The following is a 72,089-nucleotide window of genomic DNA, read 5'->3' as shown; positions in this document are numbered from 1 at the left end:
GGGCTGAACGATTTATCGTTTTCTGATCGAAATTGTGATTTCAGACAACGCGATCATGTGATCGCCAAAGCTGCGGTTTTTGCAGCGCTCCTGACTGACCCAGGATCTGTTGTGTCAACTATTTTACACATACATGCCGTCTCTTTACCATCCTGCCAAGCTCACCGATCAGAAGCGGCATGCTACTCTGGATAGGTCACGCTAACCAATCAGTATTAACCTGCTCCTTAACGTTATCTGAAATGGCTCCAGCTGGACCAGAAGCGGAGTTAGGGGATTTAATCCCCAAGAAAAACAGCACGTTGGTCATTTGGGAGTATTTCGGGTTTGAGCCTGCAGACGTGCACCAGGTACTGTGCAAAACCTGTCGCGTTAAAGTTGCAACATCCAGCGGAAACACAACCAATTTATACCGGCAATTGAAAAATCACCACAGGCATTTGCATGACGAGTGCATAAAGTCCGGTGAAAATGATACTCAGGCCCACTGTAGCAAACAGACTACAATTACAGCATCTTTTGCCAACTTGGGAACTTGGGGCAGGATCAAGAAATAAGACTCAATAGTGACACGGCGGCCGTTAGGGTAACTGCAGCCATCAGCCGTGCATGTTTCTTGTTAATAAATACATTTGGAAGCAATTTTTAACTTTAGTTTTCATCCTTGCATTAGAGTAATAGCATTTAATGTTTTAATGTTACTGTACAATGTGAATATTGCACTGAAAGCTTGATTTGAAGGAAATCGTGAATCAAATTGAAATCGCAATATCTGCCAAAAAAATCGCAATTAGATCTTTTCCTAAAATCGTTCAGCCCTAGCGCACGCTATTCTGTGCACAACAAAGGTTTTTGCAGATATACAGTATATAAATGGGACACTGGGCAAATGGTCGTGTTCTTGGAGGATAGGCCTACTTACTTTACATGATAGACTGTTATAATTAATGAATCAACTGGTATTGAAATCTGTAACACTGCATCATATTGTATTAGCTAATCACAGGTTTAAGATCCTCATCTGTAATGTAACTTGTAAAAAGTATCTGAATTAAAATCCTCCAAAAGGCTCCAACAGCACAAACACAATGAGAGGTGAAGAGCAGTGACTGAATGATCTGAGCAGTGTTGCCCGATTAGATTGACAGTTTCCAGCCCAATCACATCTTAGAACCTGCCCAATCCAATAAAAACCAGCCCAAACCACGAAGTTGTAAACCGTGTAAACCCGTATAATCATAAGACATGCAATAGAAAACACATCCATAGCTTCATATCTGCATCAAATAACCGCACATAAATGATAGATAAATAGGTTTTTGCAAATTGCAACAAACAAGAGCGCAGTAAATCAACCATAGGCTACACAAATTGCAAAATGAACCTCTGGCATCCTAGCGCCAGGCCCAGATTAGTAATAATGCCAGCTGCACGTAAAAAGGTGCACTTTTAAGATGTGTAGGCCTAATAAATTTCATTATTTACATCACAAATGACCTGTATGAGGACTACATGCAAAACAATTTAAAACAAAACAAAATGATGCACATACAGAGCACCTCTCCCTCCCTCTCTTTTTCTCCTTGCTGCTTTCCACATCTGTGGTGCTGAAAGACGCACAACAACCTGGCCATACAGCAGCTGATTGAGATTCCGAACACACAAAACCACGAAAAACTTGTTTTTAATTCATCGAGCAAATGCCATAGAATAAGTGGGCTACAGCTACCAAAATCAGTCACAGTGCAAATAAGATAAGGTGACATAAAAATCATCTTACCTTTATGCAGAATCAGTGTCTTTCCATTAACTTGAACAATGTTGAGAACTTGCAGAACTTTTTACAGTCACTGGAAGCCAGGTCAGCTGGTTAATACATGGATGAATCAAATCTTCCCAACAACTGTCGGGGAGGTTTGAAAGTGGCGGACGTCAATCCGTTTCTGCTCAGGCCAGAGCGCACATCCGTGAGGCTGGAAAGGAGCCGTAATCCGATTTCTGGTGTCATCCTTTAGCAGCGTCACCTGGGAAAACGCTCTCTCAACGTGGGCATTTGATATTGGCAGATTTATAGATGGATTTATTTATTTAGGCTATTTATTTATTTAAAAAGACAGAGAGAGAGAGAGAGAGAGAGTGCTGTTTTCACAATATTAAAAACTCGCCAAATGTGGACAAAAGCAGCCCAAATTTTATTCACCCGCCCAGTGTTTTTTTCCCATCTGATGTAAACAAAAGTAGCCCAATTGGGTGGAAAACCGCCCAATCTGGCAACACTGGATCTGAGGTGAGGCAGCAGACAGTTCACAGCTACCTGTCACTCAAAGAGACCACGCCCCTAATTATGCATAACTTTAAACCTTAATTTAATTTAAAGCAGTGAGTTATATAAAAGGTCAGATGAATAATCTACAGAAACCAGCTGTAAAACATCAAATGTCTCCGCACAGCTCATCTGGTGTAATCCAAGTCTGCAGAAGCCCCGAGATCACAAACTGATCTAAAAAAAGATGTCATTTACACGCTGTATTAACCTCAAATCTTCACTGTAGCTGCTGAGATTAAAGTGTTAGCGTGGAGGAGCTTGACTGCACGTCGAGGGTGTAAATAAAGTTTTTTCAAATCAACATTTTCAAATCAACATTTTTAAAACGTTCTCAGGTGTTGTTCCTGTGGTAGACGGACACATTTATTTGAACAAAGTATTTACAACAAAAACACCACAAACAAAGAACTTTTTGAGTATTTATTCTGTCTGTTTATTAAGTGAATACAGTTCAATACTCTTGATCACATACTGGACATAATCTTTACAAAAATGCTCAACTTCACTGATAAAATAAATTCATACAACATAGAAAGGAAGCCTTCACATTCATGTTAATACATGAACTCAAACTCTAAAGAACATTCAGGGGTTTGTTTCTGCTTTTTGTTTTCAGTAAACACAGACGTCACCAGCGTCATTACAGAAAGTATCAATCACTGAATCAAATCTGAATCACATCGGAGCATCTGAGTTTGTTTTCACGGCTTGGCTCAAAAGGAAGAAAAAAGCTCCACTTTGTGTTGTTTTAAAGGTCCAGTGTATTGGATTTAGTGCCATCTAGTGGTGAGGTTGCAGATTATAAGCAACTGAAGACAACTCTCTCACCCTCCCTATTTATATCCCTATGTCTGGCCCTTTTTGTTTCAGCTCAGTTGGTACATTTCCCAAATAAATAACAGTGACATTAAAATCAAGATCTGAGCCGCTTATAGATCTGATCTCTGTTACTACATCTGTCCAGTAGGCAGAGATATTAGGACACTCCCAAAAAATGTGATAGTGACCTGCAGACATGTTACCACACATTCTTCAGCAATGGCCATGTTTGGATTTGTTACTGCAGGATTTTTTTCTTCTGGGAGTAATGAAAAACCTTAAGGTGTTTTTCCAGGTGAATTCCCTCCAGATACCTGAACTTGAGGCGTTCGACTGTGTCTTACAGATATTTATTCATTTTCAGTCATTTGTATGTTAGCTTCCATCTCCCATCTTGATTTAATATACATTGTGGAAAGGCCCCTTTCCCGTTGTAAAGATGAATAAATCCTGGAGATAATTTTTCTGTTAATTTGACCTTTAAATGCATCTATGAATACCCTAATCAGACTCATCTCTGTCTCTCCAATAGTTTTAATATTAAGCTTCCTTTAATATTTCTGTCTAGTTCTTTTTCCCATTTCGCTTTAACATATTCGCTATTGTTCCCTTTCTGCCTCTGAAGACCCTGGTGTAGTTTAGACATTGTTTTTTTGTGTTTATAGGCTTGAATTAGGACATTTGTCACTGCATTAACCTCCTCAGAGAATTCCGGTGTTATCTGTTTTTCATAGAAATCTTTTATTTGTAGATACCTGTAGAAATCATTAACATTTAGTGGCAAAGACGATCAGATAATCACTGAAATGTGGAATATGAAATAAATACATGGTTGTCTTTGTAAAGACCTGAAGCGGTGGTTTAACATGTTTTGTGTCATCTAATCGTTGACGGGGTAGAAACTGTTGGATGGTAGCAAAAATAAATATACTCAATATCTGAAACATTGTTATGGTCCTTCAAAGGGAATGAAAGTAACCTCCTTTTTTCTTGTTTTCACCTGTTTTGTTTCAGTATTCTGAGAGACAAAATGGGCTCTAATGTATCCAAGGAGTCCACCTCATCTTCCCAGATGAAACCTGTCCAGCTCCCCAGCGGATATGAGGTCCTGGACAATCTGGGAGAGGGCTGCTTCGGAACAGTGTTTAAATGTTGGAAAAAGGACATCAAGCAGACGGTGGCTGTGAAGATTCCTAAATACTTCGAAGTGGACACCATCAATGAGGTGGGAGGTGTTGATTTTGATGTTCACGGTTGTAAAAGATATTGTATAGTCAGGGGTGCAGTAAGTGCCTCGTGCAAACAAGCAATTCCTTTTACTTTGAGCTTCTTTAAGCTAATTACAAACATCACTATGTAAAGATATAGTGATTATCTGTACACTAAGTTCTTCACACGTTAACACATTAACTGACTGTAAAAAACTAATCATGTCAAACTTGCCGTGTGTCTCTAGGTGTCCATGCTGAGACGGTTCAAGCGCCTCAAACTCGAACAACATAACATCGTTGAGTTCATTGATTGCTTTCAAACCAAACATGGAAAGGCAATCGTGTTTGAGGTGCTGGACATCAGCCTAGGCGACTACCTTGAAATGACAAGTTTTGCGCCTATGCGTCTGATTGACATCAGAACCATCCTCCAGCAGGTATGAACTCGGCACCATCAGATGGAAAGCAAAGCACTTAGCACTCTGTCACTTTCAGGCTTTGGTACATTCTTACCGACCTTGTACTTTCAGATGGCTAAAGCATTTGACGCGCTGAAGGGGATCGGCGTGATCCATGGTGACCTGCATCTCCACAACATCATGATGGAGAATCACCAAACACGACCCTTCAGAGTCAAGCTGATTGACTTCGGTGGTGCCATTTCAAGATCGGTAGCCAGGCAGGGCGCGGCCCTGCAACCACTGGCTTTTAGGTAGGGTTCATTATTTTTATTATTACATTGGAGTGAGTGAATAGTTTACCATTTATTGCTCCCTTCCCAAGTCTGATAGTGTAAACATCCCATGTAATGTTTCTCCTCCACATTCAGGTCTCCAGAAATTTTGTTGGGCTGTCCATTTTCTGAGGCCATTGACATGTGGTCCCTGGGCTGTCTGATATTCGTAATGATCTGTGGCAAACTACCGTTCACAGGACGCTCTGAGTATGCACTAGTAAGTCTTCTCCTATAGTCAGACAATTTGTCAGTTACTCATACTTGTGTGTCTTCACTCTTGCATGTGGTTTTTCTCTAATTAGTGTCCACATCCAACATGTATAATGAGAAATCTTAAGCTGGGAATCAAAAGGAAATTTAAAGAAAATAGAGGATGAGAAACCATCTTGGTGTTTCGTTCAAACAGATGAAAAAATGCTCTAAATTTACTTTGAGTGTGACAGAAGGAAGTAATCTGATGATTAGTGGTTCAAAGAACTTGTACCGTAGCTACGATGGGAGGTCTTAGCATGAGCACGTTGTCAAAAAGACAACAGAAGCTTTCCAGGATGACCTGCCGTACTCTGATTGGCTGACCCTGATATTCTTACCCAACCAATCTCACTCCTCGTGCCTAAACCTAACCAGCCGATGAGAACTGGCCATTCAGATATGGCGATTCATGACTTTGCCCTCCTGAGAACAATATTCTGCTTCCTCTTGCATATTTTGATGTAATGCTGTGTTTAATCTCCAGCTGAAGTGCATTATTGATATCCTGGGTCAGCCAGCGGACCATCTTCTCAATGCTGGTATAAAGACAAAGAACCTCTTTAAGAGGACTGATTCCAACAGCTGGGAGCTCAAGGTACCACAGTGAACCCTCTCTGACCTTTAATCTTTTATCTGAATATTTTCTTGTTTACGTTTCTCAGCAGTCGATCATTCAGACTGATTTTGAGGAACATTGATACAAACACTTTGAACCTTCTTTCAGACATCTTTCGAGTATTTCAGATGTCACCTCAACAGTGTCAAGAAGGACCACAAGCTCCAGTCTCTGGACAATCTCAAAGAAGTAAGTGTGAAGTAACTTTCATTGTCACTATGATCGATTGTCTTTTCATGATGGTGGATTTGACCGTTGTTTCCTCAACTAGATGCGTCTTGAGGAAAATAATGAAACTGAGGCCACAGAGCGAGAGCAGTGCATCGAGCTCCTGAAGGCCATGCTGAAGGTGGATGCAGATGAGAGGATCACTCCCTGTGACGTCCTCACTCATCCGTTCATTACCCAAGACTACCATTGCCCAAAGTGAGTGTGTGTGTGAGATGTGAGTCCCGTAGGCGGTGCTTTGTTAGTTAGCAATAATTTATCATTTGATCAGTGTCCTGTCGTGTTTCCGGGACATCAGTGTAACAGTGAGTGTGTCTTTTTGTAGCAATGGGGTTTTGTCAGCAACATCCCCTCCACGCAAGACAGAGCAGTCCAAGACGAACCTTAAGAAGATGATGAGACCAAAGAAGTCAGTCCTGAGTCCTAAAAGGCGCCCCACTCTTACTACGAAGTGGCTATCTTCCACTCTTGCTTGGAGTCAGCCTGCAGCAGCCGAACTCACACAAACTCCTGCTCCAAAGAAGTCAGTCCTGAGTCCTAAAAGGCGCCCCACTCTTACTACGAAGTGGCTATCTTCCACTCTTACTTGGAGTCAGCCTGCAGCAGCCGAACTCACACAAACTCCTGCTCCAAAGAAGTCAGTCCTGAGTCCTAAAAGGCGCCCCACTCTTACTACGAAGTGGCTATCTTCCACTCTTACTTGGAGTCAGCCTGCAGCAGCCGAACTCACACAAACTGCTGCCACTCCTCTGAAGGATGACGAAAGTGTTGACATCAAACCAGACGACTGCACGCCATCGCCCACATTTCTACCATCAGGTGTGATCCTGGTTCGGCCTGCGACGGCTGAGAACACACTGATGCAGGAAGGTCAGGGGAGCAGAGTCAGGTGAGATGTCTTCCTCTGGTCACAACACCCATTTCTCAGATGAGAAAATAGTTCAAATCGCCAGAAATAATAGCAGGGACATGATTCTTGAAGATGTCATGACAATAACAGGATCATTCTGTGTGTGTGTTTTCATGTTCAGTGGCAGGACTTACATTGTCAAGATATCAGGAAGTTCAGCATTCACTTCCTCAAGTGAGGACTTTGACTGTGAGCCTGCTGCCCCTCCTCTGACGGATGATGACATCATTAACGTCCGACTAGACGACTGCACTCCATCTCCCACATTTTTACCATCAGGTGTGATCCTGGTTCGGCCTGCAACGTCCAAGCACACGCTGCTGGAAGACCAGGAGAGTGCAGTCAGGTGAGATGATGAAAAATAGTATCAGAACCTGTATCAGAACCACATGATAGCTAGATCAAGATCTTTACTACAGGAGGTTTTGGTCTGCAGGAGCCTCAGTAACAACAAAAATTAAAAGTCCTTGTTGCAGCTTTAAGAGGTGATGACAATAACAGGAATAACACTCTAACTTTTTGTGGTGTTTTCAGTTTTCAGTCTGGCCTGAAGGAGACGTCAGGGTCCTCAGTGACCAACATTGAAAGGAGCATGAAGTCCTCAATATGTGAGGACTCAGGCTCATGTGGTAAGTAACAGTCACCTCCAGTTGTGTCTGAAGTACTGTGCATTTTGGAGTACGGCTGAGGTCTTTAATGTCCTTTGACTTTCAGAAAACACGGGGGCAAAGAAGAAGCGTCAGAAGAAGAATCGCTTCAGACGCGTCCTCTCCTGGATGAGGAAGACCTTTGGTTCATGTTGTACCTGCGCTGAGGAGGATTAGGGATGTTTGAAGGCCATGCTGAATATGGATGAGGATGAGAGGATCACTCCATGTGCACCAAAGACTACCCAAAGTAAGTGTGTGTGCTACAAACTTTGAGGGCTGCACACCTGAACAATTGGCTCCGTGGATGTGACCTTTCTCCGCTGATCAGCTGTCAGCCCTGCCGATCAGCTGTTGGCCTAGCAACACTAACTTTCAAACCGGCGTACTCAAAATTTTGTGGGCTGTCCGACATTACTCTGCTGGTCCTCCCTCCACCACAACCTCAGGATTATTCATCGCCTGGCTCCTGTATCGCCCTCCTCTTCTACTGTAGCTGCACACCTGAACAATTGGCTCCGTGGACTCACCTTCTCCGCTGATCAGCTGTTAGCCCCGCCGATCAGCTGTTAGCCTAGCTACGCTAACTTTCAAACCGGAGTGCTCAATACTCTGTGGGCTATCCAACATTACTCCACTGGTCCTCCCTCCACCACAACCTCAGGATTATTCACCACCTGGCTCCTGTATCGCCCTCCTCTGCTACTGTGGTCTCCCCTGGCTCACAGCATGTTGGATGGTCGCTGCTCCGCCGCTGCTCGCATGATCTTCAAATACACAGCGCAGGAGCTCCTGGACCTCTGCTGTCACTTCACCCCAAACTCCATTGCTGAGATTAAATCTCTTGGTCTCCTACATCGCCCCCGCTATGTGCACAGGGCCTCCAGACGCAAGTTTGTTTATACGGACAATGCTATTCCCTCCGTGCTGACTGACAGACGCTCCATCACTCCGGCACGTCATCAAAACAAACCACAGGGGAGCACACTGGACAATCTGAGACCCTTGGTTTGTGTGAATGGTGCCGTTTCCTCCATATCCCCTGCATCAGCATCTGTGAGTAACACTGCAGCTTTCATGCTGCTGAATCCTCGTTCACTAAACAACAAAGTACTACTCATCCATGACATCATCACAGACAGGAAAATTGACTTTCTTTGCCTAACTGAGACATGGCAGCATCAGCAGGACTTCTTAACTCTAAATCAAGCCACTTCCCCAGGCTATGTTTACATACAGAAGCCCCACTCCAAGGGCCGTGGTGGTGGGATGGCAGTCATACATCGAGCCGACATCCTGGTTAAACAACTTCCAGTACTGAATTTCACCTCATTTGAGTGTGCAGCCTTCTCTCTGGCTGGGCATACTCAGCCACAGGTTGTCCTCATCTACCGCCCTCCAAAAGCCTCCACCACCTTCCTATCTGAGCTGTCTGAGCTTCTCACCTCCATCTGCTCCATGTCTGCATCTACACTCCTGCTTGACGATTTCAACATCCATGTGGACTCCACCAGCTGCCCCTTTGCCTCTGAATTCCTGTCACTCCTGGACTGCTTCAACATCACACAGCATGTTAAAGGTCCCACACATATCAAAGGCCACATCTTGACCCTGACCAACATCCTGGAAACCCACCTGGTCTCTGATTCCCTTGACACCTCACTGGATGGGCTGGTGGCCCACTATAATGCTGCTATCTCCTGGGGTCTTGACTCCCTTGCCCCTCTTAAAACCCAGACTGTCTCCTTTACCCATCCTGCCCCCTGGTTCACCATTGAACTCCGTACCCTAAAGACCACTGGTCGCCGCCTGGAGAGGCTCTATAAAAGATCTGGCCTCACCGTCCACCATGAAGCCTACAAAGACCACGTGAGGTCTCATAAAGAAGCTCTCTCCAAGGCCAAAACAGACTACTACACCACCCTCATTGGAGACCAGCAAAAAACCCCAGAATGTTGTTCTCCACCATTAACCGGCTCCTTAGCCCTCTCGATGTCCCCCACCTTTCTGGTGCTCAAGACCTCTGCTTCACGTTCTTGGACTTCTTCCAGGAAAAGGTGGCTACCACTCACCAGCAACTCCTGGCGTCTGCCACCCCCCTACCACATGCACCTCTGACACAGATAGCTGATCCTCCCACTGTCCGCCTGCCCCAGTGCTCTCTCTCCTCCCTCTCTCCTGTGACTCTATTTTTGTTGCTACGTTGGTCTCCCAGGCCAAAGCCTCCACCTGCTCTCTGTACCCCATGCCAACAACTCTGGTGAAGTCTTGCCTGCTTGCCCTTTGCCCCCTCATGGTGGACATTATCAACTCGTCCCTAGAATCTGGCATGGTACCATCCATCTTCAAAACGGCTTCAGTCACCCCCATCCTCAAGAAGCCAGGTCTGGATCCAGATGACTTACATAACTATTGGCCGATCTCCAACCTTCCTTTCCTAAGCAAAATCCTGGAAAGAGCAGTTGCCGCCCAACTGCATCAGCACATGTCCAACCATGAGCTCTATGAACCCCTTCGCTACCAATTCTGATCCTCCTGGACCTCTCTGCACCAAACCATCCACCCAGCTACCCCCACAGTCACTCGTCAACTGCCTGCACGATATAAAACTCTGGATGACATCAAATCAACTCAAACTAAACACCAATAAAACAGAGCTCATGGTTGTGGCCTCCAAGTCGCTTCTCCAGAAGGTTGGAGATCTTCTCCTGGACGTGGACGGCTGCTCTATCTCCCCATCCATGGAAGTCCGCAATCTGGGCGTCATCCTCGATTCCACGCTATCCTTTCAAGCACACATAAAATCCATCACCAAATCAGCTTTTTATCACCTTCAAAACATCTCCAGACTCCGGCCCTCCCTCTCCGAACCTGTGGCAGAGACCCTCATCCATGCCTTCATCACCTCCTGCCTGAACTATTGTAATGGAGTCCTGTCTGGGCTCCCTTCCAAAACCCTGGACAGGCTCCAGTATGTGCAGAACTCCGCTGCCAGGGTCCTCACCCACACCAAGCCCTGGCAACACATCACCCCCACTCTCATCCGCCTTCACTGGCTCCCAGTCAAATCACGCATCACTTACAAAATTCTCCTCCTGACCTATAAATCCCTCCATTCCCTCGCCCCCAAATACCTGTCTGACCTCCTCCACCCCTATACCCAGTCTCGGAAGCTGCGCTCATCAGGCACACACCAGCTCTCCATTCCTCACACCAAACTGAAAACCCTTGGCGACAGAGCGTTCTGTGTGACAGCCCCCACTCTCTGGAACACTCTCCCAGCTGAAATCCCGCAAACAGACTTCTCTGGAGAACTTCAAAAAAGACTCAAAAACCTATCTCTTCAATAAGGCCTATCAGCTCTAGGTCCAGGCCCAACAATCAACTTTTCCAGTTCTTTATCTTGTATGTATTTTTGTTTATCCATCTATTCTTTGTTTTGTATGTTTCACTTTGTTAAGCGTCCTTGGGTACCCTGAAAGGCGCTATATAAGTTCAATGTATTATAACATTATTATTATTATTATTATTCTCCAGGACACCATTATTGACTTACTGGACAACCAACCCATCCCTTCACCTCCTCCTCCCGACCCTGCTGTGCTGGAACTGAACACCCAGCCTGAGCCTGTGCCTGCACACAGTCCGGTCAGAAGACGTGGTGGGTGTCTGCAAGACGCTTACATCCAGGCACAGGTGAGATACTAAGTATAAGTCAGGCAAAGATGTCATGAGAATTAGATCAATGTCTGTATTGATACAGATATTTGCCAATGGTCGGTGCTTTGTGGCAAAAGAAGGCAGGAAAAATGTTCATTTTAATGTAAGATGACTTTGTTTTCCTGAATGTAATGTCTGTATTCTTCTGTGTCTTCATGTATGGAGGAAGGGTGTAATGGGTTTAATAAATCTCTCTCTCTCTGTCTGTCTCCACAGTTCCTGCTGTATCAGTGGCCCATGTACGGCGTCCTGATACCCGCAGCAGCAGCCGTCAGTCACCCTGCTGCTCCTCCACACACAGTAAGACCCGGGTTCACCACACATACTCTGAACATCTCCACTGTTTGGTTGCAGCAGACAGCAGGTTTAGTGCTGTAAGAGAAGGATATCAGTGCAGGAAAAGTTACAGCTCTACAGGACAAACACGAGTAAAATCTGACTTTGTCCTGTAGTTCCAGTTCAAAGCTCCCTTAGAAAAATGGCACATTTTAGAATTATTTAAAGGAAAGTGAAGCTGTGTGCTCTTGAAGCTCAGTTGTATATTTTGTGAGGGTTTCTGGTGTCAGGCTGAGGCCAAGTACATCTTAACATTAAACAACTCTGCAGGTTAATTACATCAGTAAAACAGTAAAATTAGCCATCATTTCTTAGACAGTCTCTCATCCCAACAAATCATTTGCTACATGATAAATCTAAAACCTACAGTTGACAGGTGGATGTTATTTCCTTTTTTATAGCTAGTCAGAGGTGAAGCACAGTTTTAATCAAGTTAGGACTCATTCAATGCTGCATTATGGAGGACTGAAACCACCAAATCAAAATATATTAACAAATGAATATGTTTCAATAAACAAAAACATAATATTAAAAGTTAATGGAGGCATTAATCAATTAATAAAATAAAAACAAAAACTGATAATTGTGTAATGTGCTTCTGTATTTCATTATGTATTTATTCCTGATTTGCAAACTGTTTGAGGAAAACTGGTGAAGGAAATGTAGAAGAAAATATACTGAAATAATTAAGTTAGTGGATTTAACTGGAGGGCAAACGCAAAGGGAAAATAATACAGAAATAAATGCATTAAAAATGCCTTAATAAATGATAACATTTTAAAATGAATATATAAGCCTGAAAATGAAATGGGAAAGCAAATGAAAAAGACATTTTGGCACTTTCAGTCCTCCACAGTCCCTCAGCAGAAACACGCAGACATGTAATGGCTGAATGCTGTAGACTCTCCTGATGTGTTTTAATCCCACAGATGTGACAGCAGCTCATTGAAAGACTTATTATAATTAATTGTGAGGGGAAATCCTCACACCTGGTGGACACATGGCGCTATCGCAGCTTGTCTAAGCACCTGTTCTGTGTGTGTTTGTGTCTCCAGTATAACAACGTACCAGTGGTGAGGCTCCCTGGAGGCTTCGAGTACAACCTGCAGTGTGTTGGAATAATGTAAGTAACACACAAATGAATGCAAATAAACACACCAGTTCAGATCGCCAGAAATAATAGCAGAGACATGATTCTTGAAGATGTCATGACAATAACAGGATCATTCTGTGTGTGTGTTTTCATGTTCAGTGGCAGGACTTACATTGTCAAGATATCAGGAAGTTCAGCATTCACTTCCTCGAGTGAGGACTTTGACTGTGAGCCTGCTGCCCCTCCTCTGACGGACGATGACATCATTAACATCCGACCAGACGACTGCACTCCATCTCCCACATTTCTACCATCAGGTGTGATCCTGGTTCGGCCTGCAACGTCCGAGCACACGCTGCTGGAAGACCAGGAGAGTGCAGTCAGGTGAGATGATGAAAAATAGTATCAGAACCTGTATCAGAACCACACGATAGCTAGATCAAGATCTTTACTACAGGAGGTTTTGGTCTGCAGGAGCCTCAGTAACAACAAAAATTAAAAGTCCTTGTTGCAGCTTTAAGAGGTGATGACAATAACAGAAAATAACACTCTAACTTTTTGTGGTGTTTTCAGTTTTCAGTCTGGCCTGAAGGAGACGTCAGGGTCCTCAGTGACCAACACTGAAAGGAGCATGAAGTCCTCAATATGTGAGGACTCAGGCTCATGTGGTAAGTAACAGTCACCTCCAGTTGTGTCTGAAGTACTGTGCATTTTGGAGTACGGCTGAGGTCTTTAATGTCCTTTGACTTTCAGAAAACACGGGGGCAAAGAAGAAGCGTCAGAAGAAGAATCGCTTCAGACGCGTCCTCTCCTGGATGAGGAAGACCTTTGGTTCATGTTGTACCTGCGCTGAGGAGGATTAGGGATGTTTGAAGGCCATGCTGAATATGGATGAGGATGAGAGGATCACTCCCTGTGCACCAAAGACTACCCAAAGTAAGTGTGTGTGTGAGATGTGAGTCCTGTAGGTGGTGCTTTGTTAGTTAGTGATGATTTATCATTTCAGTGTACTGTCGTGTATGTTAAGTAATTGAATCTGTAACAAATCATCACTTTTTCCTTAACCAGTCATATATTTTGTCCATATCTGCTGTCATATAAATGCAGTGAAGTACAATATATCCCTAAGTGAATATAATATATGTTAGTCCTGGTACAAGTGTCTCTAAAGCAGCTTCTTTACCATGTGTGTGACCAGAAACTCCACTGACAATCATCCCTGCTGCCGAGATGGAGCAGATGATCCCAGACGCTGACTGTGTTTTGTCAGGGATGGGTTGGGAGGAGATGTCCTCCATTCTGCAAGAGAGAGAGGACGCTGGCGTGAATATCGCCCCTTCTCAATCCGTAGCAAAACTGCTTTTTCTGTTGAAAAAAGAAAGCTAAGTTGTCTCTACAAGCTCTGGGACTGTGCTACAAACTTTGAAGGCTGCACACCTGAACAATTGGCTCCATGGACTCACCTTTCTCCGCTGATCAGCTGTTAGCCCCACCGATCAGCTGTTAGCCAAGCTACGCTAACTTTCAAACCTGCGTGCTCAATACTCTGTGGGCTGTCCGACATTACTCCACTGGTCCTCCCTCCACCACAACCTCAGGATTATTCACCACCTGGCTCCTGTATCACCCTCCTCTGCTACTGTGGTCTCCCTTGGCTCACAACATGTTGGATGGTCGCTGCTCCGCCGCTGCTCGCATAATCTTCAAATACACAGCGCAGGAGCTCCTGGACCTCTGCTGTCACTTCACCCCAAACTCAATTGCTGAGATTAAATCTCTTGGTCTCCAACATCGCCCCCACTATGTGCACAGGGCCTCCAGACACAAGTTTGTTTTTTACGGACAATGCTATTCCCTCCGTGCTGACTGACAGACGCTCCATCACTCCGGCACGTCATCAAAACGAACCACAGGGGAGCACACTGGACAATCTGAGACCCTTGGTTTGTGTGAATGGTGCTGTTTCCTCCATATCCCCTGCATCAGCATCTGTGAGTAACACTGCAGCTTTCATGCTGCTGAATCCTCGTTCACTAAACAACAAAGTACTACTCATCCATGACATCATCACAGACAGGAAAATTGACTTTCTTTGCCTAACTGAGACATGGCAGCATCAGCAGGACTTCTTAACTCTAAATCAAGCCACTCCCCCAGGCTATGTTTACATACAGAAGCCCCACTCCAAGGGCCGTGGTGGTGGGATGGCAGTCATACATCGAGCCGACATCCTGGTTAAACAACTTCCAGTACTGAATTTCACCTCATTTGAGTGTGCAGCCTTCTCTCTGGCTGGGCATACTCAGCCACAGGTTGTCCTCATCTACCGCCCTCCAAAAGCCTCCACCACCTTCCTATCTGAGCTGTCTGAGCTCCTCACCTCCATCTGCTCCATGTCTGCATCTACACTCCTGCTTGACGATTTCAACATCCATGTGGACTCCACCAGCTGCCCCTTTGCCTCTGAATTCCTGTTACTCCTGGACTGCTTCAACATCACACAGCATGTTAAAGGTCCCACACATATCAAAGGCCACATCTTGACCCTGACCAACATCCTGGAAACCCACCTGGTCTCTGATCCCCTTGACACCTCACTGGATGGGCTGGTAGCCCACTATAATGCTGCTATCTCCTGGGGTCTTGACTCCCTTGCCCCTCTTAAAACCCGGACTGTCTCCTTTACCCATCCTGCCCCCTGGTTCACCATTGAACTCCGTACCCTAAAGACCACTGGTCGCTGCCTGGAGAGGCTCTATAAAAGATCTGGCCTCACCGTCCACCATGAAGCCTACAAAGACCATGAGTTCTGTGAACCCCTTCGCTGCCGATTCTGATCCTCCTGGACCTCTCTGCACCAAACCATCCACCCAGCTACCCCCACAGTCACTCGTCAACTGCCTGCACGATATAAAACTCTGGATGACATCAAATCAACTCAAACCCTCGGCGACAGAGCGTTCTGTGTGACAGCCCCCACTCTCTGGAACACTCTCCCAGCTGAAATCCCGCAAACAGACTTCTCTGGAGAACTTCAAAAAAGACTCAAAAACCTATCTCTTCAATAAGGCCTATCAGCTCTAGGTCCAGGCCCAACAATCAACTTTTCCAGTTCTTTATCTTGTATGTATTTTTGTTTATCCATCTTTGTTTTGTATGTTTCACTTTGTTAAGCGTCCTTGGGTACCCTGAAAGGTGCTATATAAATTCAATGTATTATTATTATTATTATTATTATTATTATTATTATTATTATTATTATTATTATTATTCTCCAGGACACCATTATTGACTTACTGGACAACCAACCCATCCCTTCACCTCCTCCTCCCGACCCTGCTGTGCTGGAACTGAACACCCAGCCTGAGCCTGTGCCTGCACACAGTCCGGTCAGAAGACGTGGTGGGTGTCTGCAAGACGCTTACATCCAGGCACAGGTGAGATACTAAGTATAAGTCAGGCAAAGATGTCATGAGAATTAGATCAATGTCTGTATTGATACAGATATTTGCCAATGGTCGGTGCTTTGTGGCAAAAGAAGGCAGGAAAAATGTTCATTTTAATGTAAGATGACTTTGTTTTCCTGAATGTAATGTCTGTATTCTTCTGTGTCTTCATGTATGGAGGAAGGGTGTAATGGGTTTAATAAATCTCTCTCTCTCTCTCTGTCTCCACAGTTCCTGCTGTATCAGTGGCCCATGTACGGCGTCCTGATACCCACAGCAGCAGCCGTCATTCACCCTGCTGCTCCTCCACACACAGTAAGACCCTGGTTCACCACACATACTCTGAACATCTCCACTGTTTGGTTGCAGCAGACAGCAGGTTTTAGTAACATTAGCCATCATTTCTTAGACAGTCTATCATCCCAACAAATCCTTTGCTACATGATAAATCTAAAACCTACAGTTGACAGGTAGATGTTATTTCCTTTTTTATAGCTAGTCAGAGGTGAAGCACAGTTTTAATCAAGTTAGGACTCATTCAATGCTGCATTTTGGAGGACTAATACCGCCAAATATGATAATTGTGTAATGTGCTTCTGTATTTCATTATGTATTTATTCCTAATTTGCAAACTGTTTGAGGAAAACTGGTGAAGGAAATGTAGAAGAAAATATACTGAAATAATTAAGTTAGTGGATTTAACTGGAGGGCAAACGCAAAGGGAAAATAATACAGAAATAAATGCATTAAAAATGCCTTAATAAATGATAACATTTTAAAATGAATATATAAACCTGAAAATGAAATGGGAAAGCAAATGAAAAAGACATTTTGGCACTTTCAGTCCTCCACAGTCCCTCAGCAGAAACACGCAGACATGTAATGGCTGAATGCTGTAGACTCTCCTGATGTGTTTTAATCCCACAGATGTGACAGCAGCTCATTGAAAGACTTATTATAATTAATTGTGAGGGGAAATCCTGACACCTGGTGGACACATGGCGCCATCGCAGCTTGTCTAAGCACCTGTTCCGTGTGTGTTTGTGTCTCCAGTATAACAACGTACCAGTGGTGAGGCTCCCTGGAGGCTTCGAGTACAACCTGCAGTGTGTTGGAATGATGTAAGTAACACACACATAAATGCAAATAAACACACCAGTGCACACACACACACAGACACACACGCACACACACACTATTTCTACTGTCTGATCATATGTGAATCTGACTTGTTTTCTGTGTAGGAATGGAAAGCTGTTGTTTGCTCTTCCAGCTGGAGTTTTCCCTCCTCCTGCTGTCCCTGCTGCTCCTCAGTCGAGCACCTCCAACTCAAAGTAAGTTTGCTGTGGACACTTTTGATCACTTTTGTACTTTTCTCCTTATTGTGACTTTCTCATAATCAGTCTTTTCAAACTGAATTCCATCAGCTGTTGTTTTATTTCAGGTGACTGTTAATTATCTGTACATTTCTGATAATCAGTGTCTTTTAATGGGTTAAAATGTACAGTGCAGTGCAGACAAGGTTACATTTTACACATCTTGTATTTTGCTGCTTATCATAACATTTCCACAGCGTTAACATTAGCTCTCACCCTGTTTTTGTGCTGTAGCAAGAGAAAGCCTGAAAGTCAGCAGGAGGACAATCGGTCGTACATTAAAAGGCCGCCAAATGCTTTCCTGCTTTACATGAAGGAGCACAGGCCCCATGTTGAGAAGGATGTTAAGAGGATGGGGAGTGCAGCTGTCAATAAAGTCCTGGGACGGAGAGTAAGTGTGACAGTCAGCGTTAAAAACTTGATCAATGCTTGAAAAAAAAATAATTCTACAGTCTAAATCATTATCTCTTTACAGTGATTGACACCATTAATGATCAACTGTGTGCATATTTGTGTATGTTTGTGTGTGCTAACGAGCAGTGTGTTATCACCTCTGTCCACAGTGGAAGTCACTGTCAGCGGAGGAGCAGGCCATTTACTACCAACAGGCCGACAGAGAAAAAGAGCTCCACGCCCAGAGACGCCCGGCTGGTCTGTCAGCCAAAACTATGGAAGTATATATATATATCACATACATCACTGGACAAGAGTCACTGCAAACAGTTTTCATTGGCTGATGTCAGATGGAAAGTGTAAAGACGTGTTTGTTTTTGTGTCGGGCAAAAAGAGGAAGAGGGAGAGCAGAAAAGCTCCTGAACGTGAGGACTGTCATGGACATGTGATGAAAACTAGAAGAGATTTGATTGTTAAACTACATTGATTTTACAAACAAGAAAATGTAGATTTTAAGGTATTTAGTACAAATAGTTCAACATTTTGGAGACCTTATTTTCCTCTGAGAACAGCTTATTTATTAAGTTATGGAAAAAATATATATTTCTGAGTTTGTGTTATTACCTCATTAATTTCTACTACGTAGTGGCCCTGATCTCTGTTTTTGTTTGTTGGTGTTTGTCATGACTCTGTCTGTTTGTGGTTTAATATTGTCATGATTCAGTGTCTGTTTTGGTTTGATTGTCATGATTCAGTGTTTTGTTTATTATTGTCATGATTCTGTGTCTGTTTGGTTTAGTTCCTGTTTTATTTTGAAATTGTTCCCTTGTGTGTCACAGTCTTCTTGTCACTTCCTCCTGTGTTTCTCTACTGATTCCCTCACCTGTCCGTGCTTACTCCACCTGTACCTCGTCTTGTCATTAGTGTCTGTGTATATAGCCTTTGTTCTCCCTCATGTCTTTGTCTGATCGTTCCTCCGTTCCTTTCCTTTTCGTTCCCCTCCATGATCCATGTGCTCCATGCCTAGTAAGTCGATGTCCCGCTCCTGTTCATGTGCCTTTGTTAAGTTAGCCTTCGTGTTTGTTTGTAGCTTGTGTTAGCCTGTTAGTCTTCCCTCGTGTTTGCCTCCCAACTTGGTCCTCAGTGTTTCCTCGTGTCTCCAGGTCCTCATGTTCCCAGTCTTGGTATGTTTTGTAGCTTTGTTTCTGTTTATTTTGTACTTTGCTTTTGTTTAAACTTTGCTTAGCCTTTTGTTTTGTCTAGTGAGTTCCCCGTGTTTTTCTCTGTTGGTTTTTTTGCATTCAGCTTATATTAAAGAAGCTCGCTTTTTGTTTCCCCTATTCTGCCTCCTGTGTGTGTCTGCATCTGGGTCCTCTCCCCTTTAATATATATCCCGTTAAAAAACCCTGACAGAACGATCAGACCAGTATGGACCCAGCAGACATTGCTGCACTTGAAGGCATCATCGACTCATGGTCTGCTTATCTTGCTGGCAGGGTAGAGCTTGAGGATGCGCTTCAGGTTCTTTTAGATTTTGAGGAAGAACTGTTAGATAGGCCCTCATTTTGGGAGAGTCAGGGGACTGTAGGAGTAGTAGCTGAGGCAAAGAGACTGAAGGGGCTTATGGAGGAGTGGCAGGGCAGTGACCCCTATTTAGTCGCCTGCCAGCTGCCTGTGAGCATCTCGTCAGCCCCGGGGCTAGCTAGCCGTCAGCCAGCTAGCCTCCTGTCCACTGCAGGATCTGGCGGTGGTTCTCAGTCTTCGGCCCTGCCGGCGCCTGACCCTATCCCTCGGCCGGAGGTCCGACCGAGTCCTGTCCCTGCCTCAGCCTCAACCCCAGACAAGCCCCCAGTGGATCCATTCTGGGGAACCCGCCTGGCATACAAGATGCCTCCCCGGAGAAGGCGACGTTCTCAGCAGCGTCGTGGCTCCCAGTCGGTGGCCCGGTCGACACCAGCCAGTGGCTCCCAGTCGGCGGCCCGGTCGACACCAGCCAGTGGCTCCCAGTCGGCGGCCCGGTCGACACCAGCCAGTGGCTCCCAGTCGGCGGCCCGGTCGACACCAGCCAGTGGCTCCCAGTCGGCGGCCCGGTCGACACCAGCCAGTGGCTCCCAGTCGGCGGCCCGGTCGACACCAGCCAGTGGCTCCCAGTCGGCGGCCCGGTCGACACCAGCTCCTGGCTCCCAGTCGGCGGCCCGGCCGACACCTGCTCCTGGCTCCCAGTCGGCGGCCCGGCCGACACCTGCTCCTGGCTCCCAGTCGGCGGCCCGGCCGACACCTGCTCCTGGCTCCCAGTCGGCGGCCCGGCCGACACCTGCTCCTGCTTCCCAGTCGGCGGCCCGGCCGACACCTGCTCCTGCTTCCCAGTCGGCGGCCCGGCCGACACCTGCTCCTGCTCCACGGTCGGCGGCCCGGCCGACTCCTGCTCCACGGTCGGCGGCCCGGCCGACTCCTGCTCCACGGTCGGCGGCCCGGCCGACTCCTGCTCCACGGTCGGCGGCCCGGCCGACTCCTGCTCCTGCTCCACGGTCGGCGGCCCGGCCGACTCCTGACCCTGCTCCACGGTCGGCTCCCAGGCCGACTCCTGACCCTGCTCCACGGTCGGCTCCCAGGCCGACTCCTGACCCTGCTCCACGGTCGGCTCCCAGGCCGACTCCTGACCCTGCTCCACGGTCGGCTCCCAGGCCGACTCCTGACCCTGCTCCACGGTCGGCTCCCAGGCCGACTCCTGCTCCACGGTCGGCTCCCAAGCCGACTCCGGCTCCTCGGTCGGCTCCCAGGCCGACTCCCGACCCTGCTCCTCCGTCGGCTTCCAGGCCGACAGCAGCCCGTGATCCTCTGCCGGCTCCCAGGCCGACAGCAACCTGTAATCCTCCGTTGGTGGTCCTACTGACATCCAGGAGGGTTTCCCAGACAGCGCTTCGGCTTCCAGTGGGTCACAGCCTTCGCCTCCGCCGACGGCCTCCGGAGGGTCACAGCCCACGCCTTCGCCTCCGCCGACGGCCTCCGGAGGGTCACAGCCCACGCCTTCGCCTCCGCCGCCGGCTTCCAGTGGGTCACAGCCTTCGCCTCCGCCGCCGGCCTCCGGAGGGTCACAGCCCACGCCTTCGCCTCCGCCGACGGCCTCCGGAGGGTCACAGCCCACGCCTTCGCCTCCGCCGCCGGCTTCCAGTGGGTCACAGCCTTCGCCTCCGCCGTCGGCCTCCGGAGGGTCACAGCCCACGCCTTCGCCTCCGCCGACGGCCCCCGGAGGGTCACAGCCCACGCCTTCGCCTCCGCCGACGGCCCCCGGAGGGTCACAGCCCACGCCTTCGCCTCCGCCGACGGCCCCCGGAGGGTCACAGCCCACGCCTTCGCCTCCGCCGACGGCCTCCGGAGGGTCACAGCCCACGCCTTCGCCTCCGCCGACGGCCTCCGGAGGGTCACAGCCCACGCCTTTGCCGTCGCCGACGGCCTCCGGAGGGTTCCAACCTTCACCGACGGTCCCCTGAGGGCTTTTGCCGTCGTCAACGTCCCCCAGAAGGGCCCTGCAGGTGCCGCGGGCCTTCTGATCGGCCCCTGCCCCATGCCTTGACCTCCTGGTCTCCCCCTACCCTGACTTTGGCCCCCCCTCCGGACCCCCCTCCGCCCTCCCGGCTTCATTTGAACTTTAGCCCTCCTCCAGACCCCCCTCCGCCCTCCCGGCTTCTTTTGGACTCTCTTTTTTTTTGGTTTTGGGGCATCTGGAATCTGCCCCTTGAGAAGGGGGTACTGTCATGACTCTGTCTGTTTGTGGTTTAATATTGTCATGATTCAGTGTCTGTTTTGGTTTGATTGTCATGATTCAGTGTTTTGTTTATTATTGTCATGATTCTGTGTCTGTTTGGTTTAGTTCCTGTTTTATTTTGAAATTGTTCCCTTGTGTGTCACAGTCTTCTTGTCACTTCCTCCTGTGTTTCTCTACTGATTCCCTCACCTGTCCGTGCTTACTCCACCTGTACCTCGTCTTGTCATTAGTGTCTGTGTATATAGCCTTTGTTCTCCCTCATGTCTTTGTCTGATCGTTCCTCCGTTCCTTTCCTTTTCGTTCCCCTCCATGATCCATGTGCTCCATGCCTAGTAAGTCGATGTCCCGCTCCTGTTCATGTGCCTTTGTTAAGTTAGCCTTCGTGTTTGTTTGTAGCTTGTGTTAGCCTGTTAGTCTTCCCTCGTGTTTGCCTCCCAACTTGGTCCTCAGTGTTTCCTCGTGTCTCCAGGTCCTCATGTTCCCAGTCTTGGTATGTTTTGTAGCTTTGTTTCTGTTTATTTTGTACTTTGCTTTTGTTTAAACTTTGCTTAGCCTTTTGTTTTGTCTAGTGAGTTCCCCGTGTTTTTCTCTGTTGGTTTTTTTGCATTCAGCTTATATTAAAGAAGCTCGCTTTTTGTTTCCCCTATTCTGCCTCCTGTGTGTGTCTGCATCTGGGTCCTCTCCCCTTTAATATATATCCCGTTAAAAAACCCTGACAGTGTTGCAGCGTCTAAGATGCTGTGTGTCACCAGTGGCATCCACCTCATGGGCAGCTGAGATGGAGGCCTCCACCTCACAGAGAGCTGTGGAGGAACCACGTCCCGCAGACAGTCCAGGTCCTGTCACAGCACACATCAGTGGACAGCCGTGGTGCAGCCACCGTACACACAGACTCCAGTGACCGTGCATGTGAGTGACATGTATCACCTGCCACATGAGTACAATGTAAGCACCACCTCCTTGCTGCATGTTCTAGAAACAGCAGTCACATTCCTGTTCTCCTCACACAGAGTCCAGCCAAACAGAGGATGTGGAGCATCACCCGGTGATGGAGCAGCTTGATCCTCCACCAAGTCCATCCAGTGCAGAGCATCAGCTGCCCTCCTCTCCTCACTGTGGACTTCTGGAATGTCGTGCAGATGGATCAATGGATGTGTAGATAGATGTAAAGGAAGATGGATAGATTTATGTATAGGAAGATGTATAGATGTATGTATAAATAGATAAGATGTATGTATAGATGTATGTATAGATAGATAAGATGTATGTATAGATGTATGTATAGATGGATAAGATTATGTATAGATGTATGTATAGATGGATAAGATGTATGTATAGTTGTATGTATAGATGTATGTATAGACAGATTAGATGTATGTATAGATGTATGTATAGATAGATAAGATGTATGTATAGATGTATTAGATGTATGTATAGATAAGATGTATGTATAGATAGATAAGATGTATGTATAGATGTATTAGATGTATGTATAGATAAGATGTATGTATAGATAGATGAGATGTATGTATAGATGTATGTATAGATGGATAAGATGTATGTATAGTTGTATGTATAGATGTATGTATAGATGTATGTATAGATAGATAAGATGTATGTATAGATGGATAAGATGTATGTATAGATGTATGTATGGATAAGACGTATGTATAGATATATAAGATGTATGTATAGATGTATTAGATGTATGTATAGATAAGATGTATGTATAGATAGATAAGATGTATGTATAGATGTATGTATAGATAGATAAGATGTATGTATAGATGTATTAGATGTATGTATAGATAAGATGTATGTATAGATAGATAAGATGTATGTATAGATGTATTAGATGTATGTATAGATAAGATGTATGTATAGATAGATAAGATGTATGTATAGATGTATGTATATATGGATAAGATTATGTATAGATGTATGTATAGATGGATAAGATGTATGTATGGTTGTATGTATAGATAGATTAGATGTATGTATAGATAGATAAGATGTATGTATAGATGGATAAAATGTATGTATAGATGTATGTATAGATAGATAAGATGTATGTATAGATGGATAAGATGTATGTATAGATAGGTTAGATGTATGTATAGATGTATGTATAGATAGATAAGATGTATGTATAGATGTATGTATAGATGTATTAGATGTATGTATAGATAGATAAGATGTGTGTATAGATGTATGTATAGATGTATGTATAGATAGATTAGATGTATGTATAGATAGATAAGATGTATGTATAGATGTATGTATAGATGGATAAGATGTATGTATAGATGTATTAGATGTATGTATAGATAGATAAGATGTATGTATAGATGTATGTATATATGGATAAGATTATGTATAGATGTATGTATAGATGGATAAGATGTATGTATAGTTATATGTATAGATAGATTAGATGTATGTATAGATAGATAAGATGTATGTATAGATGGATAAGATGTATGTATAGATGTATGTATAGATAGATAAGATGTATGTATAGATGGATAAGACGTATGTATAGATAGGTTAGATGTATGTATAGATGTATGTATAGATAGATAAGATGTATGTATAGATGTATGTATAGATGTATTAGATGTATGTATAGATAGATAAGATGTGTGTATAGATGTATGTATAGTTGTATGTATAGATGTATGTATAGATAGATTAGATGTATGTATAGATAGATAAGATGTATGTATAGATGGATAAGATTATGTATAGATGTATGTATAGATGGATAAGATGTATGTATAGTTGTATGTATAGATGTATGTATAGTTGTATGTTTAGATGTATGTATAGTTGTATGTATAGATGTATGTATAAATAGATTAGATGTATGTATAGATGTATGTATAGATAGATAAGATGTATGTATAGATGTATTAGATGTATGTATAGATAGATAAGATGTATGTATAGATAGATTAGATGTATGTATAGATGTATGTATAGATAGATTAGATGTATATATAGATAGATAAGATGTATGTATAGATGTATGTATAGATGGATAAGATGTATGTATAGTTGTATGTATAGATAGATACGATGTATGTATAGATTGTTTTACAGATGTATGTATAGATTGATAAGATAGTTGCCATCATTTAAAGTAAATCATTTTAAACTATATTTAATCAGGTCAATATGATTCATTTTCTGCAATTACATGGTAAATACACAAATAACTTTGTTGCATCACACTGGCTTATTTTTTATTTTTTCAAAATGATTGTTTTTTTCCCAGTGGAGTTTTACTAAATGGTAACTACAGAATACATAAAGCTGTGTTTAACATGAGACAGAAACAAGAGCCAAAGCTCAGTACACATTAAGTATCAGAAACGACAGCAGGCTTTTAAACCAATAACTGCAGAGATTCATCAGTGGGAAAATGTTTCATATACAAGGTAAACAAACCAAACAACAACACAAACAAATAATGTCAGGGTGCTACTTCTAGCAAATATGAATAGGGTGAATTTGATGAAAAAAGTGACTTAATCCACGGTGATAGTGTTTCTATAGCCTAATAATATTTAATAAAACCAAATGTAAGCAGACTAAAGTTATTATTATTTTATGACCAGAGTGTCAAGTATATGTTAGAGTAACTATTCAGTTTTAAAGAGTTTTAAAGTAAACCAGCCCTGCTTTGCAGCACAACACAAGATTCATGACCTATAAACTGCTGTGCCACAAGAGCAGGTCTGATTTAGTTCTTCATACTGCATATTATATGACTGAATTATATGATGCAGTGCATTTTTGACATGTATTGCATGTTATGTATAAAATGTAGCTTTTTCAGGTGCTGCACAGGCTTGTTTACAAGTTGTTTTTGTTTTATTTCATTTCAGTGGAGACAAATACTGTATGCTAATCCTGTTTAGCTATTAAGGATCACTAATTTAATATTTTAAGGTTATCTTTATGCATAGAATATTAATCATTTTGTAATCCAGACATTATTTATCCAGCTAACAATAATTTATGTTTCTTCTTCTTATCTCTCTTCATCACCTGAGCTGCAGCTATTCACTGTGGATAACAGTATGCTAATCCTGTTTAGCTACATAGTAATCACTAATTTCATACTTCAAGGTTATCTTTCTGCTTTCTTAATTATTTTATAATGCAGAGATTATTCATCCAACTATTCTTATACTTTATATTCTATATTCTACACCCTGAGCTGCTCCCCATTACTGTGGACAGAGCAACACAGGACCAGCTGGAGAGCCATGGTCATATTTTTCAGTTCACTAATAGCCCTTCTCTACTGGTCAGAAATCCCACTTAAACCTGCTAAGATCGTGATTTTTTTTGTGCAATTGGAATGTGTAAACTCTGCATATGCACCCAGGTCAATTGACCCTGCAGTAGACATGGGTTTTTATCACGCTCAGCTCTGATCTAAACGTAAGAGACCCAGGTGAAGACGTTAAATTGTGCCGCGCGAAGTGATGACGCGTTATCAACATCCGGTGGTGGCACTTGAATAAGGAAGGAATTTGGGATGCAGTTTATTCAAGGACGTTTTATTACTGGACACAGAGCCCCGGTCATTCTTATGAAAGCTGCTCAGTGGTGTTTTAAAGCCAAAAAAGTTTGACTTCCTGGCTGTGAAAATACCTGGATTGCAGACCAAGGTGGATAACTTACAGTTTAGTGCCCAGCTAACTTGATGATGGATAAAATAATTTAATCTAGACTTTCCAAATGTTATCTGGCCAAATGGCTCAAATTATGACAGTGAAACGAGTCATTTTCAGGGGGCTGTGACGCACAAAAGAATTTATCCACCTTTATACAGACGCTTTTTTCATAATGAGTCTATCACATCATGAAGACCCTGGAGAGACTCGTCTTGGAGCAGCTCTGGCCCTTGGTCAAACCACTCTTGGACCCCCTACAGTTCGTCTATCAGCCCAAACTTGGAAGAAGTTGAAGATGCCATCATCTACCTACTCAACTGTGTCTACGCCCACCTTTACAAACCAGCGAGCACTTAGAGTCATGTTTTTTGACTTCTCCAGTGCATTCAGCCCCATCTGTCCGGCTCCACTGGGTGAGAAGTTGACAGCGATGCAGGTGGATTCCACCCTTGTGACCTGGATTGTTGACTATCTGACAGGCAGACCACAGTATATGTATCAGTGTATCAGATAGAGTGGTCAGCAACACCGGGGCCCCACAGGAGACTGTCCTCTCTCCCTTCCTCTTCACCCTCTACACCACGGACTTCAACTACTGCACAGAGACCTGTCATCTCCAGAAGTTCTCGGATGACTCAGCAATAGTTGGATGTATCAGTGAGGGTGTTGATGATGAGTACAGGACTGCTGTGAACAACTTTGTCACATGGTGTGAGCGGCACCATCTACAGCTCAATGTGACAAAGACCAAAGAACTGGTTGTGGACCTGAGGAGGACCAAGGTGCCATTGACCCTTGTTTCCATCCAGGGGGTCAGTGTGGACATTGTGGAGGATTATAAGTATCTGGGGGTCCACATAGATAATAAACTGGACTGGGTAAAGAACACTAATACCCTCTACAGGAAGGGATAGAGTATTAATGCTAATGTGTCTGATTTTGTTCTGATTTGTATTTTGTCTTTCTGTTACAGTGAGTTGTTCAGTCTGGTAGTGTTACTTGTCTGTCCTCACTGTCTTTTACATAGGCCTATAATTCAATACACTGTATTAAACAGTGTATTAACCATAAACAATAACTGTATTATTAAAAACAAGGACGGAAATATTAAAAAGCTAAATCATTAAAAGGGCGACATTATAAAAGCCAACAGATTTCTACAATAAGGTCACAAACAACACAATGTGGCCCCACCTATATAACAGTAACAGCCAATAGGAGGCAATCACATGACCCATATAATGACAAACCAGGTGAAACACATAGATATACTGAGGGGCAATACAGTTTTTTTTTTTTTTTTCCCAGATGTCAAATCTATAGTGTCACTGAGACCAGGATACTGTGTCTATGAATCCAAAAAGCCTCCTTTCGGTTGAATTTAAGTGTCCTGTCCCCTCCCCTGACCAAAGGTGTGATGTGCTCAGTGCCCTGAAGACGCAATAAAGAATCATTATTCGACCCTTGAGCGTCTTTTTGTATGGCCTAAGTAAAAGCAGCCCTCCACACATGGACCAGACAGATATATAACACAGGTGGTATCACACTTAATAAAACTACCGTGTGTAGAAGTTCTGTTTGTGTGAACATCAGCCGAACCTTCATACATGTGAAAGTGCCAACCTTTTTCTTTTGAAGATATGAGTGAATAAGTCTGTCCCTGTGTGTGTGGACATGGCTTAAAGAAATAACAGGGCTTCAACAACACTCACTTCATACATTTCTGATCTGCTGCTATGTTACAAACCATCCAGACCTCTGAGGTCGTCAGGTACAGGTCTGCTTTCAGCTCCTAGAGTCAAAACTAAACATGGAGAAGCAGTGTTCATTATCACTTATTACCACTTATCTGGAACAAACTCCCAGAAACCTGCAGGTCTGCTCCAACTGTCACCTCTTTTAAATCAAGGCTGAATACCTTTCTGTTTCACAGCCTTTCACTTTCACATCAAGGCTTTGAACTGCAGTGTGACTTTTATTTTCTAGTCTTGTCTCTTTTAAACCTCTTCTATTTTAGCCTACTTTCCTATTTCTTAACTTGTTTTGATGTTTTGTTTCTTGATGTCTTCCTGCTTGTTTTTAATGTATTTTAAACGCAATTTTTTATTTATTTGTATGTATTTTTATGCCCCTGTAAAGCACGTCGAGTTGCCTTGTGTCTGAATTGTGCTGTAGGAATAAACTTGCCTTGCCTCCACTCAGGGTGTCACTCTCAATACTGGTCCGGTCGCTTTCAACAACCTGTTTAATATGTTCAGCGTTTGACCACAGTTGAAGTGGAGGATCTGGGTAACCAGATATGAGCCTGTTCCTCAATATGACATTCAGTCTCCACGTGTCACTGAGCACACCAGGGTCATGCAGACAGTGAATAGATGAACCATTGGTGGGGATGTTGGTGTCAGCGGGTCACTGTGGTGTAAAGGTGTTTGATCACATGAAGCCTGTAAACCAGGTCAATTCTGTAATATTACCATCACATGACACAGGACGATCAGCTTCTCATACAAATGGCTTTTTCAGAAACTACCTCCTCTGATAGGCTGCGACTTACAATCCAGGCAGCAGCTCCTTCTCTGATTGGACAGCGGCCCTTCGGTACAGCAGCGCTTCCTGGTTTTCTGCAAATGAAGAAATCAAGTTGTTTTTAAACCTGAGCCACGGTGGGAAACTGTGCCTTCACTGACTGGACGTCAAAATGCCACCCAGAAGCAGCCGCAGCCTGGTTCTGGTCGTCGTGTTGGGTCTCTTTGTAGGTGCCTACTGTCAGTTTGCCACTCTGGACCACCTCAAACCGAAAGCCAGCGACAAGGCGCAGGGGCGAGCAGTGGTGGGGCTGCTGAAGCGCCTGCTCGGGAACAGATCCACGGAGTTCATCGTGTCGGTCAACAGGAGCCTCTCCAACGACAGCCTGGACCTGTGTGAGCTCCGGTCCACTAAGAACAACAAGGTGGTGGCCACAGGCAGCAGCGGAGTGGCCGTGGCCTCTGGCATCTACAACTATCTGAAATACTTCTGTAACTGCCATGTTTCCTGGTCCGGTGACCAGCTGGACCTGCCCCGTCCTCTGCCGAGGCTCACCGGCGTCCTGCGCATCAACACGCCGCACAGGTCAGTGCTCGCAGGGTCCAGTACCGTGTGTCCGCGGCTCGGTCCTGCTTGGTTTCAAATGGTCAGCTGTTCACATCGTCACCTCGAGTTCGTGTCCTCTTCTCTGGACCCCGACCGGATCAGGGCTCGAGCGCGAGCTGTGATTCATGACGCACGCGAGCCGAACCGGTTACTACCGAACTAACAGCTGCTGTGCGCGTGACACAATACCTCATACATCTACTGTCTACATAGATCTATTGTCTTCATAGATCTACTGTCTATATAGATCTACATAGATCTACTGTCTACATAGATCTACATAGATCTACTGTCTACATAGATCTACATAGATCTACTGTCTTCATAGATCTACTGTCTACATAGATCTACTGTCTTCATAGATCTACTGCTTACATAGATCTACGTAGATATACTCTACATAGATCTACATAGATCTACTGTCTACATAGATCTACATAGATCTACTGTCTACATAGATCTACATAGATCTACTGTCTTCATAGATCTACTGTCTTCATAGATCTACTGCTTACATAGATCTACATAGATATAGTCTCTACATAGATCTACTGTCTACATACACCGATCAGGCATAACATTATGACCACCTGCCTAATATTGTGAAGGTTCCCCTTGTGCAGCCAAAACATCTCTGACCTGTCAAGACATGGACTTAAGACCTCTGAGGGTGTCCTGTGGTGTCTGGCACCAGGGCGTTTTATAGTGGATCCTCTGGGTCTTGTATGTTGGGGGGTGGGGCCTCCACGGATCAGACCTGCTCCAGCACGTCTTACAGATGCTCGATCAGATTGGGATGTGGGGAATTTGGAGGCCCGGTCAACACCTTTGGCCCTTTATTGTGTTCCTCGAGCTGTTCCTGAGCAGTGTTGCGGTGTGTCAGGGCACATTGTCCTGCTGGGGGGCCACTGCCATCGGGTAGTGTTGTTGTGATGAGGGGGTGTACTTGGTCCACAACAGTGTTTGGATGGGTGGTGCGTGTCAAGTGGCATTCACATGAATGCCAGCACCCAAGGTTTCCCAGCAGAACATCGCATTGTGATGAGATGATCAATGTTATTAACGTCACCTGTCAGTGGTTTTAATGTTGTGGCTGATCGGTGTATATCTACATAGATCTAGTGTCTACATAGATCTAGTGTCTACATAGAGCAGGCCAGCCTACACACAGTTGGTTACACTGCAGGCTGTTTTATTCATAGAAGTGCTGGAAAATAAGTGCACGCTATTTAGTTAAAGTATTAAGGTACATTATTACCATTACACTGTCATACGTGTTATTCTCAGGTACTTGATACTTTTATACAATACTTTGACACTATGATATTTTTACATTGAGGTGTTGCTTAAAGGATAAATTCACCCAAAAATAAAGATTCAGTCGTGAGGTAGTTAAGGATTGTTTCAAAACGTTGGAAAACAACTGAAGAAACCCAGAAATGGCTCCATACAGCTTGTCTGGTGTAATCCAAGTCTCCAGGAGCCCCAAGATCACAAATTAATTTGAAGAGATGTTCAACACATGGTCGAGATTCAGACAGGTTGTTTTATGTTGTAGCCTCACAGCTACGGTGAAGATTTCTGCTGTAAAAGAAATGTTGCACTGGAAATGTTGGAAATGTTGGAAATGTTGCGCTCCAGAAATGTTTTGTGGACTACGAAGCTTCACCTCCATCAGCATGAGGGGAGGAGATGATGACTGGATTTACATTTTTGGGTGAACTTATCCTTTTATGTAGGTAAAATATCTCAAAACTTTTTGCATGATTTTTTACATAGAAGTTAATGTATATATATATAGAGAGAGGGTAACAAGCCATAAAAACTATGATCTATATCACCTATAAAAACATAATAATAACATGCCATCTCAGTTCAGACCTCCCATAAAAACATTTTCAACTGGAGACTCGTGATGGATCACTCAGTACTCATGTGTCGGACCACACCTAACTTCAAACCAAGCCTTCATTTTGAGCTCAGCTGCACACCTGTAAATTCTGATGACTGCATCTTATATGGTTGTCATTTTGTTTTGTTGTCACACAGACAGACAGACAGACATATAAACACTGGGCAAAGTAGCCTCCTCAAAACTGCTACTACAATAGATGTCAATAGGGGGCGCTTGCTCTGCGACGCTGTTCTGGGAGCAAAAGTCGGGCGGGAACAATGTTCCCATTCAGATTTTAAAAATCTATTCAGGGTTTTTCTGGGGCACTGCTATCTGTATTGGAGAAATTAAGATGTTCATGTTTTCGCTACCTCGCTCTGATGACAATGCACTTAAAAGTCTGGATAAAGTACGAGCCAATGAGGACATTGCTCTTTGCTTCCAGTGCAATAACTCGTTAGCATGTGCAGAAGAAAACACGAGCAGTTTTTCCAGATATCTTCAGCGCATCACATACATACAGACTGCCCAGCTCGTAGTTCATCTCTTGTTTCCCCATCCACCTCAGATGTCTTATGGCATTAACTATACCAACATGGGTTCATGGTTAAAGAAACCACTGATTGTTTAGCTATAAATAAGTGTGCGTTCATATATTCAGTCAGAAATGGAGGATATGGAGGATGATTTTTGGTCATAATTAGAATTAAAATAGGAAATTAGAAGATGTAAAAATGTAAAATATTATTATTTTACCACACTTATAGGAATAATCTGGCCATAATAACATTTAAAGAAATAGGAAATTCAAAAAAGCAAATTTAAAATGTAAAGGCTTAAATTGAAATGGTTTTGGTTCCGCCTGCAAAACGTTCCCACCTTGGCCCATCATAGTCCCGTTTATGTAAAGGCAGATGAAGATTGCTGTGGCTGCTGCATCAGCATTGTGAATACTTCTCCTTTTGTTTGGCCTGTGTATCATATGCTCGGGGGAATTTACTGACAGTGCAATTTTACTCACACCACATTTGAAAATGTTGTTTTCCCACCAAATCCATTTCATACTGCTGCACATCGGATGCGTGCCAACTCCTCTCAATGGCAGCCACAGAGCTTCACCAGGTCGAGCTGCCACCACTCATTTACTGAGAGCCACAGAAGTGCTGATAGTAAATATGGTTCAACAGCAGCTGAGAACATATAAAATGTCCATGCTGCCCAATGAATAGAGCACAAATTATTTTCATGATATCACTATCAGTGTTGAGGAACTAGGATGCCACGGTATGTCTGTGTGTTTGAATTCTATGATTGCAGTATTTGGGGGGCATGTGACCCCAGCCCCCTCCACTGGAGCACAGCACAGCCAAACGCATGGCTGCATGACAAATGAAGCGTTGTCACACACTATTTTTCATTGTTTACTGTGAGCACTATGTACACTCGCACCGCGGCAGGGCCCTTTAAAGGACCCTTCCTTTCAATTATCTGTAGTGCATTAGCCCCGCATCAGCTCACCCCAGTTATGTCATGTGCACAGTAGCTAAACTGAAAAAGCCACGGCAAGAGTGGCACAGTTTAGTTTTCCCATGACTATATCTTAGTGGGGGCGCATCACTCAGCCAGCAGCCAGAGGCTTCAGTCATTCACCAGGTGCAGACAGCTACGGCTCAGATCCACGTATCACTACTTTTAATTTATCTCAAGCATCATTTCATTGTACGTACACTGACGTTAGTTGTGTTTGTGACTTTTATTGTATGGGAAATTACCATAGTGAAACTGGATTCATCTATCTGGTTTTAACATACAGTGCATCCATAAGTATTTGGACAGTTTGTTTTTCTGTGTGCTCCAGCACATTGGATTGGACATGAAGGGACAATATGATAATTGAGGTATTACTGTCCACAGCCACATTTCCATCAATTGATACAAGTAAATAAATATAAACTCCAGTATCTGTGTGGCCCACCTCAGTTTCTAAACATTACAAAAACAAGACATAAATCCGTCTGCAGTTCATCACTCACTGCTGATCTCCGCCTCCCATCTCTCTCATCTCCCAACATACTGTATTAAAGCCATTGCCTAATGTTTGCCCACAATTCAATGCAAGAGAGCGACGTTGCAACATAACTTCATAACTTCATCTCAGCTCAGACAACAACGATTACAACAATCAACATTCGCAGGATATCATTTTGTGTCGGCTGCAAATTCACGATTATGTTCTGTCACTTCATTGATTCAGATTCTTCCACATGGTAATAATGGTGCATCTACTAATCGAGAAGTTTCCACACCTCTAACCGCTACAGTTTGTACTTCTGTAAAGTTTGAGGACTTATGAGAGATAAATGGAGAACAGAAAACCGTCAAAGCTGAAGCAGCAGAGGCAGAGATATCATGACTTTTAGTCCTTAATGTGAGCTCAATAAACACTTAATCCTACTCTTAATCACATCTTCCCTACAGTACCAGCTGTAACTGACTTCTCAAACTTCTCAAAGCCTGAATTGAGATTACACAAGAGAAGATATTGCCTGAGTGATTTTTTCTGAGAAAGCTCCTCCAGAGCCAGTTCAGACTTTATACAACTGTTATCAGGGCTGCAGGTTAACTTTACACTGGTGCACCTGACTGTTTCCTGTCAATAAGGAGAGACTAGTGAATGAAGTAAAGATAATGTTTATTACAGCAGATTACATTTAAAAATGATGATGATGTGGTCACGGGTCGCTTCTTCCTCCCAGCACACGGCACGGTGTCAAACCTGCACACAAACACAGTAAATATAGTATAAAATCCTGCTTCAGGCGAACACAATAATTGTCAAGTTATCTGATTTCTTCTGCCTCAATATCTGCCCAAACTTGAAAAGAGGCCTAGATCACAACAGAGGACGCAGTGGACAACTCAGTTCCTTTTTTCAAATCTTCTCTTTTGCATTTATTTCAGTTTTCAGGTTCAGGTTGATAACCTTCAGCACAAATCATAAAGAAACAGAGATACACAAGGTTACTTAATTAGTATGGTGCATCACATTTCATGAGTGATAATCACAATTTTAATTAATAATCAAGTAAATTAAATGAATGATTAACACAAATACATTCTCAAACTCAGTCTTTTTTTCTTCTTCACCTGGATGCGCCGGTAGATCAGCACTGCTCAGCTCAGCGCTGCCCTCTTGTGCAAACTTCTACAGAAAATATGTTTATAGGCCAATATTTGTTCAAAGGCAACAATCTACACACTCAGAGGGGGTATTCTTCAGGTGTTTCAGGTGCACCAGTGCCACAAATGAAAATGTTTAGTTGGCATTTGACCCGGTGCCGCAATATTATTTTAAGGCCAGTTGGCCCAGCCCTGTCACCAGCGACTGAAAGGCTTCGCTCTGTGTCTCAAGTCTTGTGATAAAACAATCACAATGAATTTGACCTTTCACAGCTGCTTTTTTAGTTTAGTTTTAGTTTTAACTTTTCGTCTGTTGGGGGTTGGATTTTGTAGTTTGAACAAATGATTTTATCATTTTAATTATAATTCTTTTTGTGTGTGATTGTATCTAGATTCCGGTATTACCAGAACGTCTGCACCTTCAGCTACTCCTCTGTGTGGTGGGACTGGCCAAGATGGGAGAGAGAAATCGATTGGATGGCGCTCAATGGAATCAATCTGCCGCTGGCTTTCACTGGCCAAGAAGCCCTGTGGCAAGAGGTACGAGAGAAGTGTTCAGGCTCAAAGTGATGATATTACTGACAAACAGGAACAGTTAGAGACAGCCTGTCAGTGTAGTGCTCTTGTAAAGCTGGATTTAAACTTTTTTTATTTTCTGGAAAAGATGTAACAACAAAATGTGCTTCTAAAGTGATTCTGATTGGCAGAAAAGTGCTACAAGTCAATGAAGTGAGCAGCAGATTTAGTTCAACAATATATATGCATCATTCTCAGCGCAGTAAGAGGAAGAAGATAAAACCAAAAAGAACTGATATCAAGTGAGTGGAGGACATGACGTTATTAAGTTATTAAACGTCTTGGCTTTGACCTTTGCAATGACAATCTCTGACATGAATCTAACCTTTATACGCAGAGCAGCATGTGAACAGCAACATATTAACTTGTGTTCCTTTAGGTCTACCGAGCTCTCGGGTTAAACCAGACAGAGATCGAGGAGTTCTTCTCTGGACCGGCGTTTCTGGCCTGGAACCGTATGGGGAACATGTTCAGGTTCGGTGGGCCTCTGCCGCAGTCCTGGCACGTGAACCAGCTCTATCTCCAAGTACTGACACCTCCCTGCTCTTCAACACAGTCTGTTGCCTTTATGTGTAGAATCAGGACATTTCTAACATGGCACCACCGAGTGGTTGTATTGTTGTATTAAACATTGAAGCTGAGAATGAATGAATTCATTTTCAGGTTTCATTCCTTAAGTGCCTATTGAGGCCTAATAATACTGTCTTCACACCACTCAAGTTAAATGTCACTCTTTTTATATTTTCAGAAAACAATACATTAGCAAAAAATGTGTAATGTGTGTTGATCATTGAATTGGTGAGAATGTAAATGGTTAAAAAATGGTATGATCAGAGGAAGTTAAGCAGAAACCAGCAGCAGGTTACCAGATATTTATTAACCGCTTGTTGGAAAGTAGCAGAATATTATTATTCAGTTATGTTGGGGTCATTTTCAAAACATTTTAGTAATTATCATGGTAGTTTGGGGGTATTGTCAAAGACGTGTTCAGAGTGGTTAAATGAAGTGTTACCAAATCATCTGTAGACTTGAAATGTTAGTTTATGAATTTAGACTGACTCCTCTCACATGACACTTCACTTCCACTGTCTGTTTTTTTCACAGTTTAAGATCTTAGAGCGAATGAGATCCTTCGGTATGATCCCTGTGCTGCCGGCCTTCTCTGGGAACATTCCCAAAGGAATCCTCAGGTGACTCGTGCTTGTTAATGTTTCAGGCTGCTCGGCCCGGCGGTCACTGCTCTTTGCTGTGTGTGTACGTTAGCCACTGAACGAGTGTGTTGCTTCCACAGAGGCTCTGTTTGTTGGCTCAGTGCCTGTGAGCTTTGTAACAGTGAGTTAGCTGCTGAACATCAGGATCAGGGGCTGTAATTCAAGATTCAGGTCTTTATTGTCATTGTGCTGAACGACAAAACAGTGAAACATCTACCTGATGTTCGTAGTGCAGAATATATATAATAATAATAAAATTAATTGAAATAGTACTGAAGAAGATGCCAAAGATAACATTGTTTCTAACTATAAATGTATCTTTGGTATCGTCTTATTTTGCGAGCTATTTTACGAGGCAACAAATTAAAATGCCATGCCGATAAAAACTGTTATATTCAAACTGAACTGAAAATCAGATTTATCGGTCAGGTGTGTACAGAAGTCCATTTCTGAGTCAAAGCTCTGAATCACTGATGTGTTTCTTTATATATTTCAGGTTGTATCCTGAAGCCAATGTCACCAGACTGGGGCCGTGGGCTCAGTTCAACTGCAGCTTCTCATGCTCATATATCCTAGACCCTCGGGACCCGCTTTTCCTCCAGATCGGCTCCCTCTATCTGTCCCAGGTGGTGAAGCAGTTTGGTACGGATCACATCTACAACACCGACACCTTCAATGAGATGATTCCACCTTCCTCTGACCCCGCCTACCTGTCTGCAGTCAGTCGCTCTGTCTTTGCCTCAATGACTGCAGGTGAGTGACCATCATCCTGTTCACACTGAGAGCTTTAAAACCGACTGTGTCTGTCTGAGTGCTGCTATTTTTGGCAACAAGTACAATAATTGCCCCAGTTTGATGACCAATGCACGACCTGTTGTACAACTCTCTTACACAGACTGCTCTAGCTCCCTGCTGATTCCAACCATTTCAAAAACTGTCCCCGTCTTGTCCCTCATCCAAATCTCTTTTTTTCTCCCCAGTTGACCCTCAGGCAATTTGGCTGATGCAAGGCTGGCTGTTCTTCAGTGCTGCCTGGTTCTGGAAGCCAGCCCAGATTCAGGCCCTACTACATGGAGTGCCCCTTGGACGAATGATCGTGCTGGACCTGTTTGCAGAGACTGAGCCAATTTTCTCCTACACAGAGTCTTTCTATGGACAGCCTTTCATCTGGTGCATGTTGCAGAACTTTGGGGGCAACAGTGGATTCTTTGGCACAGTGGAGAGCATCAATTCAGGGCCTTTCAATGCCTTACACTTCCCAAACTCCACTCTGGTGGGCATAGGCATGACACCCGAGGGCATTGAGCAGAATCCTGTGATGTTCGAGTTGATGAGCGAGCTGGCCTGGCGCAAGGAGCCGGTCAACTTGTCCAAGTGGGCGTCGCTGTATGCAGCACGCCGCTACGGTAGCACACAAGAGAACCTGACTGCTGCATGGAGGCTCCTGTTTGCCAGCGTCTACAACTGCACAGTGCCACATTACCGAAACCACAACCACAGCCCACTGGTGCGCCGGCCTTCCTTTCGCATGAATACTGACAGGTGGTATGACCCGGCTGACCTGTACAAAGCCTGGAAACTGTTAATGGAGGTGGCTCCATCTCTCATGTCCAAAGAGACTTTCCGGTACGATCTTGTGGATGTGACTCGGCAGGTCCTACAAGTCCTGACGACATCCTTTTACCAGGATATCGCAGATGCCTTCCACAAACAAAAGCTGCCAGAGCTACTGACTGCAGGCGGGGTTCTGCTCTATGACCTCTTGCCTGAGCTCAATCGTTTGCTTAATAGTGACCGCAACTTCCTGTTGGGGACGTGGCTGGAGCGGGCCCGATCCTTAGGCCTAGATGAGAAGGAGGCACAGCTCTATGATATGAACGCCAGAAACCAGCTTACACTGTGGGGTCCCAGTGGTGAGATCCTGGACTACGCCAGCAAAGAGTGGGGAGGCCTCATGGAGGACTACTACGCCCAGCGATGGGGCCTGTTCGTTCACACCCTGGTAGAATGTCTGGACAGCGGACGACCATTCAAGCAGGACTCCTTCAACCAGGCAGTTTTCCAGGTAGAAAAGGGATTCATTTACAACAGCCGAAAATACCCGACCAAGCCTCAGGGAGACACGTACGAGATCGCCCGCAGGATCTTCCTCAAGTACTACCCACTGGCCTTAAAGAGACTATAGTGACCCGGGACTACACTTTGGAATAACTTACAGCAAGAAGAATGTCTTCCTCCACCTCCAGTTTTCCAAGACTATCCCAAAACATTGTGATGTACAAAATCAACAGCCTTTACAGGAATAATCTGTTTTGCGCACATGTAGGAAAATCAGCAGTGGATAGTTGTGTGGAATTTCACTTTCTATTCAAATGGATCAAATATCCAATCATGCCTTATTAAATAGGAGAAGGGAAAAAAATGAAGACATGTTGATGACTTACAGAAGACTGTGTTTTTGTGTAGAATTTAATCCACTCATCTCTTGATGCTGTTTTCAACTGATCTTGATGAAATTGTTTAACATTTTTAGAGATTGAGTCATATTCCAGAGTAAGATGAGGAGATTAATCTGAATCGTGTGTCTGCTTGTGTGGAGCTGGTTAGCCTAGTTTAGCATATGGAGTGGAAGCAGGGCACCACAGCCGGCCTGACTGTGTTACTTACACATTGTATTTGTTGTTTGGTTTAACCTGTGTACCAGCAGAAAAGCACTAATGACAGTTTGTGGTTTTAAGGGAAGTTAGATGCTGGAACTATGAGCTAACAACAGTTAAGCTACTGACTATAAAGACACAGTGAAACCAAACACGGCAACCTCAGTGTGCACCGGTCCCACAGACCCCACAGGCCCCACAGGCCCCACAGGTCCCACAGGTCCCACAGGTCCCACAGGCCCCACAGACCCCACAGGTCCCACAGGTCTCCCTCCGTCTTATTGTCCAGCCACCAAATTTTTTTAAAGTTTTTTTTTAGTTCTTTTTTTGGAAGAAGGTGCCTGTCAGTTGAACTCTGCTTTTCTCTCACCATCTCCTATTATAAATGTGATGGATGTATTTAGCTCAGGTGTGGTCCATCGTTGAAAAACAGTAGATGTGGACCAATCAGAGGCAGAGTAGGGCGGGTCTGGCAAGAAAAGAAGTGGGATCCATAATAACGCCCCTGCTTCTAGCTTCATGCTAAGCTAGGCTAACCAATATCTTGATTCCAGCTCTGTATGAGATTGATATCCAGCTGAACATATCCCGCTCATAAAGCTCATTTCCCAACATCTTAAACAATTCCTTTAAATCACAGGTACCACACTATAACCTGTCTGACGTCGTGCCGACCTTTAGCCATTAATGAGAGGACTCTTTCAGAGACTGACACTCGTGCCTGTCAATATGAAGTAGCCTTCTTGTCTGGATGTCTCTGAGCTCGCTGATCAATTTTCTACTTCACTTACAATGTCATGCTTGTACGGTCAGTAAGATTGGACAGTTGAGTTTCTGTAAGGTTTTATGAACAGAGGAAATTGTTTAATGCCGAGTAATGTTCTGACATACTGGCTTATGGTGCACCTTAGTAGATAATTGAACATCTGGTCATTCATAGATGGTTTTCCTTTTGAAAAAATATATTTTTATATGAACATGAATAGAAATAGACAATTCAGATGTACATGAAACACTGAAAAATCTTGTCACAATGTTTTAGCTTGCTGAAGTGTAGATGAGACCTTTCTTTTTCATCATTGTAGTGTTAGTTAAGGACAATCTATTTTGGGAGAATAATAATTTTAGCCGTCACTACCTGAGCACAGCTTCTAATTCATAATGTACCAACAAACATTCCATGTGGTGCCTTTATTGTAAAAATGCTATTTTTGTATTTTGATGAATTAAACTGTTGGGATTCTTCAACTCAGGCATGTCATAAAAGTCTTCAGGCTGTGTGACTTAATGCAGTGACTTCATTCCCCACCTCTGTGTTGTTTGTGTGCTCAGTGATGATATTAACTCCACACATGAACCTGGATATATCAGTCAATCCCAGCATGCTTTGGGTGAGGTGGGGGAGTACACCTAGGCCAGGGGTCAGCAACTTTTATGATCAAAAGTGCCATTTCTGCCCTGTCCTCATCAAAAAAATCTGTCTGGAGCTGCAAAACATATTTGTGTCTTATAATGAAAGTAACAGCCTAGAAAGCCTAAATTAGCCTATCAAGATTATTAATAGGCTTTAATGAGCATTCATTTATATTTTCACATGATGTGGCAACTGTGCAGAGGGCTACTGATGCCTACAGTATAAGGTACTTGAACTCTGCATTTCCATTTGAATGATGCCATGTTTTGGTGCATTTATGAAACAAAAGAACTCGCCTACAATACATAGAAATAGAGTAGCAATACAGAACTATATATGCAGACTTAAGTCCTCCCTGTGTTTGTCAAAATGTACAAAATAAAAAGTAGCCTCATTGGATAATAAATAAAACACATAGCGGCAGCCTAGATTTAAAAACAGTAAAAGTAAAAAAAACAAAAAAAACAGGACAGTGACATTTTTTTGAGTCCATTTCAGTGTGAGTTAATCCTTCTTTTTTTTACCCTCAGCCACATACTGCAATCAACCCTCGGGCTTGAGCATAAAACACAGATAGAACAGATAGATAGAGACAGATAGATAGAACAGATACAATTCTGTGTGTAGGCTGCGCATTTTTACTGTTGGAGAATGTAAGAATCACTGTAGGACTAAAACAGTGAGGATGATAAATATATATATATATATATATATATATATATATATATATATATATATATATATATATATATATATATATATATACATATATATATATATATATACATATATATACATATATATATATATATATATATATACATATAAACATATATATATATACACACATATATATATGTATATATATGTATATATATATACATATATATATATATATATATATATACATATATATATATATATATATATACATATATATATATATATATACATATATATACATATATATATATATATATATATATATATATGTATATATATATATATATATATATATATGTATAATTCATTTCCATGCAAAATGTCAAAGCCACAGGGAGCCGCTGCAGAGCCCTGACCCAGGCAGACCAACATCCACACTTCTAATTTTGAGGTTCCACTTCACACATTTTCAGATTTACACTAATCTTGCATTTTTTGGTGAAATACTGGAGACATTTTATACACGTGATTTAGCACTGATTGTATGTATATATCATGAAATGATATAAATACTCAGTGGAACTGTACACTGTGGCAGCTCAAGATTACATGTCTCATGCTTTATTTGACTGCTGTTTATTGAAAATCAATAAGCTGCTTCTAATTATTATTATTAATATCTTTTTTTTTTTTTTTTTTTTACATTTTAAAACAAGTCCCCAGCTACTCCAGTTGTTGACGAAAATGCTGCAACACTGTTTTACTGTGAAGCTCTAGAAATGTTTTGTGGACTATGAAACTTCACCTGACTTTCCATCAGCATCAGGGTGACGAGATACTGACCGAACTTTTCCTTTAATAATTATAATTACTGTCTAGCTGCTATACAGCGTGAGGTCTTAAACTATAAATATTCCAGTAGCTCAGCTGTGAGGAGTGCACACAGCATCTGAAGAATCCCTGATTACAATAATCAGATAAAATGCTAAATATCAGATCCAGTAATCAGCCAGGATGATGGTCAGGTGACCCTTACATGCAGTTGGATGTATTCATACTGTACAGGTATACTGCTATTGTTTTGTTAATTTCAGTATTTAAGGTGAATTGCTTTAATATATCATAAGTTATGTTTTGAATGGCTCACGATCATATTTAGTAAGTGTCCTTTGCAGATGTTTAAGTATTGTCTGAACTATACCCGATGTGTTGGTGGTTTTCAAAGATAATCCTTTATTGAAATTAAATAAGCTGTTTGTAAATCCACATACAGTCCAGTTCCCAGTGTCCCCCACAGTGCTTGAAGCCCAATGACCACAGTTTCAGACAGTTTTTTTTGGACAATATTTTTATTGCTGAAAAAATAGGTAATTATAGTTAATAATAGGTATCGGGTTTGTAGTTATAGAGGACTTAACTGTTTTGAGTTCCTCTCCGTATGTACACTGATGATATTAATTCCAGCTTATCAAAGACTTCACAATGAGGAGTTGAAGAGTGGATCTCTGTAACAGGGCTCAGCTGGGTGGACCGGGTTCAGTCCCTCACTTCACTCCATGTCTTGGTGGAGTTGGACATCTCTCCACCAGCAGGTGATTCATGGAGATCCAAAACTGGTGGAGCTGAACTGGACCTGGTACACTTTCAGTCCTTCAACAGGTTTTGCGTTTATGATGGCTGTCCAACAACACCACGCCACGAGCATTCACACTGTTCAGCTTTTGCATCACATGAATAGCACTCCATTTACGCCTCGACATGTCCATCACAGAAAAGCACTTAAGTGGAACAACAGAAGACAAGTGTTTAGAGGATATCACAGCCAATCAGAAGCAGAGATTATGTTCTGTGTGTACTGTATGTAAATGTGTGCATGAATCCTTTTTTCTCTCCCTAATGCTGCAATTGTGCCCGAAGGGAAAGACGTTTTAAAAACCACGCAGGCAGTTCTTCCCATATGACATACTGCAAATGCAGCATCACACCCCAACAAACACAAGCAAAAGGAAAGTCAAACGGTTTCAGTTGGAGCTGTGATGCCGCTCCAATTGAAACCCCAACTTTTTTCTTCCTCAGCCCCATTACTGCTGGTTTCACATGTTTTAGATTACTGTTGTCCATTTTGCAAAGCATCCCATCAGGTTTCAGACTGATGGCCAACCTTCTTCTTATCATTTCAGTGGACTACAAAAATTCAACAATGATTTTAAAATTTGCTGCAGAATTTACAGTAGTTTCTCTTTGGGTGTCCTTTGTGTGAAGATGTTGCACTGCTGTGTTCCAGCTTGCAACTTATATGTGGGGAATCTGACAAATTGTTATCATTTCACCACTTCCTGATTGATTAGTAACTGAAAAAACACCTGTGGTCAGATGGCGGCAGATACTTTTGTATCTGTTGTCAGATGGCGGCAGATACTTCTGTATCTAGCATCTAGCATCCTTCTCGCGAATAACCACATCACCACTCCAGATATGACAGTCAAGGCAGTAACATGCAATGTGACCATGATATGACATTTTTGTACAAATGTCAATATGGTACATGGCCAATGACACAAATCTGATCAAATCAGTTGTTTGCAGAAACGGTAACTTTTATTCTGGCAACTGGGCAAATAAAGTTTGGGAAACATCAATATTTCAATAAAAAAATATGTAAGTTTAAAGATAATTATAAGATATGTCTTTGGGTTTCTCTTCGAGTTTGTCAGATTTCTATTAGCTTCCTCCAAATTAGAGTAAACTATGACAGTAGTTTTGCCACCTTTTAATTTTCACTTTGGTTAATTTAACCTACCTTATTTGAAATACACAGTTTCTAATTGGATTCGATTTCAAATTGATCTTTCATGATGCCTGTATGGACAGACAGAACAACCTCCATCATGTAACTTTTTTTTAAAAATAAAAAGGCAGTATTTTAAAGTGAATACAATGCAGGAAGTAAGCTTACAATGTTTCTGAACAACAATGTGATTAATTAAGTGAACCAGCTGGATAATTAGTCAACTTATGATTTGAAGTTTCATTCCAGTTGAACCGATATGCTGCCAAATGTATTTGAAAGAAGATTTGATGTATTACAGCTGATTGACAGTGTACAACATGCTTTGAAAATGGATGGCAGTAATGTGCACACACCATTTGTTGTTAATGATCTAAAACATGTAACACCACTTTTATGGTCCTTCGATGTAGAATGACTGATCGGGTACTTTGTCTAAAAGGAGAGAGAATTCTGTGGAACAGGTGTCATAAACTGGTTATTTGAACAGTGCGTGATCAGTGCGCGATCAACAAAGAAAGAAAAAAAGAAGAATGTTTCACTTAGTACCCAACAACCTGTCCAAGACGTGGAGAAAGAATACAAATCATGTTCTGGCCTCTAACGAACCTTTCCTGCTCATGAACATATCAACTGAAATGTAAACAAATGAGTAGCGCACATAGAGAGCAACACACATTCTGTTTGACTGTCTCATCTGATCACTGTCATCATCATGTTAGTTTGACATTTGCATCCTAATCATCAGTGGCGAAGAGTCAGAAAAACATTAGCTCAGTCCGACTGACAGAGCTCGACTGGTACTGCACACCAAAGTCGTCGTGATGACACGTGATACAATATGTTAAGTAAATATTCCACAACAAGACTCTTTGTATCATATGTTAGACCTCAAGACTAAAATCTAATGGTGTCATACCAGTTTCCAGTATGGGTAAATGTGCATCAAGGTGATACTGAGACATTCAGAAGCAGAGGAGGCAGGCAGTGTTACTCTTTACTGACTGTACACAAAAATCAGTCCCACATTACAATCATGGCACATCCACATTTGGCACAATTCTTACTTCGTTTGGCATCAAATGTTAAATTTAAGTCCCCGGGTCTGTTATAGGTAGAGGTCAATAAAGGTCTAAATGACCAAATTGGTATTCCTGCATGTTTTAACCCATTTTCTACTAAATGCATTTCCTTTGGGTAACAATTTGTCCTCTTCTTATATCCTATATGACAGCCATTGGTGTCCATCCAATTCACTGTGGTATAAAAATCAAATGTAGACTTGAAATGAGCCTGGAGGGTACCACTTTAATTATCACACACCTTGACAGGATATCCTTTACAAAAAGGTTTGAATCAATTCATTTACATATGAATTATGCATATATGTTACATATTTATGAACTAAAAGAAAAACAAAAAAAACTTTTACTAAAATACTTTATTTTATTTGAAACATTTACAGTTTTCATTGAGTCCCTGTATTTTAAACCCCGATGAGCAACGTGCAACCACAACATACGGGTAAAATTATTTTTCTTGCACATTGACACTAACATTGTGTTTGTATATTTAAGATTTTTTATATGTTAAATATTTCAAAATATATGTAAAATTAAAGCTGCAAGCAGCGATGAACGGGCCCTCGCAGGCCACGCGGGTCGGGCCGTGCTGCTGTCGAGGCGTGCTCCTTACCCGGACCCATTGCCCCGTTATTGTGCGCGCATGTCTTAACTCATAGCCAAAAAGCGGTTATGTGTTGATAATAGCACCACCTGCTGGTGATTTTTGGTGTGTGAGTTACAGATGCCAGTCTATACCGGCCCAATCAGTTTCATATCCATAAGTGTTATGGTGTGGGCACAGTGCCAATTATAAAATGAAACTGCCACCAGAGCGCCACCTAGTGTCAGATCGGTAACACCTTCGTCAGCTATCCTCAGGAGGCCATTGGCAATCAGTGTACCAAGTTTCGTGTTAAGTCGACCAACTGACGTCAAGATATAAAATACTTCAATTTAAATAGCGCCACCTAGTGGTCATGGGCCAAGATTTTGCACAGAGCCTTAGGGGCTCATGGGGAAGTAGTGTCCTGAGTTTCATGTCATTTGGACACACCAATGTGGAGATATGCAACACTTCCTGTTTTGACCCGAATCCACAGGAAGTTGTTATTTAATAACTTGAGTATTCTTTGGCGTATCAAAATTCTTTTAATAACTTTTTGTCAGAAGGGTCCACTGATGCTGTGTGCAAAGTTTGGTGAAAATCGGTGAAATTGCCTGGGAGGAGTTCGAAAAAGTAGGTTTGTGACATTTCGCGAGCTAGCGAAAAAAAACGCTAGGCGCAAATGGGCGTGGCCTATATCAGAAGATTCAGCAAGATTCACTGAACGTGTGGATATAAGGTTTTTGAATGTGCGACAAAGTATGTGGGAGTTATTAGGCAAAAATGGTTTGTGTTGATAATAGCGCCACCTGCTGGTCATTTTTGGTGTGTGAGTTACAGGGGCCAGTCTATACCACCCCTATGAATTTCATATCCATAAGTGTTATGGTGTGGGCACAGTGCCAAATATAAAATGAAACTGCCACCAGAGCGCCACCTAGTGTCAGATCACTAACCCCTTTGTCAGCTGTCATCAGGAGGGCAGTGGCAATGAGTGTAACAAGTTTTGTGTTCATCCGACCAACCGATGTCGAGATATAAAATACTTCAATTTAAATAGCGCCACCTAGTTGTCATCGGCCACAATTTCGCACAGAGCCTTTGGGCCTCATGAGCAAGTAGTATCCTGAGTTTCACGTCATTTGGACAAACCAATGTGGAGATATGCAACACTTCCTGGTTGGAACGAAATCTGCAGGAAGTTGTTTTTTAATAACTTGAGTATTTTTTTGAATATCAAAATTCTTTTGATAACTTTTTGTCAGGAGGGTCCACAGATGCTGTGTGCAAAGTTTGGTGCGAATCGGTGAAATTGCCTTGGAGGAGTTCGAAAAAGTAGGTTTGCGACATTTTGCGAGCTAGTGAAAAAAACGCAAAGCATAAATGGGCGTGGCCTATATCAAGAGATTCAGCACAATTCACTGAACGCGTGGATATAAGGTTTTCGAAGGTGCGACAAAGTATGTGGGAGTTATTAGCCAAAACGCACTTTCCTTGATAATAGCGCCACCTAGTGGTGCACATTCACAACAACAACAGATTATAAAATTTTTCGCCAAGCCTAATGACTTTGCCAAATAAAATCGAGTTTTCATTCACATTCAGGCAGTGAAAAATGCGATCATTTTGGACGAAGGAATAAAATAATAATAATAATAATAATAATAATAATAATAATAATAATCATTCGAAAAACAATAGGGACCTCGCAGGTTCCCTGCTCGGGCCCTAACAATTTTTCATGTAGGCTGTTGATGCTCCTTTCTCCTGTGTCTAGGCCCCCTAGTGGCAAGGAGGCCCTACCTGTGTGCCTGTGCATAGAGCCAGACCAGATTGCTACATTCACTGGGAAAGCTGAGAATTACTCCAATGCCACATTCCAGGGTCCATTGTGAACATCTTGTCTGCTTTTGTTATGAAACCATTGCGTGGTAATTCAAACTCTTAATTTATAAATGTATTTATTTATTGACTCTGCCTTTTATTGTCTTACAGTCATTTTAAAATGCACAGACATAATGTGGAATGGAGACCAATGGCTGTCAAAAAGTGTCTGGAAAAACCTATTCAGCAATCCTAAAAACAATGCTCTGCTTCAGTTGATTGACTTTAATGTTAAGCAAAAAAAAAAAAAAAAAATCCTTTTTAGATCTTTTCCAAGGAAAAAATTAAATAGACCAAAATGCTTGAAATCTTTTCTACATGCAGTATAATTTAAAGAACATCGTGGATGTAGAATAGGTAAATCTGCCCACCTCCACAAAAATATAATGTCTCAGTAACATTGACTGGTTTTGTGATTGTTACACTGACTGAAGAAAATTAAAGTAAAAACTTATATGAATATGAGTCAGCTCATTAAACCTATTCCACCAACAATGCCCTGTTTACAAATGCATGATATGATTTTTTTTGTTAGCCGTGACACAACAGGCTAGAAACACATAGAGGAGATTCACAAAGCTGCCGGAATGATCAATAATCAATATTTGAAACACAGAGACGACATGGAGACATCAACAGAAAATAAGGCAGTGATAAAAAAAAAAATCAGTTCTCTAACTCTCGTAAACATCCTTTAAAAGACTCCTAAACTTTCGCTTTGATAATTTCAAACAACTGATCAAGTTTATTAAAAAAAAGCAACAATTTTAGAGAAAATATCATATTCCAATAGCTCCCGGCGTCTTTTGGTTCAGATTAAAATCTTAATACATCTAATTGAGCTAATTTACAAAAGATCAGGATTTCCATATTGTTCATTATATTCATATATTACAAGCAACATAAACTGAAGAAGCCTGTGCATATTATTGATGGTTTGTTTTGTACTGGAGCGGTGAGATTTAACATGGCATATTATAGTAGCTCCAATGTTAGTGTGGAGAGCAAAGAGTGGAGTCAGTAAACCTGTACAGAGTGGCACAAAAACAGCTGAGCATTTAACGATGATAAAGTTATAATGATTTACAGCAAATGATTGAGTTATCAAATCATTAAATGGAAAGTAGGGTTAGACTAATACATAGGACTGACTGCAGATCACACTGAGGCGAGGCAAATTTACTTCAGTTCTTCTGTGACGTCTAATACCTGCTGTGAAAGCTTCGGTCTATTACTTTCAGTTTCTGTTGTACTTTAGTTTTGCATATTACCAAACACGTTTTGACTTTTAAAATTCCCCTGCATGGAATGAAATAAGTTGGTGCATTGATTTGAAATGAATCAAGTTACTACGAACCAGACAGTGAACCTGCCCTGCCCTCTGTCCATCTCTGGGTGACAGGCCTCCATACTTTATAGTCTATCCAGGGTTGTTTCATCATGTAGTCATTCCTGGTTGTAGCTGAGATATCAAATTCAGGATAAAAATCTTAATAAATATTTGCACAACTAATCTGAATTTGAGATTGAAGGTTCATTCTAGAAGTGGGGGTAGCAGTTTGGAAAAAAAAAAAGTCCACTTTCCAGAGCGATCAGTCACATCATGTAGCCTTCAACTGCAGCTGAAACAGTCCGACAGAGAAGGCTGTGAGATGTGGCTGAAAGCTTGGGGGAAAACCATGAATGTGATTTTATTTCTATTTTGTCAAACTCAATTCCTTTTTTGGAAAAGAGGAGATAATAAAGTCATGATTGCAAGAAAACACTTTGTTATCTCACGACATGACAAATAATTTGTAGCAACCAAGGCTGCTTTGGGCCTCCACAAGTCCATCACAGCTAAATGAATATTATTGGTTTCAATGGAAAGCTTTGGTCTTAATACAGTTTCACTACACCTTTGACATGACATGAAACTATTAGAATCATCCAATGTATACAGATTATCAGCAGCATCAGTTATCAGACTAACCCAACCCATTAGCCAACCCTACCAGATATCACTTACACAAACAAAGTAAAAACAAGCAAAAGTTAACCAGTTAAGATGTTGTCTCCAGCTCAGATTAGTGTAAAAGGGATTCCAGTACTCTGACATGTACCAACCCCCCAACAAAGATATTAAAAAAAAAAAATAATCAAAAATAAATCACATAAAACCATTCAGTTGCTGTCTCTCTTTCTTTAGCATTCTGTCAGCCAACACCTATTAAAGCAGCATGTTTCAAAGATCCTCTTACTACAATCGTAAAATCCTCAGGGGAGTCATATCGCTTCTGTCAAATAAAACAAAGCAAAAAATACAAATAAAAAAATCCACTACAATCCTCTCTCCAGAATTTGGGGGCGTATTTTCCTATTCTTGTCCAGTTACCAACCAATTAATTACAATAAAATAACTTAAAGTCATAGAATAACTCCTGGTTAAAGGGACAGTTCAGGCTGTATGAGGTACTTATTTATAGTCAGTGTATTACCTACAGTGGATGGTCAGCAGGCCTATTGTTTGGAGAAGCAGCAGAGTACCAGCAGGAAAGCTAACCACTGCTGTGGACGGCTGCAGCAGAAACATTTATTTTAGCCACCTAAAGAAAAAGCCCACCTGAATAAAAAAAAAGCCATATCTGTTGAAGTCTACAATATATTTAGAATCGTTCCACAGCTTTACTTTGCCATCAGCCAGCCCTTTCTAGTGTCGAAGTGAAGCCGCTGGATCCTTTTAAGCTTTCTTCAAAGCGACACAGTTACAGACACACTCACAACACAGGACTACTGCTGCCACAATAGCTTCATTTTTTTGTGTTATTGTTTTAAAGGTTTAGTTCGGATTTACCAAAGTCACACAATAACACAAACCAACAAACCTATCAGCAACTGTGTTCTGCAAGGTTAAATATCTGTTTTTTGTCAAAGGAATTTTGCGGCTTTGGAAAGAACAATATAACGGCTTCAGTTCCCTATCGTAAGGACATTTTGCTGCTTACCCTGTCGACGGCAGCACATTGCTCCTCCTGCCTTCTCCAAACTGTAGGCATGTTGACCACTATCTACTGTAGGTAATACACTGACTATGTAAAGGTAACTCATATAACCCCACTTCAAAAAATCTGCACCATCCCTTTACTGCTAGAGAAAGGGCACTGAAGTCCAACCCATTCATGAGCACTTTTGATATACTTTTTGTGTGTATATCAAATATAAAGCATATATATATATATATAGATATATATATATGGAGTATGAATTGGGAGTACAAGGTATGACAGCAATATAATATCAATATAATCCTGTTCCTAAAACTAGGGCAGAAAGACGAGCGACACCATATAACCGGAATAAACACAGCAAAAAGCACAGGCTTCAGAAAGGAAAGTGATTTAGCTGTCCAACATATACAACAATTAAAACTGCCATCGTAAAAGACAACACAACATATAAGGTCATTAGGTTAAGCAGTCAGAAACATGGCTCAAAGATCAACATTGATGAGATAAGGTCAATCATGAGATAAGATAAACATTTAGTAAGACTACATAAAACAATTGTTTAGAACTGAATAACCAGACAGCATGAGGATCACTTTGCTGAGAGGATAATAGTAGTAATATTAAGCATTTTTCCATACAGTAAATTTACCTGAGTTAGATACCTGTAGAGAGTGGTTTAAACAAAAACTCAAAACGACGACCCGACATAAAACTCAACATTCTGCTGACTTGTTTACGCAATGCTCACAAACTAACAGCAAATCTGTCAGCGGCCATTATGAATCCTAATTGAACTGTTCTATTATTGGTTTGACTGGTCTGACTGGAGAAGAATGAAGGAACTTCTGTTTCCCAGCCCTGGTTTGTTTGTAATTTGACACTGTACTGTAAACGTGACTGGGACTGAATCCAGTTAACCACTGTGGACCAGCATTAGCTGGATGTCCAGGATGTGGAAAGTAACATGTGCTGTAGCGCGATGAAGTTTAATTGTGCTATGTCTAACAGTTTAGGTTTAGATAGTTTAGGTAGTTTTCTAGGCAGACTGCATAGTATGATAGTTCACCACACCTTAACCGAAACACACATGAAAGTCTCTTTTATTGATTCACTTTGAATTCACTTAAATTGAAGAATCAACATGACTTTCAACCTGTGGCGTGGCCCCAAACCTGATTCGGTGGCATCATCACAAAAATCAAGGATTTGCGCTCCGTCAAAACATTCCTGTGGATCCCGAGGACCCAGCTGTGATCAAAGTCCTGTTCATTTAAATCCTAACAGCTGCTTTAGGCTAATCTAATGAATTGCATAGCTGAAAAATCAAGGTAAAAATCAAGGATATAAAATAACGCAGCTTACTGATGTCGAATTCAACCAGAGATATCAAAGGGCCAGCTGTGACAGCATAGTGTTAAATCTCTGGTGGTTGACTCATTCCTATTGTGTCTCAATATACATCGAGAGCACAACCGTAACTTGAGGTGTACCAAACTACGATTTTAAAAGAAACTCGCCAGCTAATGTTTTGTGGGCATGGTATAAAAATATGTTTTTGTCAAAACCTATTTTCTATGAATGCATTGGACTAAAGGTGAAGTGACATTGTAGAGCTTGTCTGAGCATCAGTAAATGCAGCTGAAGATGTTGCGTTTAAGTACAGGGTCGTAATGCCTTCATGGATTAATTAGTGCATGTAGTGCTGCTGATCACAGGGACAACACAGCTGTCAACCTCTACTACCTCCACTTTACTCACAGACACACACACACACACACATGCACGCACACACGCACACACAACTGACCAATGGACCACCACTATCAGGTGAGATGATGATGACAATGATGGTTCTGTTATAATATTCACTTCCTTGATTGTTCCCTCTCTTTTATGAAGGTTTCTATTTTCTGAGAAGAATGGGGGGTTGACAGGGGTGAGACAGCGGCAAAGGTCAGGAGGTAAGGAGAAGATCTGGAGGAGTAGAGCTCTAGACGGCCTCACAGAGGATCTGCTCCAGCACCATCAGCAGGTGTTTGAGGCCGTAAATGTAGCCATGATCGTGACCCTCGCTCGTGAATACGTGGGCAAAGTCAATCATCCTGACCTCCACCTCTGAGTCTCCTCCATTCGTCTCTGTTGCATCGCCTCCTCGTACTTTCAGCTTCTCTTCCTCTCTCCTTTGCCTCCTGCCACTGTCCTCCCTCTCTCCATCCTCATTCTGCCTTTCCAGTTGCGATTTGTTTCCATTTCCATTCGGTGGTGGTTGGGATTCTCCTGTCCGTTTCCAGGCCGAGTTGTCTTCTTCACACAGCGCTGAGATGCTATCCCCAGAATCTGAGCCCACTGTCATCTCCACAGCATCACCATCTCCACTGTTGCCATGGAGATGACCTTTGGCACAGTGGTGTTGGCCACCTTTTGTGTGGTTGGTGTATATGGTGGCCAGGCTGTAGTCCCACGGCACAGAAACCTGAATGTTGTTGTTGTTGTACTCAGCGACTTTCTCTTTCTGCCCCAGGCCTTCCTGTCTTACCTTTCCCTCCCCACCCTGACTGCTGTCACCGGCAGATGACAATGCAGCAGTTTTCCCCGTGGTCGGGCTGACTGAAGGGGTGCTGAAAGGCGAAGAAATGGAGGATGAGGATGAAGACGAGGGGAGGCCCTCATAGACGAAGAGAAGAGAGCTGGCATAGAAGTTCAGCTGGTGCTGGGACTCAAACCAGCGGAGAATATGTTGCACTCGGCAGATGCTAGCTGAAACAGCATCCTTTCTCAGACTCACACCATTATGGAAGAACTTAGCCAGGCCTGAAGGAAAGAAGAGGAGAGGAGAGTTTTAAATCCTTGTGACTAACTGGCTGTTTCCCTTTATCTGCATACATGTGATCAAGTATCTGACTGAGTTATTCTGAAAGATTCCTCCTCCACTGTTACTCCTTCACTGTCAGAGGTATCAGAAGGTAGAAGTGACTTGTTAAATGTGGGAAAACACAACACACACATACCATCTTTAATGGTGTCGTTCACCAGTCCCCTCCCATAGTGCTGGTCATACGAGTCAAACGTGTCACTGCACACCTTGTACACCTGAAAGAGAAGAAAGTACATCATGTTCAGAGCATGTTTGCAGCTCCTGACACTGTGTCCTAACTGGCTGCAGGCAACATTCCTGTTACTTGCAATGAAAGCGTGGCGTGGACAAGGAACAGTTGAGTAATGAAGTTAGTTAGAGTTATCTGAACAACATTGTCTACTTTTAGTACAAAAACTTATATAAAAGGTGCCAGCTGGCTAGAGTGAGATTGACGTTCATGGTATGTGACATGCAAGAAAAAAGACAGAAAGGTAAACTAATCTAATTTTGGTGTAAAAGTGGTATAATGGTGCACAGCTAAACTCACACCAGCCTTCACTACATCAAACTGGCCAGCTATGACTGTAGATCAAACCATTAAAACTATTATAAGCCTGCTATAAACATGCAGATTACTGAGAATGATCTGTTGGTATAGTTATCATAATTATATGTTCATAGTAATACTTAAAAATAAAATATAAAATGTTAAAATATATAACTTAATAAAACGGAGTACACTAAAAGGACCAATCCAAACGTAGTTTTAGGAAAACCATACCAATCATGAGACCTATGTCAATGAATCTATTGTCCCAGTGCATGCTGGGAGGGTTCCTGGCCCAAATAATCTACCTCATATAACTGCAAACACATGATCAGCAATCAGTCAATCATATTGGCTTTCAACTCTCTCATCATGTTGCCTTTTTTTCAAAATACGAGTTGTTACTGTTACTCAAGATAACTTCATCCAGGACCAACAAATCAGTCCTTAAACTGTTTTCAAAGAACCAAATTAGCTGGATGAGAACAGGTCTTGGGAAACAGGATCTTTTCAGCCGAACAACAGCGTGTTAGACTAAATTCATGGAGCCACAATTGAAGAACAGGCCGAGGGCCCAAGTCTCTACTGAGCACCTGTGCAGAATGAGGGGCTTCATAATGTTACCAGGAAGATCTTCTCCTGAGCACGTAACCACCCATTTTTATCTTTTCCTTTCAATCTAACTCTCCGCACCCCCACCATCATTCTTCCATCAGGAAGATCATTACCTCTAATTAGTCTCCTCTACATCTAAACAAACACACAGAGATAAGAATAGGAATTTTCTCAGCTCATTGCCAGGCACATTCTGTTCTTAGATAAAAAAAAGAAAAAGAGTCCAATTACTGATTTCTTGGTGTTTTTTAACCATCTAAATTGCAGCTTGAGTTACTCTTACACTGAAATACTTTGGCTGCCTCCAACCTCTTCAACTCCATTTACTAACCCGTCTCAAAGCCCATTGAATTAAACTCATACTATACTGGTAACATAATCCACAACAAACATGTTATGGGGCTTCAGGTGTCTTGGGTCTTTGTCCTGCTGAAGCTGGACTGGGGGTCTCCTCAGAGCTTTGTTCTACCTGGGGGCCAGGGGCACTGGGGGCTCCCGGCTGTCATGGGTTTCTCTATACAGTTGCTGGGCCTCGGCCATATTGGACATTTGTGCAGACGCTTGGGGACTTGTAGTTCTGTGGCAACATGGGGATCTCCTTAGGGCACTGCAGTTCATGCTGGGGTGAGATGGGTTGCTGGGCTTTGTACAGACTTGTGGGGTCTGTGCCAGCTAGGGAGCATGGTGTTGTGGGAGTGGAACAGGTCAGGTGCTGCGATACCCAGAGATCAGCGTGCACTCTTTCTGGGATTCAGCGTCTCGCTCGGATTGTTGGGCCTGTGTCATCGTCTGTGGTGGACAGGGTGGTGTTGAGCTCAGGACAGGTGCTGTATGGTACCCCCATTCTGGCTGATAGTCTCAGACTTTGTGTCCCCACTGTACTGTAATTATTTAATTAATCATAGTTTTCATTAAGTATTGAAGACGGTGGTTTGTCCATCTATTGTATTAATTAATTATTTTTTGTATTATATGTGTGTATCAAGATAGCACTTCCTCAGTCCCTGAGTTCCTTACTTATTGCTTGCTGTGTATGGATGTATGTGTGGGAGGCATTGTTTTTATTGTTCTCATTGTGTGAAACACTTTGTGTTACTTTGATGTGTGAAAAGTTTTATACAAATGAAGTTTGATAGATTGATTATCCTAACCCACTCAACTCGTAAACAATTACATTGACTGGAGAGCCAAATATTCTATGTCCGGTGAATGTTTACAGCATACATGTACTGTGCTGTGCTTTCAAGTACAATTTTGAGATATCACTCATTTTGAACTCCACAGACTTAGAAACTCTTTGGTCCTTCTGGTCATCAGACTGTACAACAACTCTCAGTTATGGCAGGGGAAACAAACAGACACACAAACTGAGGCTTGATTACTCTTTTTGAAACTGGATTTAAAGCCTTTTTAACATTCAACCACACATCTCTCTTCACAGACAGCTTTTTTGCACCTGAAGACTTTAATGCCAATTTACATGAACAAGTTTTGCACAGACTCTTGTTTTAATCTGTCATCTGTTTGATTTGTTTTTTATAGAGACAGCTTTTTGCTCCTGAAAACTTTATTCACAATTTTACTTGGATAAGTTTTGTATGGACTCATTTTTAAATATGTTTCAACCCGTTTCATTTTGCACAACCTACATTTAGGCACTGCTGTTTTGTTGGTACTTATAGTATTTACTTATTTCTTTGCAAAGGTTTAATCTAATTTAATATTTATCTGGCGGGTCTACTTTTAAGTTTTTAAAGTTTTCAGTTTTAACTTGACTGAGGGTGGGGGCGGGGTCTGTTAGACGTTAGATGTGACAAATGTTTCATGTCATGTTTGTTGTTGTAATATGTATGCCTCTACTGGATAACTAAATTTGACATAAGTCTCTCAGTGTGTCTGTCTGCTGTTTGGTGCTCAGCAGGTCGTGCACAGTGAGTTGAGACAGAATCAAACAGTCAAGTTCTCGGCTGTAAAACCGTCGAGCTGAAAGGGGCTCAAAAGATCTGCAGAGTTATGAGGAACTAAGTGGGTTTGTTACAAAGAGCAGCACCTTTCACATAATAATCATTTGATTCATTGTTCATGTGAAATATGGATTAGTGCAGCTATAAGTTAAGCACCCTCTTTAGTTTAAATTCATGCAAGAAAATGTTAAAGATGTGGATGTTTTACAGTAATATGCCTCGTCACTTCTCAGCCTATGGTACTGTAGCACTGATCAAACACTAAGTTCACCTCCACCAATCATTACAGAGATCACATGAGCAATGTATGACCAGTTTACAAAAGGTGGAGACATGCAGCCATAAAGCTTATGACTGTCATTTACACAAAGGATAGAAAAACACTATCAGGTCTTTCAGGACAAACCCTCATTCAATAGGCTATTTTTCATTGTAAACAAAGACTAGAAGAAAGAAATATTTATCTTATCCCTGAACCACCTCTCCCATATATTCATACACTTCTCACACTGAAGAGGCGGCTGTCCTCTCTTCCCCCTGTCCATAAGGTTATGTTATGTAAGTAAGGTTATGGTATGTGTCTGTGTAAGTGGATAATTACGACCTCAGTGGTATGGAGTTCCAGGACTAGATTTGACCTGCCTGCTCAGTTTGATGAATAACTCGGCCAACTTTCTGAATACAGGCCTGGTAAATTATCAGTATCATTTATTTCCTTCAGCTAAAACTATGATTTTCAATTGCAAAAGCTCAGTTTGCTTTTTCCTTTTCAGCTGAGGCACCACACAGTCAATCTGAAAATAAAAAAAGCTCAATCAATTTATCCACATTATCAGTTTCATTTAATATACCACCAAATGTTCTGGTGTTCACTGAAAACGAAAAATTGCCTCAGGAGCTTTAATTTTAATATTGACAGGAAGTGGGTTTTCAAAGATGAATTGTGTAATATTGTACTGATTAGAGATAAAATAGAGTGTATAGCAGTGTTTAACTAGCAGCCTACACTTTAAAATGGTTCATTCTAATTGGCTGAAACTTTGCAAGCCAAAATTAGACTGTTGAGTCTGTTAAGACCGAATCAGGTAAGTTAAACATGCAAAATGAAAAATAAGCTGAACAAACAACTTAACATACAGTATATAAACAATACAGTTTCCAATACACAAATCTGTGGAATTACTGGAAGTAGCCAAGCCACCATTACTGCTGTGGTGTCTCCCAATAATATCTGTGCATTTCAATATAAGCTGTCCTTAGAAGTAAACCACTTTCTAGTTTAACCGTTACTTTCTATGTAACATTACATCAGGAAAAGAACCTATGCAGTTCTCGGCTGCTCCAACAGTCGTGGCAAACTTAAACTTTGAGAAAATAAAACTGAATACACAAGCTTTTACTTCATGAGTGCCCCTATTTACATCCATACACTCTACAGGCAGCAGCAGACACTGAGACACTACAACTTGCCACTGCTGTGATGGCCGCAATGCTAGATGGTTGAACACACAAATCGGCCGCTGGATTCATCTATAAAAATTAATAATGAGTGAATTTAATTTTTTTTTTAAATAGAGCTTTCCTAAGAAAATTTAAATTTAACAACTAACTAAACTCAACTGTCTCTGAACGTTGTCTCAGTTTCTCCCTATAATTAATGAAAATCAACATACGTAGTTGTTCAGCCCTAACCCCAACTTGGCTTTTATTTGAAGTCCAGTAAATTGTATTAATAAAAAAGCCTATTATCATAGATCACAAAGTACTTTACAGTATGTACAGCATACAACTTAACATAATTTTAGTAATTTTATCTGTTTGTTTGCTTACTATATTCTATTAAATGAAAAAAAAAAATGTTGAAAAATGTGTTATTCTCTGCATAGTAACATTAAAAGAGAATCATTCTGATATCTCTGATAAAGTACCAGCACCAGTCTCCTTTTCATCATGATGAATGTACCAATAACTTCATAGAAATTTTAGATATAGACTAGAATACAGTTAAGACAGCTCATTGGGTAAATTTTGTTTGTTTCTTGCTGCAGGCAGGAAAACCCAAACTGTGAGACTTACTGATGACGATACTGATGGTAAGCCGCAATGGAAACTGATGAAAGCGATAAAAGCTTAGCTAGATGCTCTTCCTTTCTAACAGATAAGAAGTTCTCTGTTTCTTTCCTGTTATCTGTCTGTTTCCCCCATGTGGGCACACTAATGAGACAGTGGCATGATGCGTGTTTACTGCTCCACAGCCTGAGCTAAGTGTTAGAGACTCTACAGGGATCAACAACAGCTATTTACATGGAGGACGGGCACTGTGTGTGTGTGTGTGTGTGTGTGTGTGTGTGGACTCAAACACGAGAGGGTGAATTATGCACTGTTCAGCTTAGTCAACAACCTGAACATATTTCACATATCACATGGGTTAAACATTGACCATTCTCAGATTGTTCAACAGCATTTTATCTTGATCTTCACTGTATATGAAAGGTAAGATAAATTACTCTGTTACTGTGTTACTAGGGGTCGGGTATTTGGACAGAACATGTATGTACTATCTTGAAGTCCAATGCAATAAATATATAATGGAAGGTTAATCTGTATCTGTTATGAAGATTTGTCTTGTGTATTTACTAGACAATAAGGGGGACCACTCAACTTCACCTTCAATAAGAGAAGTCATTGTTAGACTACTCCATAAATACAATCCAGCTATAAGGGATATCGATACCTGCTGCTCCTTCTGTGAATTAAGTTCTCAGACGACTGTGCTTGGTTTAAAGAATTATTTTAGTATATTTATCTATGTTGCTCCTTTTGGTCTGTTTGTTTTATGAGTTTTGTGTTTCTGTTATTTCTGTCTGTGCTACATGGCAAGTTGTAAACTGTTTTGTAAATGTAAATAAACAAAGTTTATTAGCAACGGGGTCACACCAGCCACACGCCATCAACATGTTCACATTCGGACCCCTGACTACTCAGTAGTGATTGCTAGTGATTGTTATTTGAGTACACAAGACTCATGTGTTGGACTACACCCATCTGTAATGGCCCATTACCTCCGGTGCTCTTGCTCAGACCGCACCCATCTTCAAACTCATCTACACCCCTGCAAAATTTCATGACTGCATCCTGCATGTTTATGATGCTATCGTGCTGACAAAATCTGTCCACGTACAGACATACATATAAACACCTGGCAAAATACTCAAAATAGCTTTCTTGGAAGTTCCCGCTACAAAGGTGTCACCAGGTGTACATTTTACAATAAATGATGTAAAGACAACAACAGCCATTCCTTAGCTGCTGGTAAATATTGTATAAACCACACTCTTAGTTCAAATGTGACAAATTAAAGATCCTCCACAGCAGCAGAACAGGTCAAACTCACCCTCATGCCGAGAACCAGGAAGCCGATCTCCTCCATCAGTGGGTATTTTCTGATCTGCTGTTCCCGTTTCTCCTGCGAGGCGAACGGGTCGTAGCTCCGCTGGCCCAGCTTCACATCCATGATGCACGGCTTGACGAAGCGTCGAGTCACATCCTCCAGCTTCAGGTACAGGTCTGAGGCAGTGGCACAGATACAAGAGCTATGATGTGCAGTACAGTCAATAGTAGTTATAACATCTTTCTGATATGATGGAGGTTCTTTTTTGACTTCATGCCAATTTGTCAAGACATCTGACAAGAGAACTGTTCACAGTGCGATTCAGATAGAGGTTACTGTAGAGTTTATGAAACCGCCTCATGGTATGTGGCTTGTATAGCTAAAATTGTACTAACTAGTGCAGTGCCTGTTCAAAATGAGCCTGTTCAGAATTGGCCTATTGCTGGGCCTCTGGTTTTGATGCTAGCAGCTTGTCTTTACCTCACTGCAATGTGTTACTACACCAAGTTGTTGCTCATCATCGCCATTTTGTTCTCACAAGATGTGGTGCATTGCTCCATCTGATAACCTTATCTGTCGCGTGTGATGTGCCATTACTTTAAAATCTTGTTTTGTGTGCATGTTTAAGACTAGAGAGAAAAAACTCTGTTGACTTTTTACTTATGTGTGTGACACAACCCAAACTTGGTTAGGATTGTAAAAATCCTGTAGTGTGAGCCCAGCCTCAGTCTGCAGGGCCATGAAGCCAGAGAGCTGAAGCCACGCTCCCCCACAGAGCGGTGTTCACTGTTTATTCAAACTCTATTAATATTGAATGTGTCACATGTACACATTGCACCAAATTCAACACTATTTTCTTGGGTCCTCAGCAACAAACCTAACAAATGTGTAGTAGATCGGATGAAAGGTTCTCGGTTTATGAAGTCGTACAGACAGAGACTCCTTTCTTTATAGTTAGATACCATCTTTCTACCTTCTATGAAGTTCCACTCCAGATTTGCTGATAATGTTGATGAGCCACCAGAAATGTTTTAACAAATAACATAATTTTATGGTCAGACCTAAAAAAGAAATCTGTTTGCTATTGGCAATTGATTATGGCTGACTACTAATCAGGCTCCCATTCTCTGAGACAGAATGTTGACTGTTAAACAGGAAGTAACACTGGCTGGAGTTTAAAGAAGCTTTAAAGTGAAACTGATTGCACTTTTGCACAGCTGTCCCAGGGGAACCTATCCCAGCATATACTGTATAACAGGCACTTGCAGAACAGAAATGCAAAGCTGGATTGAGTCATTTAGCAACAACTGTAAAATGACAGCGTGTATGTTAATCACTATTGAAGAATCAAGATCTTTTGTTTTGTAATATGTTCACGTTTTTACCCAAAAAAAACAAACTTTTAAAGTCATTATGATGTGACATTTGTTTGGGTCTGTACGAAACAAACATGTTATCTTACATCTGGAGAACAAGATGTTTTTGGTCAGGACATCTTTGCAGCACTGCTGTACTTCATTATAATGCTGTTTGTCACACAGTTTACCTTTATCAAATAACTGCAGCTTTTGCAATTTAGATATTGCACTTGGCCATATTGCAATGTCAGTAATATTTCAATTAATTTTGCAGACCTAATATTAATAAGAACAGCTAATTAGTCTGACCCGCATGTATTTTTGGACTTGGTAAGAGAGAGATGGGTACACACACAGTTCAGTCTCTTACCATTGGGGCTGTCAGGAGAGGACCAGGTGCCGTAGTACTTGGGCAGGTGGTTCTGGAGCTCCAGAAGGCATGGATCACAGCAGTCCTCTGCATACACCTAGGACACACACGCACACACACACACAGACACCTATCAAATATCACACGACACGGAAAAATATCCATTACAAATTCCCATAGCCCGAGGTATCATCCAAATCGCTTGTTCTGTCTTGTCTGGCATTTTTCCTTAATAAATTACTTCATCATCAAGTATCAACTCTCTGGCTGGTTAGTTTTCTGTTGATTGAAAAATCAATTTATCAACTACGTATTTCATATAAGTAAATATATGTCATTTACTTTACTTGCACTTTTAATGTTTAAGTCCTTTCATTAGCAGAAAATTACTTTTGATATTTAAGTACATTTAAAATATGGGTGATTTTCACTTTTACCAGAGTAATATTTAAGCAAAATATCTTGAATTTTGGTACACTGTTCATCACTAACACATGGTTCAATACTATACTACCATATGCAGCGCAATGTCAGTGCCATTATTTTTATTTTCTTAAAATGTTTATATTTCTTAATGAGCAATTAGAGCTTTATTAGCACGAAAATGGTAAAAAGTACATACAGTATTAAAACAATCCCATGTTGTTAAATTTTGTTATTCTAAATCTTATAGAGAAACAAATAAATATAAAATATAAAACTGCTGGTAGATGTTACAATATAGTATTAGTGATTTTTCTCCCAACTGTAACTAGATTTACGGCTCTGTGCCGGATGCCGGGTCAGTGTGAGCTGTGTGTGTTGTTGGGATTAGGTTTGATTGGTTTGGTCAAGAGACGTGCACACATGATGCCATGACTCATTCCTGTTTGTATGAGAGTTGCTGAGGCCGACAGTGCTGCTAAGATCTAAAGCAAACATTAAAGCTCTGCAGCAGCAGACACACGTGCCGCCATGTGATCACACAGACCCATAAGGAATGCCTGATATTTAGACTGATTATTAGTCATTTACATTTCACCCTTGGTCAGTCCACTTTTTATTAAAAGTACTGTTGAACTAGACAGTATGTGAGTCACAATAGATATAAATGGTCATAGAAACATACAGAAATGTACAGAATACAACTAAATTAGGAGCGCTACTCCTGATCAGTTCAAAGGAAACAATTATAACACTACATATTGTAGGCAGTGATAGTTAACATCCATGTTTGTGCAGACTCAGATCATACTGTATATGTTTATGGAAGGAAGACTTTGAAGAATTTTTTTTGCTCTGCGGGGTCGAGGTGAAGTCTGAACAAGTGAGTCTTGAGTCTTTTGTGGAAGATGGTGAGTGATTCTGCTGTCCTGATATTGGTCGGAAGTTCGTTCCACCACTGGGGCGCCAAAACAGAGAGCGACTTTGCTGAGCGGCCTTTGTTTGCTCTCAGCGATGGCGGTACCAGCCGGCCAGCTGATGTAGTAGAGCAAAGTGCTTGTGCTGGGGCATGTGGTCTGACCAGAGTTTGGAGGTAGATGGGAGCAGTTCCGTTGACGGCCTTGAAGGCCAGCACCATCGTCTTGAATCGGATGCGGGCTGCAACAGGAAGCCAGTGGAGGTCACGGAGGAGGGGGGTCACATGGGAGAATTTGGGTAGATTGAAAACGAGGCGCGCTGCAGCGTTCTGGATACGTTGCAACGGTTTAGTCGCAGAGGCTGGGAGTATAACCAAGAGCGAGTTGCAGTAGTCCAGACGGGAAATGACCAGCGATTGGACCAGGAGTTGCATTGCGTCCTTTGTGAGGAAAGACCAGATCCTGCAGATGTTATAGAAGGCAAATCTGCAGGATCGGGCCACCGCGGTGATGTTGGGGGTGCAGGATAGTCTGTCGTCGAGGATTACGCCCAGGTTCCTCGCAGTCGATCAAGGCGATACTGTGACGTCCTCGACAGTGACTGACAGGTCCATGTGAGGGCAGTCTTTCCCAGGAGTCTTTCATACACATCTTACAAACACATTAACACATACAGTCAGCTGACCTGATGAGACACTGGTCCTGACTGACAAACTGATGGTGTGAAAGAGAAACAAAAGAGAGGTTCAACAGCAACAGAGCAGAAAGCAGCTGTCAGGTTTAAAGGTTAAAGTCCTTCCTCCAAAGAGTCAACAGGGAGCAGCTGACAGGTGAGCTCTCCCGACCTCCTCACCCTCGCTTCTGTCTCGTCTCAGAGATGTAACTATGATCCTAACTTATGATCCAACCACATACACAAACACCCCCACAGTGGTCTTATGGGCAAACAAATGAAGACATAGATATTACCATGCTGTAAAACTGCATCTCTCGTGGACCTCTGGGTGGAGGCTGAAGCTGCTTCAGGACTGTTCCATCTGGATGCTGCAAAATACCTACAACAAACACAAAGGTGGTGCTCAAAATCAGAGTAAAGTTATATGAAGTACACTGTAAGGATTTTGGTGCTTGAAGCAGTAAAGGGTAATAAGTAACAGCTGACAAAAGGACCCAGTCATCTGGCTACAAGTGTTGTGTTAGCCTATGAGTAGTACTGTGCTGCTGAAGTACAGCAGCAATATGATTTTCAGAAACATCAATAATGGTCATCACAGTTCAGTCAGAAGTAAATAATTGAGAATGGAAAACATGTTATTCATCTAACCGTAAATAGTTAACTGTGTTCACTGCCTTCGAACACCAATGTTAAATATTGAATCATGAACTCTGACATTTATCAAAACACACACACACAACTTGACAGCAGAAAGAAAATGACAAATAAAGAGAAGTGGAGACGGAGGGAGGACATAAAGCACTAAATGTAAATGAGCAGCATGAGCAACTTTGCCCCTAATATAGATAGGACAAGTACATATTGTATGCAGTGATGTGGGGTCAGGGGAGGCATTAATGGGATTGAAGGTATTTTAGAGATGACTATTGGTTCACACAAAACATTAACACGATGAGATTTTTGGTAAATAATCACAATGTGGATCTAATGACTAAGTGGATAAAGTATTAGAACAAGTAGAACAGTCTGGTGAGTTATGAAAATGACATCACTTTACTGTAAGGCAGCCTTTAAAACCAGGAAAAGACAACACCTATGACATATTACCACATACTAATATCCAAAATGTAAGACTGTATATAGTCTCATATCATGATAACAATATAAAATCAATCCATTGCCCAGGTCTACAATCAATTATAATAATGTTTTACCCTCCAACTGTGTCTGTGTGCTGCTTGGTGCTGGGCAGGTAATGTACGGTGGGCCTTACAGACAAAACTCAAAACATCTGCCAAAAACAACACTATGAGTGGTGAGAGACAGCTGAGCAATGAGCTAAAAGAAGTGTTTTTAGTAGGCTTCAGTGCACCATACTCATATCAATGTGAGGAAGGTTGTCGTAGATGTAGATTACAGTGAATTTGTGTGATGTGAACAGGTTTCAGTGGGATTATGTTTCACTAGGTACACAAGACAAAGACAGACAGAGGGGATAAAAGTCTGTATGGACTGAAAATCACTATCACATGGATCTGCCTGTTGTATGTGTGTTGGTGCAAGCAATTAAGTATGAGTTATGAATGAACATAAACTCAACCAATTAGAAAATAAGTTAAACCTCCTACTCACTCACAGCCACTGAGTCAGTCAGTCAGTCAGTAATGAGACACACCAGTGTGTCATTTAATCACGCTGCCAGTTACACATGTGTCACTTCAATAAGAGAGCAAATGACTTACAAACACATCAACACATACAGTCAGCTGACCTGATGAGACAAACTGAAGAGAGAGGTTCAACAGCAACAGAGCAGAAAACAGCTGTTAGGTTTAAAGGTTAAAGGCCTTCCTTCAAAGAATCAACAGGGAGCAGCTGACAGGTGAGCTCTCCTGAGTAACAGTGCTGGACTTTCACCTTTGCTTCTGTCTTGTCTCAGAGAATGTACAGAGAACTACATAATGATCTAACCATAAATACAAACACCCCCACACTGGTTTTATGTGAAAAAACAACTCTGATTTGCATGGAAAGTTTCAAGTATCCTCACAGTGCTGGCAACTTGAAAAACATAACTCCTCCTATCCTACAGATATCACAGTTTGATCTCAGGTCAAAAAGCACTTCAGTCATGCTTCTAATGATGTTACATGACTGGTGGTAATAACCCACTGACACCAGATATCCAAGACAAGGAAAACACTATTTCCAATGAAGAATATGAAAAAAATATTACAGCAAAAAGCAACACTGTTGCAACAAATGGGGCAGGAATGCCAGCAGAATGGTAGTTGGTGTATAAATTTGAAATAATGATTTTACCACTCACTGTTAATGCCTACAGATCATTTCTAACGTGAAAACTGCTCACTTTTGAGCTCTTAAACTGTGAACCTGATACAGCAGGAACTGCATTTAGGTGTGACACTCACATATCGAAGGATCAATTAGTGTCAAGGTGATGGGGATCGAGCCAGGTTAACAGAGAACCAGCGCAAAAATTATCATATTCAGTAATCTTGAATCATATCTCAATCGCAATATCTAAAAATAATCACAATGTGAATCTTATTGTTTCTTACCATATAGCCCAGCTCGATTTTACATTACATCATGTTTAAGCCTGGCTCTTTAACTACACACTGTTTAAGAACCAACTAGATAAATACCTATTCCCCTCAGGAACTATTCCAGGGAGGAGGAAAGATGTCCCACAGTCCAACCAAAGACCAAATCAGATCACTTGTAAGAGAGAGAGAATGACAGCACTGCTTCAGTCAGTGCAAACCTTCAAACTTTCAGCCCTTTGTGGATCATTACTGCCCATCACTAACACACATTTAAACAAAGACCTGTGGTAGAGAAGCTTGGGCAGAGAGCAGTGGGAGGAGATGTGAGCAGGATCATTTTCAGTCAGCAGGAGAACAAGCTGAACAGGATTCAAGAGCTCGTTCTACAACTGGAGAGGAAGACTGCTGGGTGTTGACCGAGTCTTAGCACTGTGTCAGTATGAGTTCTTCCTGCTTGTTAAGTTGAACTTTAGTAGCCTGTGTTAATGATTGTTCACTACCAAGCCCAAGTAGAGACTAAGATAAGATGATTCCACATTACTGTCAAACACACTGTTTCACTGATTCACCATATTCAGAAGAAATCCTCACACAAATATTTAACAGATTACATTAGACACAGAAACCCTCTCCACATTTGCACTCTATTATTCAGATCCCATTATTGCTATGGTTTATTCCTTTAACAGAGAACGCTTGCAGGATTCATAGCACTAACTTTTGTTTTATTGTTTGATTTGCATTCAGCAAAAGTTAGCTGCTATATATAAAAGATCTTACAGCATACGTTTGAGTCCACAGACATTTTACGTGTGTAATCTCTCATTACCTTCACCAAGAGGTTATGTTTTCACCCATGTCCACCTGTTGTTGTACTGTCAGCAGGATTACACAAAAACTACTGATCGGATTTCCATCAAACTTGGATGGAGGATGGGTCTTGGCCCAGAGTAGACCACATAACATTTAGTGTTGATACGGATAAAGGGATGGATCCAGGAATTGTTTCTCACTTTCTTTAACATGGTCAGATAGGCCCTTTATCAACATTGAAGCAATTTTCATAGGGAATAATGCATAGATCTTGACGAAAATACTCCCATTTGGGTGGCTGGTATCTATGAGTGAGTACAATTTCACACAGGTCCTAATAACAATCTGGATCTAGCAGATTTAAATATGTTTTCATAGACGGGTAGTCTTTTTGCAGCTACTATATGGTAACAAATTGGATATTGGATTAGGCTTGACTAAATCAAAGGAGACTATTGGGCCTTGGCAGAGGTCTGTGCCCTACTGAGTGCCATTCTAGTTTTCTGTTGTTGAAAAGCAAATGGCAAATAAATGTAATGTAATATAACACAAAAAACAGCTTTAAATGATATGAAAATAGCAATAAAATAGCATTTATCTTGCGGTGCATGCTGCAGGGTGTTCCGCAAATTGAAGCGTCACAATCCGGTGGCCAACCACATAAGCTGGCGATCAAACTATGACTGAAGGCACAGTGGATTGTAATGAGTCATGTGTATTCACTCAGTTTGGCATTGTGCACCAGTTTAAAACACATCTGTTGATGCCGACGATCACTGTAGGACCGGCATGATTAAACTACTGTGGCAGAGGCCTGACCAGAGATCACAAGCAGAGTAGAACGGGTCAGTAACAGGTAGTTATTTAGCATGGATAAAAACTACAGAGGGAACACAAACGACATTTCTCTGTGTAGCGTTAAGTTTCCCTTTCACTTCGGTTTGGTCTTTCCCCCAGTTTAAAACACAGTAATGATCTGCGTCGCATTCTGGTTGTTTACTGTTATTTTTAATCCATCGATGAGGACAAATGATCACTAGCAGGACCAGCATGCTACTAGCATAACAATATAGCAGCTTCGCCTTTCGGCAAAGTGACCAACACGTCACAAAGAAGGACCATGGAGTGACACTCCCACACCGCCGCACCACTGGATTTGGTGTACATGCAGCCTAAGGATGTATTTACAGCTCAGTCGCCTGAATAGATTGCTAGCAGTTAACATTTCTGCAAAGCAGTGCTACATTCACATTTGTACGTGTCATAGGATACGTACTGTTGACATTTCTACAATATATGTCATATCACGTTCACATTAAATGTTTATGTAATGTCTAGGCCAAAAGACTGCCAAACCAGTGACACCACTAAGCATGTGACAATATGCAATGTGAGAATATGCGAAAGTTATACTCGCCAAAATAATTGTAATTCACAATATTATCTCGATAATCATCAAAACTGGCTTAAAACTCTTAAAATGCCACTAAAACATACTGGAAATGTGCAACCTAACATTTTGTTAATGAACTAACATTTTATGGCATCACAGATGGGACACACACACACTTCTTTTGAGTGAGCATCCTTTTAAGTAAAAAAACAATCAAAATATCTCATGCAAGGTAATCAGATAACATTTGGTCCCCTTGCATAAGTGAAGGACACGTAAATGGGAGGCACCTCATCTCCCTGTTGCTCTTTAGTTTGGAATTTGTAGTATTTCCACACATCTACAATACAATGGGTGAGTCGAGCGTTCAGCTATGTTGACATGTAGGATTCTGGAATGACCGGAAAGATGCGAGCTCCTCAGGCGGCAGTTCAAAATAATCATGAAATCAATATAGGATTGTGAATTATCGAGCTAGACAGCATTTTCAAGTCACTGATGTGAATTCATTCTGCTGATTATCCCAATAATGGAAATTCACCACCATCAACTTATCCTGAGTGTTTTCATCCCGATCCACAATAAAGATCTTATCCACCTGTCCCTGGAAATGATCCAGTGGTGTACTGGATCATTTCCAGCTGTGTTTGTAAAAGCAGGTATTTTGAACAAAACATAATCTTTTCCAAACACTAACTGAATGATTTCTGTGCCTAAACCTAACATGACAACAAGCACAGCGTTGTACCAACACACAACTGAAAACGGAACCAAAAGACACATTCAGCTGCCACATACAGAAATGTAAATTATCGATTATCAAAAAAAGTTGCCTACTCATTTTCTGGCGATCACTTTATCAGTTAATTAACTCATCATTTTAGCTCCAGGATAAGTGATACACCATCATCTTTCAGTTCTGCTCAATTTTGTGTTCATACTGTCCTCCCAACTAACCCACAGAGGAAAACCAAAGTCCATTGACAGGCAGAAGATTATGCAGCATTTAACTGACCCACAGCACAGCATAGGTTTGTCCTGGCTGACTGCAGGCCACCACGGTTCACTCTCGAGGAGTCCACCTCGTCTGGTCCACAACATACAGATGTGTCTTTCCTGGAAGTTGCAGTTGATCAAGGTAACTGACTGACCAGCAAAAACTTATCCATCTGAGAGGGTCCTGTAACTAACACCAATGGTTGACTGTATCAGTTCAGCTCAACACTTCACAGAACAACACACTATAGAGGCTTTGATATGGTCAGCTGTTCTGTGTGCATGAGTGTTAGTGTGTCAGTGACCTGAGAGACCATGGCGCAGGGATGTCACGGTCACAAATGATCTCTGTTCGATCAGAGTTAGTGTGGGGAACCACATGTGAAGATGCAGTTGGTGTGGATCAGTACTGACTGAGTGAGACAGGTGCATGAATCCCATCTCATATACATGCTGTTCTCATGGAAAAAGAAGTCACCAGGCCAAACTTAAACTACAAAATCTATCAAAATCTATATATACTTGGTAAAGCAAGAGCCAATGCACTTTCTGAATTGTTAGTTCAGCACTTACTGGAAATACACAAAACTTACTAAACCCAATTTCACCAATAAATGAAGGTGTTGTCTACAGACAATCCTTTTCTGATAACAAACAGTGGGTGGCAGAGGAAAGTTGTGTTCTATATTCAGTTATCAGGTCTGAACAGTAGAACCGAGTCAGAAGGAAAGGTGTCCAGTGCACTCACCCACTTTATCCACTCCATACTTGTGGCCCGCCACCTGATGTGACAGCGGGACACAGCCGTTCAGGTGAGCCTGGCCTTGTGTCCCCAGTGGCCGCGGGCCACACTTCTCTTTCGCGGGGGGCCCACCAGAGAGCCGCGGGGTCAGACTGACCCCAACAGCGGCTGAACTGGGGGTCAGTTCCAGTCTGCCGAGAGCTAGTGAGGGGTCCATCAGTACCTGACGCTGAGTTGTTGACATTTGTAGAAATAAAAATGACGAGAAAACACAAAGTCTTTATCCAGGGAGAAATTAAATTAAAAAAGTAAACGATGTGACAGTATCGATTCACATACTTCTATTACGTAAGCACAGAATACAGCTCCGCACACAAATTGTTTGGGAGTGAGGTTGAGAAGCCTTCATTGAAATAGTCCAGTCCAGTCGAAACCAGCACAGCAGCTTCGGTCGTGTCGGCCGTTTCCGAACGCCAACAACAGCCACTATGACAGACAGTGACACTGTCGGTACCGCCGCTGTGTCCGGGGGTGAAGCACGGCTCCCTAAGCAGCGCCAATTCAATGATTTTCATATCTCGACCAGCAGCATAAATACATCCTGGCCACATCCCTCTTCAACCAGTGTCACACACACAGGAACCACGCACCACTTCCGGTCGAAGCTTCCACAATAAAACAAACTGAGACTTTTACACTGCAGCGTCCCACTAGTGTGTGTACCACTGCAGTAATAAAGGCGGGGGGTTCTGATATCAATAAAAAGTCGGCCGTTGTTTTGCCTAAGCGTTACTGCTTAGACCAATGCTACACTTCATTGCTTAACGGCAAAAATGATATAATCGGCTCATTTATTGTGAAGGAAAGATCACCTAACTTCCGGTCTTATCTTCATCAATTTCAGCTAGCTCCGCAGCTCCACTTCCTCGCCTCAGAGAAGTAAATACTGTTGTCTCAATAATGGTGATGTTACGACACACTCAACAGTGATATTCAGTTCCAGTCAGCAAATACAGAAGCAGACATGCAGGTGTGACGCACATAAACTATGCTGTCATAAAGAGGCTATTCAGTCCTGGTTTTGATTGCTAACTTATCGATACTGTCCATTAGGCTGCTAAGCGAGCCGTTCCTCGCGTCACCAATCAGCAGACCAGAGGGACATCGCATCTGCCGTACAACCGCCGTCCAGACGAAGGCCCTCTCGTGGGTCATGAGCACAGAAACGATGTGTTGTCGTTTTTAAATCCATGGTATTAAAAGAAGTCGGTGTTGTCCTCCTCAGCCATAGATATCCAGGTCAGTGTAGGCGGCTACCTCTCTACGTAACAAACAGAACAGCGCCCAAAGCCTCCCACACGTTTCCGACACTTGTCATGACTGTCGCAAAACACAGCCTACCTTCTCTCACCTTTGCGGCAGAACTCCTGCCTTCACTTGCATTAGACACAAATGCATGGAGCACTGTCTTTGCAGATCTTGTGACTTGTTTCCAGGCAAGGCTACGCATCATTACTATGAGATGAACAAATACACAGGTTACATGTAGGGTTGGTACATTATTAACATTACTGATATATATTATAAAAACATTATTAATAACGGACACTAACTGTATTTCCTTGAAGTTGAACTACATTACAACATACAAATAACTGAGGAACATAATGACAGTGCACAAATCAACACTGACAGCATAACATTTGAAATATAAAGTGTGCAGTAAATGATAAAGCAGTGGCTCTATATGCAGGTAACATATAGGGAGAATGTGGGAGAAGTATCGTGGTTTGTTTCACTCTTAGTAGCCGGGGTGATATGCCCCAAGTTTGAGGTGAGA

The 72,089-nt window shown here is 42.1% G+C and overlaps 2 protein-coding genes and 1 pseudogene across 3 annotated transcripts; 1 reads left to right on the top strand and 2 right to left on the bottom strand.

Moving 5' to 3' along the window:
* The first annotated feature begins 29,161 nt into the window (after nt 1-29,161).
* Nucleotides 29,162-40,461, top strand: naglu (N-acetylglucosaminidase, alpha). The gene is made up of 6 exons (XM_073489853.1): nt 29,162-29,674; nt 35,162-35,309; nt 35,725-35,871; nt 36,450-36,535; nt 37,053-37,309; nt 37,537-40,461. Exons 1-6 carry the CDS (start codon nt 29,262-29,264, stop codon nt 38,739-38,741), a joined length of 2,256 nt encoding a protein of 751 aa, XP_073345954.1. The 5' UTR covers nt 29,162-29,261; the 3' UTR covers nt 38,742-40,461.
* A 7,233-nt stretch (nt 40,462-47,694) lies between these two features.
* ipmkb (inositol polyphosphate multikinase b) lies at nt 47,695-71,520 on the bottom strand. Of its 2 annotated transcripts, XM_073489956.1 has the most exons (7): nt 70,589-71,520; nt 70,256-70,478; nt 64,029-64,114; nt 61,720-61,816; nt 59,995-60,167; nt 53,626-53,707; nt 47,695-53,428 (listed from the first exon to the last, which is right to left on the bottom strand). In XM_073489956.1, exons 2-7 carry the CDS (start codon nt 70,464-70,466, stop codon nt 52,608-52,610), a joined length of 1,470 nt encoding a protein of 489 aa, XP_073346057.1. In that variant the 5' UTR covers nt 70,467-70,478; nt 70,589-71,520; the 3' UTR covers nt 47,695-52,607. The 2 variants fall into 2 exon arrangements, with proteins under 2 accessions (XP_073346057.1, XP_073346056.1); XM_073489955.1 differs by having other exon boundaries at nt 70,256-71,520.
* LOC141015361 (uncharacterized) lies at nt 62,963-64,019 on the bottom strand (annotated as a pseudogene).
* Nucleotides 71,521-72,089: the final 569 nt, after the last annotated feature.

Source organism: Pagrus major, chromosome 20 (genome assembly GCF_040436345.1).
Source record: "Pagrus major chromosome 20, Pma_NU_1.0".
NCBI classification, from domain to species: Eukaryota; Metazoa; Chordata; class Actinopteri; order Spariformes; family Sparidae; genus Pagrus; species Pagrus major.
This window is presented reverse-complemented; position numbering and strand designations above follow the sequence as displayed.

Coding starts and splice junctions, on each gene's coding strand:
- naglu (XM_073489853.1), top strand. CDS start 29,262: ATGCCACCCAGAAGCAGCCGCAGCCTGGTTCTGGTCGTCGTGTTGGGT. Junction 35,310..35,724: donor AAGAAGCCCTGTGGCAAGAG/GTACGAGAGAAG, acceptor GTGTTCCTTTAG/GTCTACCGAGCTCTCGGGTT. Junction 35,872..36,449: donor TGAACCAGCTCTATCTCCAA/GTACTGACACCT, acceptor TTTTTTTCACAG/TTTAAGATCTTAGAGCGAAT.
- ipmkb (XM_073489955.1), bottom strand. CDS start 70,493: ATGTCAACAACTCAGCGTCAGGTACTGATGGACCCCTCACTAGCTCTC. Junction 64,115..70,255: donor GTATGGAGTGGATAAAGTGG/GTGAGTGCACTG, acceptor TGTTTGTTGTAG/GTATTTTGCAGCATCCAGAT. Junction 60,168..61,719: donor CTCTCCTGACAGCCCCAATG/GTAAGAGACTGA, acceptor CCACTGCCTCAG/ACCTGTACCTGAAGCTGGAG.